This window comes from Tyto alba, unplaced genomic scaffold (assembly GCF_018691265.1).
Source record: "Tyto alba isolate M040663 unplaced genomic scaffold, T.alba_DEE_v4.0 Super-Scaffold_9, whole genome shotgun sequence".
Lineage (NCBI taxonomy): Eukaryota > Metazoa > Chordata > Aves > Strigiformes > Tytonidae > Tyto > Tyto alba.
In genome coordinates, this window is record NW_024881330.1 from 34,139,855 (window position 1) to 34,211,943 (window position 72,089).

The 72,089-nt window shown below is 37.8% G+C and overlaps 1 protein-coding gene across 3 annotated transcripts; it reads right to left on the reverse strand.

Moving 5' to 3' along the window:
- Positions 1-12,550: 12,550 nt before the first annotated feature.
- CRISPLD1 (cysteine rich secretory protein LCCL domain containing 1) lies at positions 12,551-59,256 on the reverse strand. 3 transcript variants are annotated; one of them, XM_033007948.2, is made up of 15 exons: positions 58,900-59,252; positions 57,574-57,896; positions 35,575-35,693; positions 35,323-35,455; positions 33,677-33,792; positions 32,712-32,812; positions 31,407-31,586; positions 31,254-31,314; positions 31,062-31,128; positions 30,284-30,414; positions 27,117-27,160; positions 26,953-27,025; positions 24,713-24,788; positions 16,033-16,163; positions 12,551-14,142 (listed from the first exon to the last, which is right to left on the reverse strand). In XM_033007948.2, exons 2-15 carry the CDS (start codon positions 57,829-57,831, stop codon positions 14,091-14,093), a joined length of 1,542 nt encoding a protein of 513 aa, XP_032863839.1. In that variant the 5' UTR covers positions 57,832-57,896; positions 58,900-59,252; the 3' UTR covers positions 12,551-14,090. The 3 variants fall into 3 exon arrangements, with proteins under 3 accessions (XP_032863839.1, XP_032863838.1, XP_032863840.1); XM_033007947.2 differs by lacking the exon at positions 12,551-14,142 and having other exon boundaries at positions 15,783-16,163; positions 58,900-59,256; XM_033007949.1 differs by lacking the exons at positions 12,551-14,142; positions 58,900-59,252 and having other exon boundaries at positions 15,783-16,163; positions 57,702-57,808.
- Between the last annotated feature and the right edge of the window lie 12,833 nt (positions 59,257-72,089).

Genomic DNA, 72,089 nt, shown 5'->3' on the forward strand with positions numbered 1-72,089 from the left:
CAGAAATACAGTAACTCCCTTCCTTTACTCAGACTGTTTTGTGTGACTGATAGCAGTCCTGTGATAATAGCACAAAAATGGATGGGATACATGGAGGAGGACTGACCAGCCAAAGTATCCAGAAGTGCATTGAAGTGAATTCTGCCCTCCAGGTTCCCAATGAGTTCTGCCCCAGGAAATACAAGCTAAAGCTTGTAAAAGGGTTCTTGTACAGGCAAAGAGCATGTACAATTGGCAAATTTCATCACAAGCCTTCTCTGACCCAGCTACAAGAAATTCAGTGTAAATGTAGCATAAGACTTCCTGTTTTAAATTCCTAGTAAGTTGGAGGAGATTTCAAACTCACAGAGTCCATCATTTGACTGAAAACACTGCAACCCTTTCAAGAAAACTTCTTTAATTAATTCCTTCACCCAAGTTCCTACTGCTAATAATAAAAAAATAATTAAAAAAAAAAAGCCTAAAAAGAAATATTTTGGATATATTTTGCAGTTTTTCAACTAATTTATAGGTTAATAGTGCTTACATGAATTATAGTATTCCATGTACAAAGTTATTCCTGAGATTTGAAAACCATATCAGCAGATGACATTATTTGTTTTTTACAGTGGTCAAATGGTTTGATTGCAAAGAAGTAAATGCCAGACCAATTGTTAGAATATTTTATTTGCTCTTTGATTAGAAAATGGTTCTGCTCATTCATTCTCAAGGATCAGCAACATTTCTGAAGTCAGGTGAGGAAAATCAATAATGCAGAACAGAAATGCTATGTTACCTCAAGTATTATATTGCATGAATCTCTTGCAACAAAAGGAAAGGAATAAGAAAAAATCAAAAGAGAAGGTAGGCTCCCAGTTTCAGGCTACCCTCAGGAAAATCAATTCCCAGAGCTAAAATTTTGTAATCTCCTGTGACTCATCTGTGAGAGTCACAGGAAAAGACTGACAGTATTTCAGCTTCTTGAAATTAATGAACAACCTCCTGGAACCAATCAAAGGTATAGAGAACCGTACATTTTTTTTTTCCTCCCATTTTTGCATATCCGTCTCTTAATCTGTCAACTACTTTGTTCATTTTTGGATTGTAGCATTCATATTTCCTTGTACCATCATCTCTGCCTGGTGTTAAGGGTGACTGGCATAGCCATAGACATGAAGTTCCTGGCTGAGTCCTATGAAATTGTCCTACTGGCCATCTAGCCCTGTCCCACACCGGTTCTTAGGGAGATGTGGAGTGCTCTTTTCTGAGCCACACCTGCCAGGTGTTACAGTGCAGTGTACAGTGCAGTTATGGTACAGTGCAGAAATAATTCCTGATGATAGGTGTTAACCTGAGTTTCACTGGCATGCTGCATTTTCTTGACCTTTGTAACTCTGAGAAACAAAAATTCACATCAAGTGTCAGGTCAACCTTCTGTGAAGGTTATTCATGTATGTACAGCAGAATTCAGGACTCCTCACTATTGTCCTTTTCTGTTATCTCTTTGAAAGGTAGTTGAAGAGTAAAGATACAGTGAAGGGTTGGAAAAAATGGACCAAAATTTGTTCACAAAATACTGTGAGAATTCTTGAGAGTAACAAACCACACTTACAGAAAATCATGGCTAGTTTGTGGGCAATTCACAAAAATATAAAGTGCAACAATTGTCACACATCTTTTAATTATTACTGCCAGTATATAAAAGATATATTTCCTTTTTTCTATTTTTCTCTTATCCTCCTCCTTTCCCCACCCCTAAATATATTCTGCATAGATATACATACACTGGTTTGCTATTGCCAGTAAAAATTGTACAAACATGAAAGGCTGATGGGAATAAACAGGAAAAAATATGACTATCATATTGTTAGTTTCATTACTTCAGTATAAATATGTTCATGATTTGGTGTAGCTATTTTTCTCCCAGAAAATTATAATGACTAGGTTTTCAAAACACCTCTGATTTCACCTTCTGGTTTCCAAAAAGGACAGATTTTTTTCAAAGGACTAGGTATATTATGTGTTGTTTTATTCTGATATTATGTTCTCACCTATAGTTTCTAACATTGTAGTCCAGAAATCAGACTTTTCAGAAAAATTGTCCCTAAACATACAGGTTACGATATACCAACAAACACATATGAGTACTTACTTTACAAAAAATCCCACCATTGTTGCTTCTATTTGGAACCTTTGCATCACTGGATTTTTGTCCTGATTAGTAGAAAACAAGTCGTGTATATTTTGCCCTCTGAGTGTTCCTGAAGCAGTGATAAAGATGAGAGGTTTAGGTTTTGCAATGCCATACATAATCATAGGATGCAATCCATATTCCACCTAATAATAGCAGGGAGTAAATCCACACAACTAATTTAAAGAGGTCCTTGTTCAGTCCCCATAAATATTCACTAGATGCAGAGAAAAAAATCCGAGCACTCCCACGGGATTTGGGACACTTTTGGGGCCAGGCAAAATATCATCTAGAACTGACTCAACATGAGTGCCCTATGTCTATAAAAACAAATATCTATTAGTTTCTCTGAGACTGTTCTAAAAAGCTGTCTTTTAACTTTATCCATTATTTTTACTGTGCCTAGGTTAAATTCTGGCTCTGTGTTCAGACCGCATAAATAGGCTGTGTGCTGGGGTCTCTGCAGGGGTTGCCAAAAGAGCTCCTCTCTCACAGTCAAAGAAAATTAATGACAGCAAAATTGCTTTGCTGTGCAGGCTAGAGTTTCTGCCCCATCCAAGCGGCAAATCCAATTCTCTCCTGCTTTGTTTCCTGAAATCTTCACACTGGAAGAGATATGCTTCTTTGTATAACCAGGTATTTATGAATTATTTATTTCAATAGAAGTAGATTTTTAAAAATACCATCAATTTAAAGAGAGTCTTGTTTGCTTCCTGCGTTACCATTTTGTGTTGTTGACCAGGAAATGAGCCTGGGAACAGGAAATCATGCATGCTCAGTTGTATAAGTTTATGGAGGTGATAGACTGTGAATCCAAATTAGATGTCCTTTAAGAAGCTTTGCCAGCGCTTATTTTCTGTTTGGTTTTGAAGAATGTAGACTATACCATCAGCTTGTGTAAATTCACAAATTTCCCTTAAAGTCAAGATAGCTGGTCTGATTGACACCAGCTGAAAATCTGGCTTGAGCTTTTAAAATTCACTGTGATTAAATGCTGGTGTTATTTTTCTTGAGTGATATTGTTTGCCAAAGTGGAAAATGAAGCAAAAGCTTCAGGGATAGAAAAGTTTCAGCTATGCATCTCAAAGGCAGCTGGGACAATGGGCCATTACAGGGAGTTGCTTCTGCCACATGACAGTAAATTTAGCAGATTTTGTTTTACTAAAGCTATGTCCCTTAAACCAATAAACCCTGTTCATTATGCCAGGGCATAAATGCCCTAGAAGAAAGAGGTCAAGGGAGCTGTCAGCTGTGTCAAGCACAGAGCTTGTCTGAAAGCCAAAGTAACTTCATCCCCAGAAGATTCAGGCATGCCAAGTTTCAGACCAGTCCACATAAAAGAAGGCAGGGAATGCCAATCTCAAGATATCTCTCGGGCAGAGAGGCCTCTTGCAGTGAGACCATTCCCATGACTGCTTCATTCTTTTGGGTAAATTCCACCTTGCTTGGAAGATCTTCCCATGACTTGGTGTACTAATGTTATTCACAGAAGTAGGAGGTACCAAGATTAGCTGGCTTGCTGTGTAAAAAAACTGGCATCTAGAGGGATATATCCAACTGGATCATAGCATAGCACCCCAAAAAGACATATGGGGATAAGACTGTTGAGAAAATGTGTAAAGTGGAGGGCGAGGATAAGAACTGAGAAGACTAACACTACTCATGGAATTACAAACAGTCCTACTCAGGCTGTTTGATGTAAAATGAGAGCCAGTCATTTCCATGTGATAGAGAGCAAATGATCTGCCTCCAAGAGAAGTATTTTGAATCATCTGTATACCTCTTTGTTAGTATTTGTTCCTCTGAAATAATCTCCCATTGTTTTGAATATCTATAATTCATGCCACTTCCTCAAACATTTTAACTCTGAATGCTTCACTTCCTCTGTTCCATACAGTGCTGTTTTAGTGAAATCAGACAAAGAACATTTTCTTAGATTAGTTTATTCATCACAGTCAAATCTCTGATTTGTTCATGAAGCTAATGTAGAAAATATTTGCTTTTTGTAGAGTATTATCTTGTGGTATTGTAAGGCTTCCCACTTTTACATCAACCCTTCTGAGTTGAGCCTTCAGCTGATGAAAATAGGCATTAATAGACTGACACAATACTTTCGGTCTGAAGAGGTCTGCCACTAATTACAAGACTGAGTAAGACACAACTGAAATAGTAAAATTGGTCATTGCTTTCAGACGACTGCCCCATTTTGTAAAGGACATGTTCTCAAGTGGGTTTTCTGGGCTCCTGGCAGTGGAAATCTGGGACACTGTTTAGAGGTAGATGAAGGTCACAGACATGTACCCATCTTGAAGAGTCGTATGACGAGGGGGTTTTTTATGGAGAATAATTTGAAAATGACTGAACTATAACATCAAGAATAGTGTTTTCCAGTGTCTGGAGACTGCCCCCACCTAAAGAATGTGAAACATCAACTAATCCCCACTAATCCCTGCATTAAACTTCCTGATCCTGCAGCCAATGTTTGAGCAGATTATTTGCAGACTAGTATGAAGAATTAGAGGTAAGGCATAAAGAGGATACTTTCTGTCAATAGATCAACACTGTCTCCCTAAAGAGCCTCACAGAGAGGCTAATGAATTATGGCCTTGAGCAGACAGTGAGGTAGATTAAAAACTAGATGAATGGCTGCACCCAGAGAGTGATGATCAGTGGCACAAAGTCTAGTTGGAGGGCAGTAACTAGCGGTGTATGCCAGGAGTCTATACTGGGTCCAAGCCTGATTAACATTTTCATTAATGACCTAGATGAAGGGGGAGAGTGTACCCTCTGCAAGTTTGTTAATGACAAAACTGGGAGGAGTGGCTGAGACAGCAGAAGGCCACGCTTCCATCCAGACAGGCTGAAGAAATGGGTGGACAGGAATCCCATGAAGTTCAACAAGAAGTGCAAAGTCCTGCAACTGAAGATGAACAACTCCATGTACATTAGTTTACATACATGCTGGGAGCCACCCAGCTGGAAAGCAGCTTTGAAGAAAAGGACCTGGGGGTTCTGGTGGACATCAAGTTGAACATAAGTCATCAATGTGCAGTTGTGGCAAAGAAGGCTAATGGTACTCTGGGCTGCATTAAACCAAGTATTAACAGCAGGTTGAGGGAGGTGATCCTTCCCCTCTACTCAGCACTGGTGATGCCAGACCAGGAGTGCTGGGTCCAGTATGGGGCTCCCCGGTATAGGAGAGACATGGACATACTGAAGAGGGTCCAGTGAAGGGCCACAGAGATGACTAAGGCACTGGAGCATCTCTCCAACTAAGAGAGATGGGACTATTCAACCTGGAGAAGACTCAGGGGGATCTTATTAATGTGTATAAAAACCTGAAGGGAGGGCTGCAAAGAGGATGGGGCCAGGCTTTTCTTGGTGGTGCCCAGTGACAGGACCAGAGACAACGGGCACAAACTGAAACACAAGATGATCCATCTGAACATCAGGAAACATGTTTTTACTGTGAGGGTCACAGAGCACTGGCACAAATTGCCCAGAGAGACTGTGGAGTCTCCATCCTTGGAGATATTCAAAGACTGTCTGGTTGTCGTCCAGAGCAGCCTGCTGTAGGTGGCTCTGCTTAAGCAAGGAGGTTGGACCAGATGACCTCCAGAGGTTCCTTCCAACCTCATCCATTCTGTGATTCTGTGATCACCCTACACTTGAAAGTCCCAGTGAAATGGATTAGCTACCTTTTCATTAAGGTCTCTTATTAAAGCATCTAGTACCAACATAAAACATTATTCAGAACAGGCAATGCTGATCCTTGTTTCACTAAAAACATCTGAAGCATTGACATAGCTAAAATTTTATGATGATGTCATAATTTGCTGAACAACATGCTTCTTTCAGAAGTATTCTTATAATTAGGAAAAGCAAAGCTATCCTTACCCCATTTTTTGAGGAGTGTCACAGATATTGGTGGGATTATTGTTAAATTATTTATACCAGTTTAACTGAAAAGATAACCCAGCCTTCCATTTATCAAATTTGCTGCATTGTATCTAACAATAAACAGATTGGCTGCTTCATAATACAGTTTGCTTAATTTCCTAGTGCACAAAAAGAGTCTGTTTTCAGTATTGTTACTGTGCTGAAGATGCCTTTATCATGCTTCCTTATACATGCTGAAGGTATGGCAGGACTCCCTTGCTCCCTCTCCTCTGTGCTTTCACATGAACATTTCCAGTGACAGAGCCCTGCAAGGAGCCTGCCATCCCTCCAGCCCCGCTGTGCAGTGCAGTATCACCACAGACATTCTCTCAAGATTTTTCTCTTTCTTTGTGACTCCCACCTTTGACTAGGAAGGAAAAGAGGCATTTATGCTCTTGCTGAGACTCAAAGCAGATGGGTTAGGTGGGAGGAGAGACACTATCTCTATTTCACAGTCACTTCTGTCGCTAGGCATAAGTTATGATAGTGAGAGTTGGGTAGCAACTTCAAGTGTGCAGATACTTCTAGTAACTCCAGGGTCAAACCCAGAAGTTGTACTGAATAACAAGTCTTTCAGCTAACACATACTGTTTAGTCAGTAGGTTGAAAGAAGCTACTTCCTTTACATTGGCTTTTTGGGGACAGAAACTGCATTCCTCATGAGCAGATTATCTTCCTTGCACTGTGAGGATAACCCACAAATTACTGCAACTTTTATAACTTTTAACCAATGTATATTCTCTGGATTTTTACTCCTAACACATTGCTGCCTAGGAATTTGTATGTCTGGAGAGTATTGCTGATCAATGAATTGGTATAGATACACAGTGAACTACAGACTGGAAGGAGCAAGCAAAGGGAAGAGTTTTGAATTGAACAGACTACAGGAATTTAAGTTCATTTTTAAATTCTTGGTAATTCATTAAAATTATGGGTTGGCACTTTTATATCTACAAATTTAAATAATTAAATATCTAGCTCTATAAATTTAAACAAATTGGATGATTGTTCAGTTCAGAAGCATTATAAGACATACTTGGTAACTAATCTAAGCATTTTGGCAAACATTCTATGTCAAAATTATAAAACAAACCACCCTCCATCCTGTCATCTGCTCAGTGGATACTTTTATGAAGAATTTGACCTTCATGATCCATCACCTCCAGACTCTTAGAGCAGTTCTAACAGGTTCCACTTTGCCAATAGTTTTTATTTCATTAGAGGATACTGAGAGGTGTACGTCTGTATTATAAGAAGTTCCAGGGTAGTAAGATGTATTTCTGAAATACAATGACTATTTCTTTTTTCACCTTACAGTTATCACCAAATAGCTTTATAGCCGTATTTGCAAAAATTCATTGCAAATCAGTTTCCTCTGCCAGTCCTACAAAACAGGTAAACGTAATTCAGATGGACACCTATTTAAGTGATTTGTTTGCACAAAGAACAAAGCTTACTGGAAAACTGTTTACAGAGAGTTTGGGTGCTTGTGAATGAACCTTAAAATCTGCATCAGATTTTCATGCATCAGAACACATCACCAAGCTTTTATCCACCTACCAGTCAAACTACAGACAAATTCTCCTTCTCAGCCCCACTGACCTCAGTATTTGCCTATTTTTACACACTGAAGAAAAACAATGAGCTTTAAAATGTTGCTTGAAGGTTATTTGCTTTGGGACAGTAACCAGACAGTTTTAAAGTACAGAGATCAATCTTTATTAAGATTTATTCTTTGTATTGTAGCAGCATATACCAGTTCTACTCATGGATCATGTGATATGAGCATGTAAGTTTGTCTCCTAATACATCAAAGTGCCCTGCTTTCCTGTAAGAGGCATTTCTCATGTTCTCTGAGACCTCAGCTATTCTAGCCTTCAGCTGCAAATTAGTCTCACCTTTCTTGTTAAAGCCTGATTCTTATACTGACTATGGATGTTAAGTTATTCAGTATATTACAAGAGACATTGAGTCTTTTGCCTACGCTTCTGACTAGTGCTAAGTAAGAAGCTGGGTTGGAAACAGCCTTCTGGGGAGTCACAGACTGCAATTTTTATAGGAGTGGTTCTGAGTTGTTGTTTATGTGCTGTACTGATGTAAGTTAATAAGAGCTGAATGTCTTCTGAGAGACCATGGTAAGATGGTGGTATTCCTTAAGTGCATTTTAGGTGTTTTGATTGGACTGTACATGTCCACAAATTGTAATGAAAACTACAAAATGAACTGATGCATTAGCAGAAAAGAAACCCTAAATCAAAAATTATAATTTTATTGTGTAGCAGATGCAACAGTGCATCTCATTCAAGGTGTGACCTCCTAATTTCTATGACAAATCTCTACATATTACAAAATAATAAAAAATTACAAAATAATTGCCTTGTAACTGTTAGAAAACTGCTTTAAAATTATGTGGGCTTTGAAACTTCTGGAGCAGAAGCTTCCAAATATAAATTAACATTAGTGCCAAGCAAAAAAATCACTGCATCTGCACAATCTGCACATCATTGAACATGTTTGATATAACATGCTTAAACCATCAGTCAGTGGCAGAGGGGCAAATCTTTATCTGCAAGCCACCAAACCCATCTGTCTTGATATTCCTTTATTTAAAAATGCAAACTGATCTAATTTACCCCATAATTCTTACTGGATAAGAGAGAGGGGCTCAGAGCATTTCACAAAACTATTCCTTGGCTCAGTTACAGTTGTGCTGGAGTAGGACTATCACCTCCAGTACAGCAAGCACTAAATCAATTCATACAATGTACTTCTTTGTGTACTGAACTGGGCTAAATCCAAAATCTGAGACTAAGTCCTTTTGCATAAAATGATTGCTCTGTTTCTGTGCTTAGTGCAGCCTGCAGCCCCGAAGGTCTTGGAGTCATTCTGACACAATAAAAGAAATGCTTATTCAGAAGACATGATCTTGCAGTAGGAAAAAAAACACCCACCACCACCAAGAAACAGATGGATTTCAACAGATAAATAAGGAATAAAGATTGAAGTGACTACAGGGAGGTTTATTTAGCAACTGTTTCCAATTTATCTTTGGGATGTACAGTAGCAGCAATTTATGAGAAGCCAAAGCCTGCTTGCTATTTGCGTTGCATATAAACAAGCCTAAGTGAATAATTAAGCAACTGAAGTACTTGTTTTTCAGACTGTAGGTTGTTTGGAAGTCTTACTACCCCCTAGCATTTCTAGTTTCTTGAGAATCCTAAAAGTAATTAGTATTACTACAACTTCTTAGGAATCTCTCAGACCTTGGAAGTAATTCCAAAAATATATGCAAGCAAATCTAACACAAGTTCTTGTATTTGTTCCAAGATGATACACCTAATAAGGATATTGTCTTCATAAACAACACTCATTCAGAAATAGCTGAAAACACACTAAAGAAAGTTTGTTAAACTGCATAAGCAGTCTTTATATTAAATAATATTTCAAGGAGATTTTTGCTAATATTGCTGGTGTTAGTTACAGCAATTTCTGTTCAGCTGAAACAAATGGGAATTCTCTGAGCAACTGAATTTCTTACTAAACATTTATCATGTGCTGACATTTTTATTTTGTTATAATGCTTACTCTCTAAATTAAATTAGTGAATTTAAAAGCCCAAGAGTTATTGCCATTGGCAACTGAAGTCTTTTGTGTTCCCACTAAGATATAGAATTGCAAACTTATTCATGTTGTTTGGCCAGTGTATCTCAGTTCTTAACCAACAACTTTGCTGCTAGCCTTCAGACACTCACCCCATTGTTAGTTAAGACAAAACCAATATTGGATACAGCACTGGGGGCAGATACTGAATTGAATAAGGAGGGTAATTACTATAGAAATCAATGTGAATAGTAAGACATGGAGCATCATGACTGGATGTTTTGGTTACATGTTCTTTACTTACTTCCTTTAGTCTCTTGTATTTTCCTGTGCCACCTCATATTGAGCTGGTCTGAGTGGGAGAGTTTTGCTAGCTTCTGAAAATTTAAGGCTCGTTATTAGTACTTTTTGGAAACTGCTATGAGGACTTAATGATGTAGGCATCTGTCTGCTAGCTAACAGGCTGAGATGAACAAGACATTTAACAGAGATCATTGAACAGCTGATGGCAAATTTCAGATGCCACATTATCATCCTATGTTAACATTGAGCAGGAATCACATTTTACTGCATTTTCGCAGCCAAAGACAGGCTACAGCTAAGACTGACAGCATGGCTTCTTTTCCCATATGCACAATGTAGGACTTTATAAAATCATATGCAACTTTCTGAATACTAAAGTATGCTATCATTTGTGTATCTAAAGCTCTGTAAGATATGTATTATACGCTGAATGAAACGAAACTCTTCAGGCTTTTCATTCCTTGTATAATTCCCTAGAGTTCCACAGATGCTATAAAAAGCCTTAAGACACAGAAGTGTGACAGTACAGTATTTCATATAGTATTTATATAAATTGCCAAACAGAATATTGCACTATATGAATAATCTTTGTAACTTCCAAATATTTACATTTCCAAATCTGATCCTTTGTATGACTACAGAAATTGCAGGAAATAAACCTTCCCTTGTGTATTCACAGGAAGCTAGGTTATCTGAGTTTTAAGCCAAATTCAAAACATAGTTCAAAAGCATTGCCACACAGAAGACACTGTTTATATGAATAACTCGGTTACATCTCTGCCATATGAAGTAAAGTGCTGTGCATTTTCCTGACTATATGTATCAATACACACAAAAAAGCTGATGTTACTTTTCTTCTTTTAAATCTGCTGAGAATTCATAGACAGCTGACAGTCTGACATTTACATAAAACTTGAAACTGAGTACTTCACCAGTTAAAAACCTGTAAACTTACACACAGGTTATCCCAACCTGTGTTTCAGGCTGGGTTCCAAAAATAATTTATGTACAATTTCTAGATCAGACTGTCCCCTATACAGAGATCAGGCACATGGAAGTCTGTAAACTGCCTAAAATTCCTCAGTATCCACAAAGTTTAGGAAACGTTTCTTAGTTTCCTTAGTTTATGTCCAGCTACTATTGAGTTGTCTTCTGACATGAATATGGGTCCTAAGTTCTCTAAAACTAAAGTATCCTTATATAGCTATCAAAATGGTGAGAGACAGTTAAAGAATTATCTGTTTGGGTCTGACCATTTTTTTTCATACTAATTCTTGTTTAGTTATGAAATTAGCTACTCTAGCTGGAGAGGAGGCAGCATAGCAGAGAAATGCCTTAATTGATCCTTACTGAAAAAGCTCACCAGGCAAGTGAACTATGCCTGACAAATACTTGACTTCTCTCCAAATGATCCCCATGCTTTTCTTTTGAAAATATTCTTCATGGAGCATGGGAATATGTACTCTTCCCTGCATCACACACGCTTTTAAGGGCCTAATATATTTGTGGGTTTACATTTCTTTAATTTTAGCTCTTTCAAAATTATAAATGGCAGATATCAATGTACTAAAACAACTTTTATTTTTTTTTGGCAGAGGATTGTTATGTATCAGTTGTAATAATTGTTGTTGGCTACTTATAGGTCTTTCCTGGGAGGCAAGCTAAATATTATGAATAGTATGAATTAAGCTTTACTTTCTTATTGATTATCCCTTTTTTTTTATTTCAAGTTGAGAACATAATTTTGTAACTCTTCAGTTAACCAAAAAATTCTTCAGAATTTAAAAGTTTATTTTCTTCTGTATTTTTTTATTAGGCCACAACAAGTTTTCTGATACTGATAGTTACTCATTTGGGCTTTCTGTGAATTAGTTGTGACCATGTGTGTGACTTGGAATCCTACCACAATCAAAGTCTACTTGCACTTTGGTTTAAATTCTAAAAAAAATGGCTAATGCCAGTATTGCAAAATCTATATAAATCTTCTTTCCATGGCCCCCTTCCACCACCTGTGAAAAACCCCTGTTTTATATCAACGACTCTTTGTCTCTCTCATGAATTAAACAGATTTCTCAAATGCAACTCCCAAGTTGACCATTAGTCTTATGAGGCAAAAAAAGAATGTGTAATATAGAAACCTGATTGTTCCCAACAATATAGCTATGAACATTCGCACTAGAAACATTTACCACAACAGCAAAGAGTTGAACTGAATAAAAGGTGGTGGCTTTTTTATAATCACTTCCTGACATAGAGTTACCCATTAAAATGAGATAGCAATCTGTTCCCGAATACCCTGGTCAAAGCTTGAAAAAATGATGAGAAGATTTATCAATGAAATGTCAAATACAATTAATGGAAGTGTGCCTAAATTGCCTTTACAGCTTTTAGAACCTCAGACTGTGTCTTCCTCTTGGTCCTACAGCTGCAGTGTTTAGGTCAGGAAAAAAAAAAAATAGTAAATTTTGAGTGGCTGTTATACTTTTTCTTCTTCAGGCAGGACAAACAATTAAAAAATAAAGGCTGTCAAAGGTACTCTTACTATGTAAATTAATTTTATTCAAAACAGATTAAAAAACTAACAAAGCTTGCCTAACTACATGAGGTAGTACATGTAGCAAAACAGAAGGCAGAATATAGTATTCTGAAATATGAAGAATATGAATAAGTTTACAAGTTGGAAGGAAATAAATTCAACAACAGAAACAAAATATACCAAAAATAGTTTAACAGCTTTTCAGTCTTAAAGCACCAATACACTTTTCATAGAAAGAAACATAGTATCACCACTACATGTTCTTCATATACCATAATATGGTAAAATTAATGCACAAGGCTGTTCACCATAAATGAATTTTAAAAATGGTGGTGAAGCAACAAATGACGTAATTGTCACTGGGCTCCGTACCACTATACTTCCTGGCCTGCAGGAGTATTTGCCAGGTCATGAGGAGCAAAGCCAGCCTTCGTTACCAATTTCTTTAATTCTTTTTTTAAACATTTACCCCCCTATTAATGTATAGTATATGGATACCATGTACAGCTTAAGGCCTCAAGCTTGCAAATTTTTATATATGTGTACAATTCTATGTTTTTGCTGAAACCCAATTTAGGTAAATTAAAGGAGTCACATGGCAAAAGTAAAGCCTGTATATGTGCAGAACTGCATTGCAGAACTGACGGCTTATTCCTTGATTTCAGGTTACTCCACTTCTCAGTATGAAAATTTTTTCAGGTCCGTCAAGGTTATATGTCTATCTCTCACTCACCCATCCCAAGATAGCCAAATATCTGTGAAGGACTGAGCCATAATGAACTGGTTACTCAAACTAAAGAGCTTAGCAGCATACAATAAACATTTTATTAACATATTTAAGAAATAATAAACATGAATGGCCCAGTCTCTTAAAAATATTTCTTTAGAGGAAGACACGCAGATATGACCCAGGACTTCCCTGTATTTTATATTTTCCATCTTATTTCAAAATAGGCACTTTCTTGTTATGATTAGTGTGAAATTGAAAACCGTCTAGCTCTTCATTTATGTTCGCATGGTTAATGCTACTGTAAATCATCAAAAAGTTATAGATATTTTAATTTTACTTAAAGGCATGATTTATTATACTGAATTATTGGGATGGCTTCTTTTATATACATTGGAAATAAAAACTCAGACCTCCCTATGGTATAATTTTAAGGCTACTGTTAGTGGCATATATGAAGCACCATACAATAATATATTCAAATGAAGAAAACAAAGAACATTTATGAGCTTTGAATTAACTGTATAGGAGTAACTGCTAAGAAAATATAGCAATATTTAACACAGGATTCAAAATATTGTTATATATCATTATAGATTTTCAAATGAATTTTTCTCCCATGTTTACTTTTACAGATTTTTTCATTAAGATATATATGTAATTTAAACTTTTTGGTGGAAAGCAGTATACATCTTCTGTACAATAATGTTACAGCTTTATACAAATTTTTAGGAATTATAAGAAATGGCCTTTATTATTCTCTTCCAAGTGCTCTGGTTTTTTCACTTGCTTGTTTTACACTTTACTTGCTAGACTCAAACAACAGCAAATACTCTGAATGCCTTGCTTCCTGGAGGATTCTGTAAACTGAAACATAAAAACATTCCTGATGTTATTTAAGACTGCAACACTCCAATAAAAACTTCTCTTGAATTGTTAAATACAATTATAGGATCCTGCGGCTTTTCTTGTGACTACTCATGACTTCAGCTATCTAAGAATTTTTTGTAAAAAATGTTACAAATAAAAATTACATAAATTTCAGATTAATTCCTCTTTCAAGAACCTTATTAGGAACAAATCATAACATAAAAAAAAGTAATCCTTTGTGATGAAGGATTCTGATTTAAAGAATAAAGTTCTATTGAAGCAAAATACTAGAAAAAGTTTTTAGGAAAAAGAGAAAGCATGCATGTTATGCTCACTATTCCAATAACTATATTTGGAGAGAGTATGCAGACTTAGGATTTCACTTGTTTGTTAGTTGCTTATATGATGATTTTCAAAGAGAAATAGTATTTTACAAAAGGAAATGAAATGCCTTCTGAATGGATAAATATCTTGCTTCAAAAGAAACAAAATTATCCAACTGCAATGAAATTTTGTTAGAATATTTTTGCCTTTTAACATGAACTAGCGTGTCATATTTAATGGTCCCATTGTTTTCGTTTTGCAAAACCTGTCTGAGGCATATCTGGGAAGGAAAGGGAAATGGAGGTGAAAGGAGGGAAGAGCACAATGAAACAGGTTGCATGCATTGGCATTAAAATCCACCACCTTCTGCTTCACTGAAAACTTGCATGGGATTGTTTTCCAAACTGCTGACCTTCCAAACTTTACCAAGATGGTAAAGTACAAATAATGATTAAATTTGCAGAACTTTTCCTGGCTACATTTCTACTCACTGAGGAGATTTATATGGAGAACTAAAGTGTCATCAAGGAAGCACTCTTTCTGAGGGAACTGGATGGTCATGGGGAAAGGCCAAAGAATATGTAAATTAAGTCATCCCCTAAGCAAAGGAAATCTGTATTTTACAAGTTTCCAAGTTTGCTGAAAGGTTGAGGAAAAACGGTAAGACCTCTACCAATTAAAAAAAAAAAAAAATTAAAAAACCCCTCTATCTTCTCCTACTTCCAGTTTCTTTACAGAAACTTTTGGAGGTTTTTTCCCCAAACAAATTTCTTGGAAAACCTATAGTTTTAGAGGTAACAATCATTCTTAACTTTAGAGGACAAAAGGACTGGTACAAGTTTTTTTCTCAGGTAATTTCTCTTTCTTCCTTTAGAACCCTGAGAACTCTTTCAGGGATTAAATTTAATCTGCAACATGCAGCCATGCGTTACCATCACTGAATGCATGAATACACTGATTACAACTAAATGAACTTTCACAACATCTCTGTGTCTTTCAGAAAAGCACTGTTGAAAACAGTCAAACCATTAAAAAAATATAAATTAAAAAATATGTTTTAACGATTGTGAATGTTAATATTTGCAAATGCTATTTATGATCCAGGCTCACTGGTTCAATATCCATGTAAATCACTAATGAACATTTCATCAAAACCCAATGAACCTGCATCAGCTACTAGTACCCATCTATTGCAGATCCTCTAACCTGGACAGAATAAATCACTGATGTTAATTTATAAAAAAAAATCCTAAAGGAAGCAAAGGCAATTTTCTTATCAAATACTGTGTTAGTTGCAACAGAACCAGCAAAGTAAACAAGAGGGTTGTTTTAATTCATAAGCAGCCTTTTAGAGTAATTATTTATAAGCTTAGAGGAGGCAGGCAGCTCTGGTACCACAGCTTCTCCGAAGTCACCACAGCTGTTACGCAAGCTCTGTAAATCACCCATGTTGGCCTATTTGGTTTCTAGCATTGCCCCAGGTACAAACAGATATAATATAAGACTTTGTACGTCTTATTGAAGTGAAGGGTAAAGTGTAATCTTTGAAACTGGGCTCTGTACCTTTCTGAATATATCCCATTTTGAAAGGAAGCAACGTACACCTTTCTTTTGTCGACTGGCATAACATCAACATAACCACCCTGGTTGCGGACTACACCAGCATGTACTGCTGCCCGACAGATACTGGACATCTAAGAAAGAATGAGGAAAAGATTAGTTTTCATTCATACTTTAATTTCAAAGTACTTTAGAAGAAAACTAATAAAGACATTTAAACCAAGCTCTAAGAAACATAAAATAATTATTTTTATTGCATGACTAATTTTATTCATTTTACAGTATTTAAAACTATTTCATAGGAATTAAGCCAGTTTATAGGAATACAGACACTGCCTCGTCAACAGTTTCCTGCAGCATGATCCCAAAAGCATTTATTTTAGGCTATTTCTGTTCGAAGATCAGGAACATGTTTGAACTCTTGAGCCTTTTAAAATGAAAGGCTCAATCAGCCTTCACATCAACAGCAGAGAGGTAGTAAAACCCAAACATTAGGCAATTATTATAGATCAGGAGATTCAGTTTAATCTCCAGCTAGAGCCAAACAGGGGAACTGTACAACAGCAAAGGCACACTGCAGTCATACGTTTCTAGGAGGGTGTCCTACTGCAAATGTGAGGGACAGACTGCCAGAATTCCATCTCTAGGTGCAAAACCTCAAACAACAGTGAAATGATCCATATTGAAAGGGAACATCACAATTTCATATCCAGGCATGGACAAATACTAAAAGCTAATTAGATTAAAGGTGGTCTAAAATCATTCCTTAGCTATGACAGTTGATTAATGGCAGACTAATGGCTTTAGCTCCTCAAGTCTGATTGATGAAGTAGAGTCAGAATGTGAACACTCTACAATTGCTTCAAAAAAAGAATTTTTAAATCAGGGTCTAATTCCATGGACTTTATGCAGACAAAATTACGCAGCAGTGTTGGGCCCCAGGCCTTGAAAACAAAAATCCAGGTTGATGAAAACACAGACCCACCATCAGTGAAGGAATTGTTGATGTGTGAACTACTACAGGAATGTGACCCCTACAAATAAATGTGCCCTGATGTTATCCACCCAAGGGTGCTGAGAGCTGACTGACGTCACTGTGAGGCCAGTTTCCATAATCTTTGAGAAGTTGTGGAGATTGGGGACATCCTAGAAGAGTGAAAGAAGGCTAATATCACCCCCATTTACAAGAAGGCTTAAAGGAGGATCCAGGAAATTACAAGCCCATCAGTCTTACTTCAGTCCCTGGAAAAGTTATGGAATGAATCCTGCAGGCTATCACAAGGCAAATTAAGTCCATGATTGGGAAAAGCCAGCACAGATTCACCAAGGGCAAATTGTGCTTGACAAACCTGATAACCTTCTACAACAAAGTAACCTGCTTGGTTTATAGTGGGCGAGGGGTGGACATTGTCTACCTGGATTTCTCCAAGGATTTCGATACCATTCCCCACAGCCTCCTCCTACAGAAACTTATGCATTACAGTCTAGATGAGTGGTCTGTGTAGTTGGTCGGGAACTGGTTGACACACTGTAGGTGGTGGGAAATAGCTCTTTTTCAAACTGGCACCCTGTCACAAGTGGGGTCTCCCAGGAACTGATATTTGGCCCAGCACTGTTTAATATCTTCATAAGTGATCTGGATGATGGGATCAAGGGTACCCTGATGAAGTTTGTCAATGATATGAAACTGAGTGAAGTGAATGGAGAGCCACTCCGCAGGAAAACCTGGATAGGCTGGAAGAGTGGGCTTATGAAACTTATGGAGTTCAACAAATATGAGTATAAGGTCTTGCACCTGAGAAAACATAATCTAGGAGTGCAGCATAGGTTGGGATCTGCCTGGCTGGGGAGCAGTTCTATGGAAAGGGGCCTGGTGGTCCTGGTCGACAAGCTCAATATGAGTGAGTAGTGTGTTTCTGTGGTAGAGAAAGCCAACAGGATGCTGGGTTGCATCAACAAGGGCATCACCAGTAGAGATAAAGAAGTCATTACCCCATTCTACTCAGCGCTTGTCAGGCCACATCTGGAATACCGTATTCAGTTTTGGTCCCTGCTACACATAAGTGATGTAGACATGCCAGAAAGGGTCCAGAGAAGGGCCACAAAGATGATCGAGGGACTGGGAAGCCTGCCATGTGAAGAAAGGCTGAGAACTGGGTTTCTTCAGCCTTAAGGAAAGAAGGCTTAGTGGACACCATGTTCCAGTATTTAAAAGGTGGCTACAAAGAAGATGGAGATTCCCTTTTTACAAGGAGTCATATGGAAAAGACAAAGGGTAATGGGTACAAGTTACTCCTGAGGAGATTCTTATTGGACACAAGAAAGATTTTTCACAATGAAAACAATCAGTCATTGGAATAATCTCCCCAGGGAAATGGTGGATTCGCCAACATTGGACACTTTTACAATTCAGCTGGACAGGGTGCTGGGCCATCTTGTCTATACTGTTCTTTTGGCAAGAAAAGTTGGATCAGATGATCCTTGAGGTCCCTTCCAACCCAGTATTCTATGATTCTATAATTCTATGAAAATTCTCTGTGAAGTTAACATCAGTTTCATCTGAGTGAAACCTACATTCTCTTGCCAATAATTTATTTCATGAACCTAGGTAGCATAAATATTCACAGAAGGACTGCTCAGTGACAGTCTTGATAATGTTCATTTAAATAATTGATTTAAACTTGCAGTCCTCTACTACTCTTTCAGTATTTTAAAAATTAATCATCAGAAGAATTAAACGTCTTACATACTCCAGAATGTAGGTCCCAATCTTCAATACACAGCACAGCAAAGTGTAGTTCCAGCTACAGTGAATCTCCACTTAAAGCCAAGTTGTTTTGTGGAAAAAGTCTTTACTGCAATAGGTCTCTCCACAACCAACCTTAAAAACTTAGCCAATATAAATATCAATAGTTGGCCACACAGACCACTATTTAAATAAGGATTGCATTTCTTCCAGTTATAATTGGAATAATTTATATCTGTTACTGTAGCTATTTTGTAATCTCAATGCTATATAAAATCAGGAATTTAAAATAGCCATGATTTTCCTACTCTCATTCCAAGCACAGAACTTGCCAGTTTCACTGTTATATAGTTTGTCTTTTAATGTTACAATATTTCTAAGAATAAAGATTTTTAATTGTTTTTGCAAAGACACTTTAGAGTTTTTCTCTTCACACTGCTGGCTGTAGTTTTTGAATATGCCAGAAAAGATGCCATTTATGCTCTTCTGTACTTTTTCCCCTCCTCTCAAAGCTGCAAGACTTTTGTTATATCCTGAACACCAGTAGTCTTATGTTTAGGAATACAGCATCCTTTATGTACTCATACTACAGGACTAACTAAAGATCAGACCGATCATGTGAAAATTCAAACATACGGGGGGAAAAATAGCCTCTGCACTACAGAATTAGTGTAAAACAAATGATGACATTTACAAGCAATTAACTGCAGTGAAGAACTAGAAGAACACTATTAATTACTAGTACTATAATACAGTATCAACTTTGTTTTCAGTTCACAATGGAGATATAAAAAAAGCTACAGGTACAATTGAGGAAAAGAAATATCAAAGTTTGTCACCTCTGTAATAGTAACCAAAAAGCTACACTTCGTGTACACAGATAGGTAGATACCTTCATAGTTACATTTAAGGGTAGCTAAGATACTGGCTGTTCCAATGTTATTTGGAAGTTTCTAGTCAAGTGAAAAAAGAAAGAAACAGTCAAGGGATGGAGATTTTGACAGAAGAGGCTGACTACATGTTGGAAACTATTTCCAGTGAAGGATGGGGTCATTGCAGTGTTGGTACCACAACTGGTTACTGGAACAATGAAGTACAGTAGGCTAATGCACAACATTTTAAAACAAAGGCAAGAGGCTGATATGGGATATGTGAAAAAGGAGAGGTCAGAAGAATGGGGTTGATGGGGCCAACTCAGAGGCTATTTTCCAGTGAAAAATAAACTGATATCCTGATGATGCTTTCCTGATGAGATAGGAGAACAAGTGTTCATACTTCTGAATACATGCTCAATTAAATGAGTATAAATTCATAATTATGAACTAGCTTGTAAGAATACAGATGAATAAATGCATATAGTTCTATTAATATCTACAGAATATAATTTTTTTGAGAAAGTATTGTCAGCTTTGAGCTTTCAAGAACTTCTTATTGGCTTAGCAATCTTCCTCTAATTGGAATCAGATTCCAGTACTCACGCCATAATATTTCTTACACTTAATAATATTATGTCATCCTGATCACACTTCATTGAACTGTTAAGGTGAAACTCCTGTTAATTTAAGCAGAACAGGATTTCACACTTGGGTCTATCACAAATTTCAACACATTATTGGTATTTTACATTAGCAGACTTATGCCACTTTCTGGAAGTCTTCATCAGAGATTTGGGTTTGTTTCTTTAATTTTGATGAACTCACTCCAAAGGATATATGAGGCAGTATTTTTAAGTTAACATAAACGTTTCATACAGCATTATATGACCCTGCTTTATTGCTGTGCTGTGAACCCTCTGAAATTCATTAGTATTTAACAGGTCATAGAATCTGAATACCAAGCTGCTTAATTATTTTCCTTCTTCAGCTACTCAGCAAAATACCAAATATCTACCACAGCATAGCAGTACTCTGCAAAGGCATTTTAACCACAAGCATCTCTCCCTCACCATCACAGGACTATAGAACTATTTAATAGCTTTTTTCTATCTTATTGTTTATATTTTACCACAGCAGAGAATTATTAATGCTTTTGCACAAGTATTAGGGAAATATTTCCATATATGGTTAATGAAACAAAAATTAATATGGCCAAAGTCCTCAGATGGTATGAAATTATACACCACCATCAAATTCTTTAGATAAGAGTCCTTTGTTGATTTCTAGGCCCCAAAAGGAGACTCAATTTTTTCGTAGAATAGATCAATCAACACCCATAATGTAGAGTCACTACTGGTAAGAAATTGTCTTTGGGAAAATGTTGTCTACTGAGAAAACAACAGGGTAAATATAAACCTTAATCTCATTAGAAATTCTTATAAAGCAACTGGAATGTGGTTAAGAACTTCTACTATATACACATCTAAGGTGTGTCCATTAATATAGATTTTTACCCAAAAAATCCACAAGTGAAAGAATTTTCAACTGATCTATTGTAGCCTCTCCTTCTCTCTATGAAAATGTCTATTATTTTGGTACCTTGATAATTCAGGGACTAAGAGCAACAACAAAGGACAATCTCTGTACAGGCAGGTGCTGCAAGTTCATCTCCAAAAGAGTTCAGGCAATCACATCAGGCCTAACATGATTCAGTTCTTGGGAAGGTTTTTATTTTATTTCACAGATGAGGTCATATTGAAAAGTGCTTTAAAAATACAGATACTCTTAAAATGCTTGGCAACATGACACAATTCTGTAATTCCAGAAATAAGACTCAAAAAGTTTTAGACAAAATGGTTAACCAAAGTTGAAACGTGGAACCAACTCTTCAGCACAAGACAGGAGGAAAGTTTCTTTTTTTCCCAGTCTCCCAGCAAGACAAAGCATTGCTATGTAGAAACTCTTAGCAGTGGGGCCAGCAGGAGCACAAAGGTGGCAACGTGTATGGACCCCATGAAGAGTGAGTACTTTCTACTTCTGTCTGCTGAGAATGTCATATACTACACTTCTTACTCATACCATAGTAGCTCTATTCAGAAGAGAAACTAATTGTACCATAAACTCAGAATAAGAAGTACTTTTGTTTTAAAGGGCTTGCAATCTCCCTCAAGACAAGTGAAACAAAAGGAGATCAACTAAAAAATAGAAGGTATAGAGCACAGAGGGATGGCTATTACATGAAGACTCCCCACAAGCCTAAGTTTATAGAAGCTGGCTGTATGAGCCATGGCTGTGACAGACAATCATGCCACAGACAAAGAGAAAATAGCTAGCAGACTGGAAGAATGAAGGATGAAATAATGGGAGTTTTGTTTCAATCGAGTTAGGGACAGTCATTTCAATGTCAAAGGAAAAAAAGAATAGGGGGAAAAAAGAGTAAAAATTCTGTGGGGCACTACTGATATATCAAAGAAGAACCCGTCGCAGGACCGGGGAGAAGAAGTCGTCACCATAAAATAAGAAACGAGTTTAAGAACGAATGTCTGATCAGACCAATGCTAGAAAAGGAAAGGTTTAACTAGATTCTCATTAATACTATAAAAATGGTTTTGTAAACATACCCTTTTGCATTAGTTACATCTATTAATGTTATTTTCTTTTTTTTTTCTTAGTATCTCTGAAAAATCTTCTTCATTTACTGAAATCAAGTGGCCTAAGCAGTAGTGCAAATAAACTGTCGTGTACATATATGCATACATCCACATACATATATATGCATTTTTGAAACCAAAGAATTTGCAGGAACGTCACAAAAAACCCATCTGTTTTGTGGAATCAACCAAGTAGATCACGGACTGCAATTTCAAATACATTCACTATGACAAGTGGGCAAATGAATTCTCTGTATCTCTGAACAAATCTGTCTGTTAATAGATGAAAAACTGCAAAAGAGGACACACTTATTAAATAGATTATTCTCTATAAATACTTCATCTGAAACTAGTTCAGTAATATATTATAATGCACAAAATACCAAAAGATATTATTTAGTGAAAATCTCAATAAAATTATCTTAGTTTAAAAATAATTTAAATGTTAGCAACAAAGGAACATTGTAGAATATTGCATAATGCCAATGCCATCAATGGGAACATCCGTACAAATATAGGTAGGACACGTCTGTCTACACCTGAGCTAGATGCTCTAGGACTGTTCTGTAGGAAACAGAGAGGAATAGACACCTCTGTTATGCAATTCATCTCATACTGATGTATACACCCTGAAAAGAGCTAATGAATTCTGCTCTGCAGATGCGTATTTATCTCCTTTACCACTATACTGTATGTACTACAAACTACTATAAACATAACCTAGAATAGCACCTTCAGCATAGATATCTACCCTGACAGCATCTGAAGTTCAAAAGACAACTCCCATCCCTGGTTTCTTACCTGTATTTATGTCCATTTTTTCCTAAAAGCAGTATGGCTGCACACATTTCTATACAATGGAGATGAATAATGAGATAGTACATCTAAAATAATTCAAAAGCATAACTCTGTAACACTAAAGTCATGTGGGACTTCTCCAACCAAAGCAAATACGTATTTTGAGATGTTCTCCTGGGTAAGTTAAACAGAAATGGGTCTTCTTTCTCCTACAATAAAGTCTATTTTAATTCACTGGGAAACTCTGGCTGCAGCCTTTGATTGCTACTGCAGAACCGAAAGAAAATCATCTTCCACAAAATGGACTTTCATTGAACCTGTTTTTACTGCCCCTCTTGTACACATTAAGAACCCAGTTCCACATACACAAATCTTCCTGAACTTGAAGTTCTACTTACACATGTAACACTAGAATCATAGAATGGTTTGGGTTGGAAGGGACCTTAAAGATCATCTAGTTCCAACTCCCCTGCCGTAGACAGAGACACCTTCCACCAGACCAGGTCACTCAAAGCCCTGTCCAACCTGGCCTTGAACCCTTCCAGGGAGGGGGCAGCCACAGCTGCTCTGGGCAACCTGTTCCCATGTCTCACCACCCTCACAGTAAACAATTTCTTCCTTCCACCTAATGTAAATCTACCCTCTTTCAGTTTAAAATTGTTACCCCTCATCCTGTGACTACACTCCCTGATAAATTGCCCCTCCCCATCTTTCCTGTAGGCCCCCTTTAAGTACTACCTACAGACAATACTGTTTTCAGGACAAGTTACTCAGGTAATCTAATGGACATTAGTTAGTTTTAAAATAATGACAAATAAATATTTGCATACTATTTTCATACAATTCAAAGCACTGCAAACTAGTGAAAATCATCATCTGACCCAGCTGGTTGCCACACTATTCGTTATGACAGCTAGAAGACTGTTAAAACATGCAGTTTACTGGCAAAAATGTGAACTTCTCTGTCTGTCACTACATCCTGGGTTCTCCACACAGAGATGACAAAGGAAGAGCATAAAAAAAGAACTCTTTTAATTCTTTCTACGCACTTCAGAATTAAATATGATGTAGAAAAGACAGGAAAAAAGTTGACTAGGAAACAGAACAACAAAAACCCCCACAATATTAGTCTGTTAAAATAATGACAACAGGAGATACTTTACACAAATATACCAAAATCCTGCTACAAATACTTAGCTATCTACACAGATAAGAAATATCCAAAATACATTTATTTTCAGAATAATTTTTTTGATAGTTTAATCTGACAGAAGTTATGGTTTCATCTGGGTCTAAAGAGCAAGGGTTTAAATAAGTATACATTGCCAATACTGAACAAATCAGTGGGAATTTTGATAAAAAAAATGAAAATATGGGTCCAGAGACTACTGAAACCTACACTAAGTTTTCAAATAACTTTCCGTATCTTCAGCAGCGGAATAGTATTAACTTAAATGGAAGCCTCTGAAAAACAACATTTGAAAAGACTGTGTAAACAATCAGCATATGGAGGAAAACTGGGTATCTATTTTATATCTGATTATCTTTATATTATTGCTTTTCACAGGATTTTTTATTTCATTATCTAATGCAATGTAAATCACTATACTTACATCAGAATAAATTCGTGTTCCAATTACACGAGCGTAGTGTGGATTTGCCTGCATACAGTTGTGAGGACAATACACCCTGAAACATCAAAAATAAACCACGCACAATTAGGGATAATGATATCAGAGTATTACTATATCATATTCAACATAAGCATTGTTGAGTAGAAATCAATTTGATGATGTGTACATATGGGTCTCTACTGGTACTAAAAGGCTGTCAGTTTTTGAGGTTTTGACAGTACTGGTGAAAGCATTCCTGATGTAAAGTTGTGGTTCATAATAAAGTGCTTGAAAGCATACTTCAACAAGAATGGTCGTCTTCCCTTTGGATAAGCAGATGGTGTCCTTGTTCAACATACGTGAGGCCAGTAGAAAAGCCAGTGACAAGACAGACTCTTCACTCACATTATCTGTTTCTACAGCATCCTATACAAAGTGTACAGTTGAATACCTTCTCAGGAGAGGCAGATCTGAATGAAGACCTACGATGATGCTGATGACCTAGTGATGCAAGGCAATTCAGCAGCTTATAATGAGGGTGAGCACTTGGCATCTGTGACTAAAATGAAAAACTCTGGAAAGTAATGAGATTCCTAGCTGATTCCAGATTGGAACGCTACTGAAACAAAGACTATCTTTATTCAACTGCCCTTTGTTAACCTCTGAGAAAAACTCCCTCTGTGATATATGCCTGCTACAGCTCCAAAACGCACAAGAAAAGCATGTGGAAAGCTAATGGTAGTACAGAAGGTGTCAAGCATCTTATCTGGCAATTGCAATATGCTACAAGAAGTGTCAGTCAGCTTTAGGTCTACTCTTAGCTGTTTCATTTCAGAAATGGGTCATGTCCTATTGGCTTAGGAGCCACCATACATGGGCCAGTCCTGGGCAAACCTTCTTCTCCAGGATGCTATCCACACTCCAATCGATATTTGATACGTCACACCACTTGAGCGTGCTACAGTCTTACCAGATGGGTAATTCAAACAGGCTGGTGAAAATAGGAAAGATATTTTGTCTGAAGGAAGCAAGATGTCAAAGAGGTCTTTTGAAGACCTGCTGATATATGATTAGGACATGAGAAGGGAAAAATGAGGTTGTGCAACCAATGCCATAGCTGATTACTGCTTGTAACTCCTGAGACTATATTTTCAGACTTAAGAGCATGCACGTAATCTTGAATGAATTACTGCTGTTATGAACTTCCTTACGTTGATGCAACAGAATTAATTAGTAATTTTTAACCTTATTTTTATTTTTAAAGTTTCTTAAAGTTTCTTATAGGGTCTTACAGACCCTATTTTTCTCTTAATGAAGCTAGTTTTAAATAATGAAGAAAAAAAGAAAAAGATATGAGATTGTATCCATCCATTCCTGCATTCCACTCCTTCACTTACGCCTCCACATCTTCTAGCTAGAAAGCCAGGAGTCATAGCCAAACACCAAACAAGTCCACAGACTCAAGTGCTACATGAAAGGATGTTTTCCTAGAAGTTCTGGCTTTGTACTTGCTTCCTGTATTGGCTGTAGGATTGCTGTGAAAGTAATCCTGTGGATATCTCCAGCTTAGCTTGTGGTAAATCATGCTACAGTGTATTTACCTTTGACTCATCTATAGTTTTAAGAACTGTTACTGATTTCCTTCCTCAAAATACTGCAGCACAGGCTCCTTTCGAAGAGTTAAAACGTAGGCTTCAAAAAATGGCATACATATATTTAAAGCTGTTAACTGACCTGCAGACCATAACTTAACTGTATATATGTCAAGTTTTTTGCAAACATATTTGCTCAGTCTATCCTCCAGAACTCCCAAAAAAGTTGATAACTTCTGTGATAAATATCTGTATCATATCTTTTTATTGTATCTGTTTTACTAGCAAATAAACTGAAATAAAGTGTATTTTGTCCAACGCGCATAGATACAATAGTGGACAAATAAGAAATAAAAACACATTTTTCTTCACAGTCTAACCAACAACGATTTCACTAAGATCTGCCATGGGACCAAAGAAAGATCTTTATGGGCAAAAGAAAGTGAGAGTATCCTAATGAAAAAGCCTGTAGATCATCTTTACCTTCCTGGCCTTCTACTTAGACCAAACACTAAAATATGTGTAAAACATTTCTGGTTTCACTTTTATAGCTACTGTTGTCACCTTTATCAATGACAACTACAGAAAATTAATCATTGATAGAAAATATGGCTGCATTTTAAATTACTATAACTCAAAGAATTTTACCTTGGACAGTGTGAGGCTGGTTTTTGAAATGGGCACAGTTGTTCCACTGTTGTTTCACAGGTGACAGCTTGAACTGAAGTAAAACAGAAACAAATAAATGTGTGCTATTTAGAAAAAAAACATTACTCAAAGCAGTGATGAGTTTATAAGAAAAAATAGCTAACCTGTTACTTTAGAGACAGTGAAGGAGTTAGCAGACTGGTATTTTCTGAAGAAGAAATAATAGAAATAGTCAGTAAATAACGTGTGATTTCTTTTAGATAGAAGAATTTTTATTAGAGCATCTAGAAATAAACTCAAGACATTGTCCCAAAGCAATATTTACTCACTGCAACCCCCCTCCTCACTTGTGAATCTATTTATTGCAATGACACATTTACTTTTGTTTGAATCTGCTTGAAAACCAGGACATCTCATGTTAAACTCTTTCAGTAATTTAATTTGCCAAGACAATACGTGTGCTAGAAACAAATTATGCAATCTATCTGGTTCCTCAAAATGTAGCAACCAAAATCTGTGGCTGCTCAGAATCTACCAGAAGAGATCATTCACTTCTCCCTAAAGGCTCATTCCGACAAACAACTCCAACACTGAAGAGAATTTCTCCTGGCATCCTTTTAGAAAAATTTCATTAAATTTTACTTTTGGATCTTGTGTCTATGTTAAATTATCACCAGTATCACTAAAAACCCAGTATAACATGTAACAATCTGTTTTTCTCAGTAATTATATGGCACTCAGATGTATACATTTCCTGTAGTTATAACAAGTCAGGTATATACATTCTGTTGTTACATTACAATTGATGAACACTTCTATTTTACTTCTCTTACCTCATTGGATATGCCTGTGATTCTAATATTGTTCACCTGTAACAACGAAACTGATGATGCTTTTGGCACCCATAAAATTATTTATTGTTTAAAAGAAACCAAGTGAATGATTCCCTATTCACCTTTGGAGCAAATTACTCCTGTGTGCTCTACAGCAGTGTAATTTGTATTAGGAAACTTTTGCCTGCATTGGTTTATTTAGTTGTATGGCCCACCAATTTCACATTTGTTCATTTATTGGATTCCAGTTTGCTTTCACCGAGTTACCTCATGCTTCTGTTGCCCTAGCATTGTCAAACACTGATGTGGGAATAGTGCACTGTATTCTATAGTTGATTAGACTGTTGAGATATTGTTAAAAATGGTATCCCATACTATGAAAATGCAATAGTTGAAAAAACATCTGTATTAGCAATCCTGATTACTAAGCAAAGGAGTTGAAGATTAGAAAGTCTGCTGTATGTTGTAGACATTCCTTTTTCTGTCCTTCTGTTTTGCAATGTGCACTAGAGGCGAGATTCACTTCATTTCATCTGTTCATTGAATAGATACATAGTTTATGCAAGGCTCCATCTAGAGAGACTGGTGAGAGGCAGGTAGCTGCAAGGTATCTCCAGCCTTATTGATGGGACTTCTGAAGGTTGAAACTTTGGTAAATCACCTTTATTTATCCCAAAGATTTTGATTTATATACTGACTTATAAAGCTGATGCCTGAACATAATGTGTTATAAAATAACTCTAAAAGGCATTTTCTTAAATACCACAGGTCATTAATGAAGAACTATGTCATCTGCGTGCACCCACAGTGACAGGAGTTTCCTGAAATATACTTGTAGATAGGAAGGTATAGATTGAGTCCTTTAACAGTCTTTTATTTATAAGGCATCTAAATTTTTTATACAATATCTGAATCACAAAACTGAAACAGCCATTACTGTTCAGCAATGATATGATTATATACACCCACAGCAAACAAAACCAAGTGTTAATACCTCACTCTGAGTTTCAATTCTCAGAGGATAGGTGCTAAACACACTCTGTAGGCTGGACACTCATATAGTTTTGTCTCATAGGGCACAGAAACACAAATGTTTCAAGTGATGGGAAATCACTTGAAGTTTGAAGATTTTCTACAGTTAACTACTCCTACAGTTGTAAGAAAGCTGGCTCATAATGTGTTAGTATTTATATAATCAAGACTTAATTCTCTCTTTGTCTTAAAGCATTTAAAAAAGATTTTTTGGGGTGGTAACTTAAATCACAGTCAGATCATTGGATGACTCAAAGAAACAGATTGATACCAATGCCTTAAGTGCTACCCAGGTAGCCCAAATTATAGGCCACTGAATTTAGTCTACCTGGTCAGTGTTTCTCTCTATCCTGGATTAGGTAAAACTGTTAAAAAGAGTAATTATGACAGGTGTCACAGCATGTGGCATTCATTTGCACAGCACAGAGCTAGAGCACAGCCTCTAACAACTACCTGTTTACTTCCCCTTGGGTTCATACTTGAGACAAAGGTATCACTCAGAAAAATTCTGTTTTCTTTGAGTTCGGTATTACACCTACATTAAGTGTTACACACATACTACTATTACACATACACTAACTACAGGTAAAAATACAGACAGCAATGTACAGCTCTGCAGAATACATTAAGATACAGTGAAGTATAATTTGCAAATGCTAGTAACATCTTAGATTCAAACATACTATTATTGATGTTGTCCTGTCATTGGATAATTACATATGGAAACAGCCAAGTATTCTCCACTTCTATGCACCGTTTTTCTATGTTTTTTCTTAGCACGTCAACAAGTATTTGGATCTGTTTTCATGCACCAGTCTTAGGGCAAGCACCTGAGCAGTTTAGTACACCTCCAGCTGAAGCTTCCACAGTATGCAATATAATTCCATCACTGGCCAGTGCAGAAATTGTGCAAAATATTGGCAGAAAATATCATACGTAAATTGTGGAACTGTGATAAAACTATCAAACACATAGGAAGAGGTGTATTTTTTATTTGGTTCATATTGTTCATATGCACAGTACAAGAGGGTCACTTCCAAACACTAACTTGTAAGGTTATTGCCTCGCTATCTGTCATAGATTGCTGTGTCCATGGTCCAACCCTTGAAATATTATCAGCTTTGTACAAAACATATAAAACAGTCTACGTCAGTGCCAGTATGTACTAGGTTTCTACAATAAATACATACACTTACAAATTAATTATCTCAGTACCCCAAATAATGAGATTATTTATCTATAAAGACTAGTTTACTGCCTAAGTGACTTTTCTGTCCACCATTAAAGACTGGCCGAAGTTTCAGAATTAATACAATACCTGTATATCCACATGCCTTTTTATAGCATTTTCATAGTCCTTATGATAAGAAGTATGAACAAAATATTATTACTGTGATGTATTTTGTATGAAATAAGAAGAAACAGGTGAAAAACTTTCCATACATTTTAATTTTAAGAAAGCTTACCCAATAGACTGAATGCCGTTTCTATAAGACTTGATAAAGTAATTTTTCCTTCCTTGCCTCGTGACATCAACCCAACCACCTTCATTGTCTAGAATGCCATAATGTATGGCAGCTTTACAAATACTGGATTGCTGAAAAACAGAGCAGGAAAAGCAGTTCCATGTCAGCCAAAGCCACTATTTTACAATGCAATTTATTTGTGGAAAAAAAAAAAAAAAAGTTTTAATTACAAAGTATCATTAAAAACTTTGTAGGTAGTCTATGAAGTTTGATGTGGTCTGTGCAGGTATTATTTCAAACCAAGAAAACACCTCTTTGCCTTACTCAGAGACAAAGTATACTCATTTGCAGTATACTTGTTCAGAGTAGCTGTTATTTCCTATACTGTTTTTCAGTTCTACAGAGTAAACCGTATTAGCATTAGGCTTATGCAAGCAGGCCTATCTTAGTGAAACAATTTATACGAGTGTACCCACAAACTGCTGTATTTCTCCTTAAATAGCACCTTCACAGATTTACATGCAAATATGTGGACACAAAAATTCTGCTTCTGTGCATGTATAATAAGTACAAAGTACACTCAGACAGTACAGACTGAATAGCAGATGCAAACTTATATTGTCTGATGCTATCTTAAACACTTGGTGCAGGCTTTTATTTTTGGTGAATACTGTTTTCTTCAAAATCCATTCTTAATATGATTTTAACTAGTATTCCAACAGAAAAGACATTTCATTAAACGTTCCAGTAATACAAAATCTAATTTAAAAATATTTACCATTTCATAATGTACACTTCCAATAACTTTGGCTTTGCTATCCAAACAGCCAGCAGGACATTCATACCTAAGAAAATAAAATATAACTTGGTCTTAAATCCCGGGATTACAAAAAGGGAAAATATTCCAGCTCACATACAAATACAGCCTTTTAGAATAATCTCAGAATGACAACTGTAAAATTTACCATACCTATTGCAAGTTGTTCCTTTGCACTGATCTCTTAGCCTTACTTCACATGAAACAATCTGAGCTAAAACAAGCAAAAAGCAATTTCACTGCAATGAATTTGATACTATATAATTCAAATTTGCTGACCACTTGCAAATTAGGTAAATTCCTTACACATTTGCTGTGTGCTTATTACTTCATTTTTCTCACTGTCATCAGTCCCTGTGGAGCCTGAAGGTGAGTGAGTTCTTGGCCGGCTTTGTGCTGTTGCATCCTGGGCTTTGGATCGCTGCCGTTCAATCTCATTGGTTTCCTCTTCTGGTTCATGAGGAGAATAAGGTCTTTCTGAATCCTCTGTTTCAGAAAACAGGCAAAAAAAAATAGTATCTCAGAAAAAAAAAAAATTAAAATCAGTGTTTGTGGAATGTAAATCCCTCACCATGTTTTGGTAACATGGCTTTGTTCTCATAAAATGGTGGATGAATACAAGCAAGAAAGCAAGGAAAACTTTCCACTGCTTCATAAGATGAAGACCTTAAGATTAGTAATATATCTCAAGCATGTTTCTGATGCTGACAAAGGTAGATTTTTTTCTAGCACAAGCAGTGCAACTGAGGTATGAAAATGCTCTTAACACTCCTTTTCTAGTATCTTTATGACATCCAATGAAAAGCAATAGAAGATGCTATTTTTATTTTACATTGGAAGTATTTTACCAATGTCAGAGGTAACTTGTAATTAAAGAAGCAGATTTCATAAAAACATACATCATGAAAATAAGGCCCTTCTATTCATAGATAATGAAAATAATATTGAAATGCTCAATGAATCTACATGACTTTCTTAAGCAAGAACTTTAAGGAAGTTATTTCAGCATACTTGTGCAGCTTTTATGGTCTCTATGAACTTTCAAAAGTTACTAACAAAAATTGACAAATTACTTGTACACAGAGTAAACCAAGAGAAATAGCAGCTTCATGTATGCTGTGTTTCAATGTTATCAAATATGAATAGCATTACAAAAATTGTAAGAAGTTAATAACCATCCTAGCTGACATTTTGTTTAATTACTAATGTCTCCTAGTCTTGTTCTTGATTTTTCTTATAGCAATGCACATGGCTACATCACTGAAATAATGTTTCCTTATAAACAAATGACTGCATAGACTTCCACTATAATTACAGAAAGTCATATAAATAGCACACAGCAACAATCTACACCTTTGTGTACTAAAAGCCCTCAATCAGCACTTAAAACAGCAAGAGTTTTGTACACTCCACTCTCTCTGGTGAGGCTTGGACTCACATATCATAAGTACATGATCTCATTCATCATAGTAAAGTAGGACCCTACCAAGTCTTTGGGCACATGCACAATATATTCTATTCCACCATGTTAAAGCACAATGATGAAAGAAAGCAAAAGAAAGGTTACATTTCTCTTCCAACTTACAGTTGTATTGTTGGAATAGTACATACCTCTGTAACAAAGATTTTCTCTGCAACCTCCTCCAAAACTAGGGGGACATGCAGAACAAGGGCGGCCAGGTTTATAAGGAGCATGACCCCACCAGTTACCCCTTTAGACCAAAAAAAAAAAAAAAAAAAGAAAAAGAAAAAAAAAATGTAGCAAAACATGCTTTAATAAATGAACATATTAACATTAAACAGCATTTAATATGTGGACAAATAAATGATGAAAACCAACTGACACTTAGACCATAACATTGTTTTGGTATTTCCAATTAGCAAGAGATAGGATGAGAAGAAATAGCCTCAAGTTGCACCAGGGGAGGCTTATATTGGATATTAGGGGTTGTCAAAAAGTGGAACAGGCTGCCCATTCAAGTGGTTGAGTCACCATCCCTGGAGGTATTTAAAAGACATGTAGCTTAGGGACATGATTCAGTGGTGGACTTGGCAGTGTTATATTTATGGTTGGACTCAATGACATTGAAGGTCTTTTCAAACCCAAATGATTCTATGATTCTATATCAAATGCACAGGAAGTAACTGAAAAGTCCATGAAGAAAAAACTGAAGTACTGCCATAAGCTGCTTTAAGATCTTTCTAGATAGGCATAGCACCGTAAGACTAAATTCCACAATTACATGAGAACAGGCTCTACTTTCCTAAATATAATATCCTAGCTTCATGTTACACATTCTCTACAGTCACAATGGGGAGATGTATTTATTTTTCAGACAAATATCACACTACCACAAAGATCTCTGATATTGTATGCTAAAACACAAGCCAGAAAACTGAAGCTCTAGAAAATCACAAGAGTATTTATGCAGCCAAAGGCTGCCTTGGGAACAATGCTCTACTTTGTAACAGTACAAAAAACAGAAAACTCAGACTGATTTCCTTTCAGATTATTTCCTGGATTATTACAAAGTATCTTGCCCCTTCAAGATATTTTTGGGAGTCAGTCTACTTACTTAGGAGAATAATTGCATACAAGATAGACTGCTTTTGGCCAAACCTGCCCCCAGATGTTCATGTTATGACACAAATTAATTGCACAACCAATTCTGCTACTTGTAGCCCAAACAACCTGTGGAAAAAGAAAGAGAAAGGTATGTAAAAACCAAAGCTGATTAACATAAAATCAAAACTGTCTCCAAACGTCAGTGTATAAAACTCAAATCACAAAAGTGATGTTATATTCCCCTCTGTTATAAATGAGTTGAAGTGGCCTAATTACAGCTGTCGAAAGGCTATTCTGTTGTATCCTTACTAGAAAGAAAAGCTTCAGCTTCATACAAAAGATATGGCTCTCATTTTATATAAATGGTCTTGGCATGTATTTGACAGTATAACAAAGTATTTACAAAACATGATCTGAAGGACTGATTCTTGGAATTACAACTAATAGATATGATGAGTTAGAAGTTAGGTTCCTGTGCCCTGGAGTTCTCAGCACAACCTAAGGTCCCAGAGGGGTTTAGATTGGTTAGACTGCGAGAATAGGTATTTTTCAGCAGTGAAAGGAGGTAACATAAATGATAAAACTATTCACAGAAAAGCTCATACAACAAAAACACTCAAGTCATGGATTTTAAATGAATATGCTTTCATGTCATTGCCATCTAAAGTTGTCTGTGCTCCTTTACTCGTCTGTTGAAACAATTTTCACTGCAGATCTCAAAATAATCTGAACCAAGTGTGGAACATTCAAATTAGAGAAACACGAGAGGTGCTAAACCTGTATTAAAGATAAGCCAACTGTGCAGTTCCAGCAGGATTCAGGAGTTGAAAGGGACAGGTACTGTGACGAATTAGTACCACTAAGAACTATATCTATGTACTGTAGATCTCATATGTAATGAATAAGTGTAATTATAGGTATTTTTATAGAAGTGGTAAACAAGGAGGTAATGCTGTCTTAAAATTAGATACAATTGTAAATTATGATAGTAAGAAGAAAATACACATTTAAAAATCAATCATTTTGAAGTTTTCTAATGTTATACTGAAAATTATATGTGGATTTTAGTATATCTGAGAATCATGTACTTCCCATTCACTTGAAAGCATGACTGGTTCCCCTTTAGAAAAATTCAGGCTCGATGCAGGGATTTCAGAAATACCAAATAAATTAGTTCTTATGCATTTTCAAAATCTTGCTGAAGTTAAAGTAACATGTTAAAAACTGTTTATTGATCTGAGGAATTCACCTAAGAAAACTTTTTTTTTTTTTTTTTTTTTTAACAGATGTGCTGTTTCTTTAGCATATTACAGAAAGGACTACCAGCATACCAGCACAGACTAGGTTACGCAAAGCACACTGAGCAGTAACATTCAGTTTAACACTGGGGTTTGTGAGCTTTTTACTTAACCCTGTTAAGGAAATGATATTTAGGAGGATGAAATCTAAATATTTGTGTGACAACCCTACTTTATGACACTGATATGTCACCCAATCCTTGCAACTATGAAGTCTAATAGCAAGTCCCTTTTGTGTTTTAGTGCTATGGTATATACTGCAAGATTACTATGTTCTACATGTTGTACAGCAACCTAACTGGAGGTCTTGACCACTTGTTTCCATAGCTGACAAACCTCCCCCCCCCAACCTACATACCTGTGTGTAATGTGTGCAAACAGGACCAGAGCATTTGTAAGGACAATATGGGTTGCATTCATGAGGATAAGGATACGTGAAATCTCTCACTTCATCATACCATGCTTGAACATGAAATGTTGGAGGTCTGTACCTATGAAAGCCAGTAGTACTCTATTAGATCATTCAAAACTTGCAGCTTCTATGATTCTTAAGTAACAAGTAAATTTCATTAGTTTTAAAAAACCAAACGTGTAACATATAAAACATTACCTTCCCCAGTGTGCCCCCAAATTTTGTCCAATTGATGGAAGAAGGCTTGCAGGCCCATGCTCCCACAGACAGGTTTCAGCCCATGACTCTGCAGATCTCTCCAGTTCTGTGTCCCACGTCTGAAATTTGAAAGAAAAGAAAGGGACATCTCCTTAGAAATACTTGCTGTGGATCTCATACTTTAGAAAAGAAAAAGAAAAAAATGATTGTCCATTTTTAAAGCTTCCGTTACCAGGGGGCAGAATACTGAAGAAAAAAGTGAGACTTGACAATTGTGTGCCCCATTTGTGCTATGTAAGAAAGAAAATATTTTCACCAAGAGAAGAAAAAAGTTTTAATCCCTTCACAGCATTCCCTTTAGAAAGCACATTCAAACATGCTGCAGAGAATAAAGCACAAATATGAAACTGAAAGGCTTAGTTCAACTTTCCAAGCTAAATTAAGTGCTTTTTCTGTCCTGTGAGATTTCTTTTTAGTAATAGGCACTTTTCTTAGCCAAAAAGGTATTATCCAACACACTTTCAACATAAGGTTTTATTTCCTCTAAACCAATAGTTTATCTGAAATGAAAGCGATTTTCTCTCCCTCTTCTATAATCAGCTTTTGCTGAAATAACACAGTGCAAACACAAAATATGAAAACTAGAGTAAGGTTGTCATTCACTGATTTTTGTGGCTAGGTTGGCAAAAAAGGAGGCATTCATGTTAGTAAGAGGCATGCTTAGGACAAGTTAAAGAAAAAGTTTATGAATTATTATTCATCGCAATTGTTTATCCTTATTGTTTATTCTTTAAGGACATGGAAGAATAGGCTTGTAGCTGAAAGGAAAATGCAAGTTACTTTCTTTCAAAAGCATACTAAAACCTACTCTTCTTGAAAGAAATTATAACATACTGCGTACGCATGGATTTTACTGTGGTAAACTGGGGTTTGATCGAAGTGGTCCCTCTTGTGTAAAGTATCCACACCACTGCTTGACTTTTTAAATCTTGTGACAGTTGCACAAGAGTTTCCAGATACCTCACCCTCTGATACCAATGCTCAGGTGAGGAAACGGGAATATTTCCAGGAAGGAAACGCATTTCTTGATAGAACCACAATTACTTCATCATAAATTCAGACTAAGTTTCTTAGAGTGAGACTATGTTATCTAAGTAACAGTAATTCAGTATTTCCAACCCCAAATTCCCATGCAGACATTGGAGATCATGTCTACAAATTTTTGGCACAGATTAAAAGGTAAAAAACTCCTTAACACAGCCAAAGAATACACAAACATAACAGACAAATTCCATGTGCTAGAATTTATTTTTCTATCAACTCCGACATGCAGTTTTCACCTTATTAATCAGATTACTCATTAAAAACAAATATGTCCTTGGTTATGCAAGACCATGATTATGTAAAGACTTTAATCCCAGAACCTCTGTTCTTGGTTCTCCTCTTCAGAAGTCTCTAATGCATTGAATTCCATTTTGTATGTTATTAGTAATATCATCGGCAAGTAAGAAATTTTCAGGGCACATTCTGACTCCCAAAATGCAACATTAATTTTGACAGAACTACTCTAAGAGTATAATAATGACAGAATAAAGCTTTTGACCCATATATGGATACAAAGCTTACTGACTTTAGGAAACAGTAGTAATTTTCTATTAACTCTACTGAGCCAGTATTTCCATGTCATAAGCAAAAGAATTCTTTAATCTCCATAATATTCTAATCTTAATTCAGAAGGTTTTACATAATAGTTTGTATAAATCTTTACTTCTTCCCTTTCCTTGTCACACCATCATAAATAGTTCTTATTCCTACTGTACAAAACAAACGTTAACACACCTTCCATATATATGTTTAGTTCCTGTAAATTATAGTACAATTGCTTCATCATTCTACAATGGAATCATGAAACTGTTACATCTTAAAATAAAAGACACTACAGTTTGTTTCACATATTGTATGACATTAAGTCAACTCAAAATCTTATAATACTAGCTCCGAATATGAACAAATTGTGAAGTTAATGTATTTCCCAAAGAATTGTTGTTAACAATTGTTTTACCAACTGGATTCTGAAATACAGATTTAGAATAAATTAGACTTACGCTAGACTGAAATGTGGGCACCTGCTCACTTTTAGAACTCCCCACCTCCAGAGCCAGTTAAATTTCTTGTAGCTTTTATGAACCTCAGAATGCCCCAATATATTATCTTGTAAAGCATCTCCCCACATTTTCAGGACTTAAACCAGCAGTCATGGTTAAAGGAATTGTACTGTTGCTGTTGTATTTTTTTTTTTTCCACACAAGTTTCAAAATATTTTATGCAGCTATATTAACTGAAATAATGTTTGGTTTGTTTTTTTTTTTTTTTTTTTTTTTTTAACATCAGAGCTACACAGTCAATAGTAGCTGCTTGAATACGTTCCTCAAGCTTGCGAAGTAGTTATCAAAATTTTATTTTGATAAAAATAACTCTTTAGAGTGATGATAGCTATGCATGACAATGCCATAAAGAACTCTGCAAGAATAGCTTTTAGATGAAAACTTAAATTCATTGCTAATCCTCCAGACAGATGAACACCCATACTCCAAGGTACTATTGAGATCAGGCATGTTCTTCAAAAAATTCCTTCTTCTTTCAATGTTTCTCTGCCTTCATCTGCAGCATAAAATACTGGTTTTACACACCCCGCTTGCCTAGTCAGAGATAAGCACATTTCCCAGTTTCTAGGCCACAACCTTTGGCTGCAGCAAAGAAATAACCTTCAGTGGCTGATGGGATGCAGCAAAGCTCTTTGCAGGAAGCATAGTGCAGGAGACAATACCAGCAATGAGGAGCTTGGGGTGTTTGGATATTTTTGCCCACTGCACAGTCTTTTGTGACTCCAGAAAATGTTGGTGTACGAGCCAGGGAGCCAACCCCACTTTCTTTGAGAATGAGTTTATTTGTGCAAGATGATCTCAGGTAGGAATCTGCGCAATTAAGGGAAAAAGGTCATAGTTTAAGGCTCATCATCATAAACTCATCAAGAGTTTAAATCTGTCCTATTGGTGCTTTACAGTGTTTTTATTTACTAATGTTTATGGTGAAGTGAGCCTCATCATAGTGCATTTTCCTTGGAGCAGCGTCATTTATGATTCTGCTCTCAAGTCCCCTAAGACAGTGGTAACATCAGCCGTCCTTGGTCACTGCCCTTCCATGTCAATCATAATGACAGGTCTAATGACAGAAACTCCAGAGTCATCAGTTTATGACAGATATGAAGGAGAAACAGGAATGAATGAAGTAATGGGGATGTCAGAGCTTAGCTAATCACATTTCTTGGCAGTTTTCATTGAAAGCCGATAAATAAAATTCTCCAAGAGAATATTAAAACCAAATTTTGTTTCAACTTATTTTTTTCAATTTTCCTTTCTCTAATCAAAATTTAGAAGTATTCTAACTAGCACTAGCAGGCTAGACACTTGTCATTTGTAAGTCTGTCAAAGAAATAAGAAATCTTTAAAATCTACTAAGAAAATAATTATTGAGCCTAATGAATTACATTGTTTTAATTAGCATGGTAAATTTTTACATATAAATTTTTTTGCATCATTTATTCAGTTATCAATTGATCTCGAAAAACAGCTTTAGTAGTCTATTCTTCATAACACTAGAGAAAGAACATCATTATTAAAACCTGAATAATTCGTATATCATTACCTTTGTAAAATGTCTGTGATACTATCTCATGGGAACTTCCAATCTACCTGAATTTAAATACAAGCACTAGAAGACAGGTATCTTTTTATAAAAAATGCACTACAAAATTTCACAGCATACATTTCATACATTAATCAATTTTGATTTAAGTTTAATCATTAAAATTTTGATGAGAAGTGGTGAATAAGAAGTTTTATGATAAAAATAATCAGAAATCTTTAATAGTTACTACAATGTAAGGTTTGTATTCACCCAATCATACCACATAACTCAAACACACAATAGGCTGGATCAATCAAGAGCTAACCGCAGCTTCAACATGTTGTGAGACATGAATCAGATATCAAAAAAACTGCATATATATATTTTGGGTTTTCAGCAAATGATGCAACATGTATTGCTTTTCTCCCAAATGTGTATACCACACAACAAAATCACTTCCGAACAGTCAGCTGTTCAGAAAATTCTCTCTCTGTGCCATAGAAAAAAGGACTCATTCATCTGTTCCTCAACCTTTAACACTTAAACCCCTTATTTTTAAAACCAGATATAAAAATCACCTGGCATGGATATCATGCACATATTCCTAGCATGGTTTGTTGTCAGAGAACACTGCCTATATCCTGCCAGCCAATGTTCAGTTTGATCCAGGCTTTTTTTGGTTAAGAGGCAGCCATGAAAAAATATCAACCTACAGTACAAATTAACATTCCTTCTTTTTCATCAAGACTATGTTTGAGTTCAAATGTGCTCAAATATACAATGACTATTGTTGCTAATGAAGCCAGTTATTTCAAAGCTATTTCAGGTATCTCAGTGTGAAATTGCAGTCCACAGTATGGAGGTACACCAAGTAGATTAACAGGATATAGCTTAATTTCTTCTTAATTTTAAATAATTAAGTATTGTTGATGGAGTAATAATCAAAAGCATTGCATATTCAGATGCAAAAAAATCTGTCATGTGTAAATCACACATAGGAAACGATCTATTTAATTTCAGTATTTAACGTCCAACTGTCTAATTTTCTCAACAAAGCCACCACTTCCTGAAGCATCTGTAATAGGAGAGTTTTTATTTTAATTCTACCTGCTAAATTACATCATATTTATGAAATATTCCAAATCTCCCAATTCCATAGAATTTCCTACAGGTCCAACTCACTTTCTTGATTGCCAAAGACTTTCAAATGAAAAAAAGGAATAAACGACCAATATCCTCCTAAAGCCAGTGGGAAAAAAAAAAAAAAAAGGCAGAAGGGATTGGAAGTGGCAGTTACTTGGGTCTCCAACCCCTACCAAGACAGAAGCAATACAACACAACTCCAAATCAACGTAGAAATTAACAGGTACCGGATTTCTGAAAACAAATTAAGAATTTGTCAAATGAATCTTGACAGACTGCAATCCCATATCACAGCTAATGTAGCATAAATTAGTTTAAAGATATTTTTAAAGGTCATTTATACAGTTACATGTAGTTGGAACTTAAACAATTGAAAAGGTTTTCTACAGCTTTGCAAACATGCCTAATCATTGCTTCAGACTGGATCAAGAACAGGAAAAAGCTGCTTTACATTACTGATATCACCTTGATATTTGTCCTTCTCTTCCAGCAGTTAAAATAGGAGATTCAACTTTCCCTCCTAAATTATTCTGATTGAAGTTAAATGAAGAAAACTGCATATGTTACTTCTAAGGGTCAAAAGACTGTTAAAGTATTTTCATATCAATCCAGTCAGATTATCTCTATAATGCATTTTATTGTATTTGTTCTGTGTTTGCTCACATAGCAGGCTAAATTAAACAAACATGTAAAATAATCTGTATAAGTATATAAAACCTACCTCCTTAATGGAACAAGTTTTATTCCCTGTGCTCTCAGTACCATTCTCTTATTTCACTTACATGACGGCAAGCTTTTGGCTTCAAACAATGAAAGCATCTCCATATACAAAGAAAGATACACACATATGTTTTCATGTTTCATTTCATAAAATTCAAAAGGCTTTTGTTCTCCTAGTGTTCACTTCCTCCTTAAAGCAATGAAGAAAAAAGATGAGAGCAGGAAAGCAAATGTATAAGGAAAGATTTCCAAAACCACATAAAACTGTCCATTCAGAGCAAGTTACACAATGAAGAAATTCAAACAACTATAGAACTAATTGGTGAATCTTTAAAACGTCGAGGTGCTTGGCATTTTAAAAATAGCCAGAATAAAAATTGAAGAATATGAAGAGTGACAGAAACATAGGTATTTTACATCCTATCAGAAGCAGGCATTTCTCATACTTTAACCACAATGTTATTAGTGATATTAATATCTGGCTACCGAAATATATCCTGAGGTGACATAGTTCTGATGCTTTAAACTTAATTCAAAAAGTTCTCCCTTAACATTCAGTAGCAGCAGCTGGATTTTACAGATTTAATCTAAGAACACTTCCAGACAACTCTTTGAAACGATTGGTACAGGGTAAGTTTAGAAGAAATCTCTGCATAGCTATAGACAAAGATGCTTTTGCTTAATGAAGGATGAATAAACCTCTTTAAACACCATTACTTAAAAATACAGGAAGTTGTTTCTTTTCATAAAAAGCTAATTCCTCATCAGCTAGTTCCCTCATTCATGCTCCGACAAGACCAGGTTTCAATGACTTACCACTATCAGATTTCTTTGGTAAATAAAGGGTACTGATGGGAGCACAAGAAGATGGAAGTGCAACCAGGCAGCTGATTTCCAGGTCTGACAAGCAATTTTGACTGACAATTGTTTGGTACTACGTGCAAGGTAATTCAACCTGCTTATCATAAAAAAGTATTGCTCACATTGTCAGAAAACTACATGTGGTCTACCTTTTAGATAAGCAATCATCATCAGGGTTGGCTTTCTACATTGAGATAGAGAGACAGGTAGACACTGAACATATCACCAACTGGTCAGCAACAGAAACCTGCCTGGAGCTGTTCCATTTGTTTCACACAACTCTGTTAGAGTAGCAACGAAGGTAAAAGGAGTTGCTAGCATGTCTTAAATTGATAAATGTCCTTCTACTTTCCAAATCTTGCATTTTTTTTTTTTTTTACTTCCAAGAGAAGATCACTTAGTGAAGCTATTTATAAAGACAAAAAGAAGTTACCTAGCAATGGGAAGACACAGTGCTACTGCAGAGATGGGAAGAAACTAAAGATGTCTTTTGCCTTCTTGTCCCTCAGTACTAATGATGTCAAAGTGCCTGTAGCTACCAAGTTAGGTACTTCTCTTTCCCTCTCTCTCATGTAGCGCAAGTTCATGTTTGCACCTGGCTTCAGAAATGTATGTTGTACTTTTCTGTTTTGGACATAAGAGGACAAGACAAATTTTCACAATGGCCTTTGGTTCAGTGCTTTCTAAATTTCTGCATACATAAATAACTGTGCACCAAAGCTACAGGAAATAATGAGTGATCACCCTTTGAAATGTGAAATTTCAGTTTGTGAAAACTTGAGCCCATTATCTTACCTCTTTTCTTTATTATACTTAAGCATTGAATCCCTCCTAATTCCAGCTTTCACAGATAACTATGTGACAAATTAACTTCTTTACAACTACAGTCTGCAGACTTTATCTTAGAGGTCACGTACATGGCTTGCACAAGTCATGTACAGGTTTTACAAGTTTATGGACCTGGCCTTAACTAGAAAGACACTAATCTCCTATATTCCAGTCTGTATCTGATGTTTCACGTCTCTGAAGTTTTTCTTAGGTTTTTCTCCAAATCTGTTTTAAGGATGGACTATATAATTAAAAAAAAAACAACAAAAAAAAAAAAAAAAAAAAAACACACCTATTTTAATTAAGCTAAAGATGATGGTATCACCACAAGTCTACATTTGTTCTGTAAGCATAAAGGTATACATTTCTTCTGATTCACACAGCTAATTTAGACATCTGGTACATTAAACAGCGCTAACAGTGAAAGGGGTTTGGGTACTGTTATGCTGATAGCCAGGCTGGAGTGTGAGTACACACATATTCCTAGAGACTGAAGCAACAAATTACTTTAGATATCTAGGCTCTTATGAAGGCAAAGATGATGTCCCTCCCTCCCCCATCACTGCCTGCTGGTCTAGTTCTAAGTGGTGAACAGATTTATTAATACAGACCTTTCTCTATAGAAACAAATCATGTTGCCATTGTTCTAATAATTTTTCTTTTTGGTGGCATTCACAAGAGCTTGTCTGTGTTTTGTTGAGTAAAATGAAAAACTGAAATATTTGTCAAAGATAGCTGAGTGGTAGGGTAGTGATGCTGATGGTGATTTTAGAGATACCCACTGTGCTTGGTTTTGACATAAAAATTTCCAAATTCAGGAGAGGATCAAAAACCAAAAAAAAACCAGGCATGGGTAATATTGAGTTTACTGATATTCAAGATCAACATCCTGCAAGGTAGACTTCCTCAAGTGCTTATTCAATACTTAAGCAAGATCTTATCTTGATTAAGTTTTTAAACTTGCAACATGTACTCTTCCTAAAATCCCTAGTTCATGCAAACATTCTAAAAGTTTCTCAAGTAATACCCCTCTCTGGGACAAACAACCTTTTACTCTAATGAAACATGTACATTCAGAACAGAAGATCCAGACAATGGAAACCAGTTTCTGGGTCATCCAAGAGGACATATCTTTCTCTGTATCCATCCAAGAGAACATATCTTTATCTGTAGAAAGTTACCATCATAACCACTTCCATTTTATTCTTGTATCCTCAAGTGTGACAGAAATGGTCTACCATTAACTTTTTATGTATCATTGCTGTGAAGCACGTTCCTCCCATGGTGTAATTCATCCACACAGAAAACCCCTTAGTTCAAAGCTCAGTGCTGCTCTAGACTAGATTTCATCATCTACTCTAAATAGTCTAACGCTGGTAAGATGGCATAGTCTATAGATTCTATAGGCCAAAGATTTATAGGCATGGTCAGATGCTTCTGCTATCCAAAACAATATACCCACATAGTAGAACTTCTATTTCACACTTACATTTGAGCCACTATATACAGAAGGAACATTGGCTAAACTTCCAGTCCCTGCAATAATCTATTTTACAGTAAGAGAGGAAAACATTTAGTTCTACATGCTTCAGCCTTATAGTCTCAGTAGGGTTGTATACTTGATCTAGTGTCTTCCTGTTTCAGCTTTGGAAAACAACTTGCATATCATCTGAGTATCATGATTATTTATGCTACTTCTGCTGCATTTCTTAGAGTTCACACACATCTATCTAAAACATTCCCTTTCATGAAGCCAGCAGTCAGGAAACGACACTGATCTTTTAGACTGGGTTGCAATACCACCATGACTGAACTCAAAGTGGATTAGGGTTTGGGGTTCTTTGTTTGTTTTGGTTTTTTTTTTTTGTTGTTTTTTTTGTTTTGTTTTGTTTTTGTTTTTTTAAGGGGAAGGCTTGTTTTGTTTTTGTTTTTTAATGTAGATAAGGAATGTGCTTATGAAATTAAAGTCCTGATCATTCACACTTACTGTGTATCACAGAGCACTCCTGGAGTTCAAATTGTATCTTTTCCAGATAAAACGCCAGGAGTTATGCTCCAGGAGTGCCTCTAACACTTTGCAGTTGTTTATGGGTATTCAGCCCACACAGATTAGACCTAGTTCAAAATAAAAACCCTTGAAATACAGACAGCATGAATGTCAGGTCCTCAGCACCAATTCTTCTGCTCTACAAATCTGCTCCCATTGCACCACAACACTTGCCAACACAGGCACTGCCTTCACCAGTTTCCTGTTAAAACCTAGTGCACCATCAAAGACATTCACACAGATGCTGCAGTATCAACATTTTACAAGTGTTGAACATCAACTAGAAAAGCTGAAGCTAAAACGCCGGTGGCAGATCAAACTGAACAGTAGTAAGAGTTACCGACTCCAGTTGCCAACTCTTCTACACCAGAAGGTTACAAGTTTTGCAGCAGGGATGCTGCATGCAATATGGATCTTCTGAATGCTTCTGGTTTACAACATATCACATTAAAATAAACCACAACTAACACCAGTTTAACTTTACAGACTGGACTACAAATTGTGGTATTTAACCTCTGTCAACATGGGGTTCAAGTAGCATGTAGACTGAAACCAATGTTCTGCTTACAGAAGAGATGATGTTTCAGTGAGGATACCACAGCTTAAATTACAATTCATCAACAGCCAAACTGATCACATGGGGTGGGATTAACCTCCTCTGAATTTAAACAGCCTCAAAGCAGATATCAACATCTGAACTAATCATCTAATTTACCTCTGCAGTTACATAGACAAATAAGCATCTATAGAGGGAGATAATTTTAGATACTCACCTTTAATTGAGATAAACTGTGTGTTGGAAATTCTCATTTTTATCTAATTATAAAGAAGACTGGCTCAAATGCAGGCATCTACACCACAGACATCAAAAGCTTGGTGAAATGAATCCCACCATTTGTGTTGTGTGAGTGTTAAATCAAAAGAGTACATTCTCACCCAAGGCAGACCAGCATAAGCCAGTCCACCAGTTATACCAACCAACATTGCAACAGAACTGGCAAGCCCAGTAGCTCAAAAAATGTTTTCCAGTAAAATAATAATAAAAAAAATAGTGATAACATTTTAATTGGAGAGCTTTTCACATACATAGGATGGCAGAAAAAAACTGTATGGAATGGAACTATATGGAAAGGAAAAAAAGAGCTAAAATTTAAGATCAGTAAAGACGGAAAAGTAAGTACAGTGGGCACCACTGAAAGTAAACATTTACCATGGCATAGTATAAATACCCCATTGCTGTATACATTCTAAATATAGGGAGAGAGTGGTAAAGTAAATACCACAGTACAGTATGGGTATTTATTTACTTTTTAATAGAATCCACTGTATTCTTTAAGACTAATGACACTGAGAAGGAAAAAAAGGAAAGATTAAATAGAATAAGAAATGCCATGAGCAAATAAGCTAGAAATACAGTTAAGAACTAGAAGTCAGCTGCATGGCACCAGCACAGAACGACAGAAAGGTACAGCTGAAAATTACTTCAAGAGACTGATCATGACTGTAGTCTATCTAGCCTCTTCCACTGAGCCAGAATCAAATATATGCATATTATCTGCATTTTTAAGATTAAAGCTAGTAACAGTAGTTTCAGAATAATATTTACAGTAATTATTTTCTGGAATTTTATGATTGTAAGAGTAAAGAGGATTTCCTTAGTATGCAACCTAAACCTCCTGCCCTGCAATGCTTGCTGATGTTTCATTGCCAAGAAAAAAGAAATTACCTTCTTCCCTCTACCAATTTTTATTTATTTAATCTGGGAAATAAATACAGCTTCTTCATTCCTTCAATATTCCCCATAAATCATGTATTCTGTATTTATAATCAATCCCACTAATCTCTTTCATTCTCTCTAGAATGGCTAGACTATTCTTTAAAAATTACCAAAAGTGGACATTGCATTTCAGACAAGGTCTCACCAGTTTCACACAGAGAAGTCTCCTTTCAAAGTCTGCTGCCTCATACTGTTTTTTAACCCAGTGCAACTCCTCCATCTTTTTATTGCAGTGTTACCTCTACATTTTATTCCTTGTATTTCACCTGTTTGATTTCTTCCTTATTCTATACCTTGCAGGTAATAACATCATGTTGATTCCAGGTCCTTACTTCCACTTGTCAAATTCTTCTAATTTTGATCTTGTTCTCTAAAACAACCCCAACCCCTGCCCATGTTAACATATTCTACAGTTTTCAAGTGTATTCTTTGCTCACCCAAGTCGTAACCTAAGTGCTTAACCAAAAAGGGATGGACTCCAACAGTGTCAGTGCCTTCAATCTTCTGCTGGTTTAACCCAGAGTTTCTGTCAATTTTCACTCACAAAAACATCAGGGTAGAGAGTGTCAAAAACTTTCCAGAGTCAAAAATATGACACCTACTACTTCCCTCTGATACACTATGCTGGTTAATTACTGGGTCATAAGAAAAGAAAATAGATTGGTTTGACGTGATCTCTTCTTGATGAACAGACACTGGCAGTTTTCACCAGCTTGGCTTTCAGCTACACCTAGGTGGGGCATTTTCATCCACACCAAGGCTGCTGAAGGAAGTCCATGGAAACCAACGATAATTAGCACATCGGTAAAGTCAATAACTTGCACACAACTGAGATGCTTACCTTCAGTCATCTGAGTTTGAAAAGAATGTGGCCTCCATACTAGCCCAAGGTCCCTTAGAGTATACAGCAGTAACCAAAAAAAACTCAGGAGTACTGAAACACCAGAAAACTCTCCTTGAAAATACAAAACGAACCATACTAACTAGTACCGATACATCCTTTAATCACAAAGAAAGAGGATAGCTGAAATTGTTAAACTCTCCACTACCAAAAAAGTTAGGCACCCATTTTCCGTTGGAGAACTATTACCTGTCTAGAATGAAATGGTAAGGACCTTACACGCTACCATGTGGTACACTGGAGTTTACAGAGCTTTAAACTGGGCAGAGATCCCTGAATAGACCTTGAGGTTTCAGCTACTCTTTTGGAAAAAGAGTAAAAAGCAGGAAAACTGTGGCTTTTGCCTGGAAACAGGAAAGCAGTATGAGGCCAAAAATATTGTTGCCGAACACTGAATAAATTGCACCAATATTTAGAAGTATCTCCCTATTACAGTTTCATGTGTTTGAGCTTTTTGTGTTCAAAAAGTAAAACCAGGAATAGGAACCAGGAGACATGACTAATCACATTTAATTCTGTGTGTACTCTAAGCATCTTAAAAAAAACTTGCTGGAATATTCAGCTTTCCAAAATGTTCTGAAACGGTACATTTACTTTTCTACTTTTTAAAAGCAGTGCACAAAGACTTCCTATTAGAATGCAACTAAAAATCACCTATTCACTTCTATATGCTCACACCAATGGAAGAGAAGTTAACAGTATGAAAACTGATCTTGATTTCTGCATTTTGCCCATTGTCAAAGTATGAATTACACACATTCACTACAAATAGTATTCATAAATATTTATAGCTGATCACAAATTGACCAGAGCACACATCCTTACCTCAAATCCTAGTAGTGATTACCACCATAAACTAGCTGTAACTGATTGCTTTCATACAGCAGTTTTAGAGATGGTAGAGAATTTCCTGGACTTTGAACAGGAATTAGCCACAGTATCTCAAATATGTGTCAGAGTGAATGCTTTTAAAAGATGACCACTGTGATTTGACATACGTGAATTGAACTTACTAGCAGAGAGCACCTATTGATCATATGTGACTTGACACTAACGTTAGAAATCTGTTTAAATAAAATATCAAAAAAGAGAGTTGGAAAAATGTACTGAAGGAGTTCCTGACCATTTGGAGAACCACCAGGGAATTCAGGACAAATATATTGGGATATGTATCAGGCAGACAAAATTCTGGATTTAATGAGTGAAATATTAATTTTAAGAAACTGTTAGCTTCCTTCATAATAAAGTAAAAAATGTCCTTCTCTATATGGACAGAAGATTCTTAATGAATTCTTGATGAATCATGCTTTTCTAATCATGATAGTCACTCTACTTACACCAAATCTAAGCTTGAGAACTGTATTTACAGATAACAGGATAAATTCATATCTAGCATTTCAATAAAATTATTTTAGGAAATGTTTTTTTCCTCAATTAAAAATATCTTAAAGAAGATTCACAGGCAGGTATTGTGAAGATGACAGGCTACATGGAATTACTTTTATAGATGTCATTGATTCTGTGTTCAGTTTGTACTTTGCATTTAAGCTCTGATTCTGATACTACTGATTAATTTATGTGGGGTTTTTTGTTTTTGTTTTTTATATGGGGGATGAAGAAGTTCTCTGACAGCAAAATAAAAGATGAACAGTGTCTGTCTTGTGTTGTTAGTTATTTTATTTTGGGAAAGCTCCCTTAAACTTTGAGACAGTGAGCCTTTCTGCTACTTTCCACTTTCAGTTTCTTTACTTGGAGTTGCTTAGTTGTTGTTGGCATTACATCAATAAAAGTCATACCGTGGACTTATCCACTTGCTTTCTTGGCCACTTCACATTGCACAATCCTTTGCTAAAACTGCCAGAGAGAATGAGAGGATAAGTCAACGTCACTGTTCTTTGATGCAGTGTCAGTAGCCTTTGAGCACAAGCAAAGGAGATGAAGCACTTCCACCAACCTTTGAAGTGGAGCAGAAAAGTGGAAAACCAGAGGGAAAGCAGGCAGGTCCAATCTGAAAAAAGCTGCTCTGTTCTTGGCACCCAGTGCTCTCCAGCCACAAACCTGAAGCCCTCTGCTCAAAAGGAATGGGAATTGTTTTTAACTAAGCATCCCTAAAGAGTTTTGGCAAAATGGACAAGATACACTAAACAAAGACATGAAAAAGTTTTGTCAGAAAAGTCTAGGAAATTTAACAGGGCACTTCTATTCAGCACAGAAAATTTCACCGAAATGTACAAGTCCACTACAAGACCTTCCTTTACATCTCCTAATGCTGTTTTAATTCTCCTAAGTATACTATAGACAAAAAAATCTCAGCTGGGAGCTGACAAATACAAGAGAGAAAAACTGCTACATCCAGACTTATGCAGGTCATAGGATTGAAAAGCATCACAAAACAGCCAAAAATTTATTTCAATCCCTACTCAGTCACTATGATGACATAAACTACATTTTACTATTATCCATGCAAGAGTTCTATGTGCTAGTGGGTTCATACAATCCAAAGTCCAACGATTTGTATTTAAATACAGCAGGCATTTGCCTGAGGAAAAATTAAGAAAAATCTAGATGAGAAATATTTAGTCATTCTTAATTTTCATCTTCTGAAGTCTTCATGAAGTTACTGAAATGGAGAGGCAAGCCTTCAAGCCTCCCAAAATACAAAGCCCCACTGATGTCACAAGTCAGTCATGGTTTTGAAAGGAATTATATGGTATCATCAGCACTTTCAACACATCATTATCAAGGTCTTCAAACCAAGACCTTCAGAGGTATTATACCAACACAAAGTATGAACTATTTTTTTTTCCCCCTATGAAGAAAATACAGATCCAATACTGCTGCCAGATACACATCCATAATTGTGCCTAAGAACCATGCAGCTAGACCAAATAAATTATTCTCGTCTGATTTAAAAAGTACCCCTAGAAGACTGTATTTTCTTCACAAGTTCTGCAAAATAAAACTTTATAGAAGCAAGGCACAGGCTTTGCAATGACACCTCTAGCATTTATTGGCAGCATCTGGCCAAAAGACTAAAAATAATTAAGTAAAGACTTCTGTGCCCAAGACGACACTGATGTTCTCCAATTACAGTAATTACAAAATGCTGTGTGTGGCTAGGTGCCAAGAAATACCAGGTTGAAATACATTACTATCAAGCTGGGAACCTAAACACTTTTCAATACAGCAAAGGCACACGCATGGAATAAGGATCTCACATCAGCTATCTGACTTACTCATTTGTTTGGGAAAATATGTATGACATCAAGGAATGAATACTAACAGAATGGTTTTAAATAGAATGCATTATAAATTAATTAAGCAAAATTGCTTTTGTAAATTTTATCCTTGGTGGGTCCTTTGATTTTGCAGAGTACAACTGTTTGGAATATAAAGGAACTAATGGCTTCTACTATCCAAATAATAATGATTATTTTTAAAGTGTTGACCATGATAACCACGGAAAAAACAATATTGCCGTTTTCATTAATATGTTCAGATTTATTAAAGTGCAATGTTGCCAATTGAATTATCAAGGAAAAAAAAAAAGTTTTTGCAAATTCAGTCCATAATACACAAGTAACGCTTACAAAAAAAGATAAAGAGGTTAGGAAGTTGTAGGGTTATGGTGCCCAAAACAAGGGGTTTAAGTTTTATTAACACTTTACAATCTAGCAAGTATTTATTAATCACAACAAAACCGCTTCTAGCTAAATAACATAGAATAAGGCCTTCCACATCAATCCACAACAAACCAATGTACCGATTTCCTCGTTTAGTCACAGTCTCTTGGGTGACACTTATTTAAGGGCGGGACTGATGGCAGTAGAGTGCACAAGGCTGCCTGAAGTCAGCTGGCCAAATAACAATTTTAACCACAGGAAGAATGTGTTGCCTTATATATTCCAAGATTATTACATACATTGACAAGTGTAAGACAAAGCGCGATGGTTTCCATGTTCTTCTTAAAGGCGAGCTCTCTGCTGCGGGAGGCTGGGCGGGCACAGAGAGCTCCCACGCAGCAGAGGAACCCGCAGGGACACCAGAGCAGCCGCCGAGCCACAACAGCACACGGCTCTGGTCACACTGACTACTGCTACCAGCACCTGGCTTCAGCTTTCCGTACTGGCTCACGTCTCTGTTCCGTAGGAGCGCACCCCAAGCGTGCACACGGTGTGACGGCCACGCTGGGGTCAGTGGCCCAGGGCGGGGAATGTTGAAAGCACAGTATTTTATACAAGCATTGGAAGGGTTGCAGGGAAACATCATCCTTCTCTGCTCTCTGTCCAGTACTGTTAAATTCTTGTGCACACCAAAAATAAAAGGTTCCTTACGCCTTCCTTTACTAGGGAACAACTCTGTACAGCATATGGCAGGATAAACATATATACAGCATGCATCTGCCATACGTTTTTGTAACAAACTGTTCATCACAACCTCAAGAAAAAAAATTTTTTTTTGGTTTGGTTGGGTTTTTTTGTTTGTTTTGGTTTGTTTTATTTGTTTTGTTGGGGTTTTTTGTTTTGTTTTGTTGTTGTTTTTTTTTTTTTTTCTCTTTTCCTATTGCAGTCATTTTGACAATTTAAAAACTCTCTCAGCATTGAAGGAAGAGGTCTAGGAAAGAATGATCTAACATGCAGTCATAAGGTCATATAAGGCCACTGCAGAGAAGTTAACTGAATTTGTTGGACTGCTGTTCCCTACAGAGGAGCTTAGGCAGGTTCTCATACCAGAATCCTTCTACATGGAGAAAGAGGCAAGGGACAGAACGCAAGTCGGAAGATCCATATCAGACTTAAACATTAGATGAAACTGAAAATATTAACAGTATCAAATTGCCAGGACCAGACAATCTGGAAGAACTTGATCATGAAACTTCTGAATAACTCTGTGGTACACAACCTCTCAATGTGACCTCATTACCACAGTAACAAAAAACAGTGTGTGGGTGTTACTATTTTAAAAAGCTTCCAATAGATCCTGAGAAACTGCAGACTAAAAACTGGCTTCCATTGGGATGATTTCATAGGAAAAGTTAAAAAACCTTATTAAATATATGAATAATACGAATTCCTCCCAAATAGATTAGACTTTGAAGGTGTCAACAACATGTGGAAAAGGGTTAGGTGCAGTTAAGCTTCCTGCAAAGTTCCTAAATTAATAAAATTAAGCTATCATGAAATAAAGAAAAAAGTGACAAAAGACAGAAAACAGATTTAAGAATATGAAATTGTTTTTCAAATTCCCTGGAATTTGTGTCCATGGTCCTCTGCTCTACACCTTCATGATAGCCCAAGAAAAGGGAATGCAAGATGGTATTAACTACTTCAGGTAGTTAAAAACAAGACTAGAAAATAAAAGATAGAGATGAGAGACTCAGAGGTGAACGGAAGACAAAATGATATAGAGCATTCAGTGTGAACACGTGCAAAATAATGAGGGCATTGCTGGAGGTTACAGCCAACTACACATATACTGTAGTATACTACACGACCTCAGCACATTGGAAAGATCTTGGAGTTATTGTGAATAGATCTATGAAAACGCCAGCTTTAGTTTAGCGACAGTCAAAAATTAGAACAATGTTAAAATTTATTAGGAAGTGAAGAAAAAAAAAAATACAAGTATTTCAATTTGCAGTATGCCATAACTATCAACAGTTTGGTTTGTTCCCTCTGAATTAAAAGGAAAACAGTATAACCATAGCAGATATAGAAGGAAAATAAAATGGAATAGCCTTTCAGACAGAACAGGTTTCAAGCAAGAGGTGTAGGACTCTTCAGCTGAAAAAGATGTGACCACTGAGGAAATTTTAATTTCTCACCACAAAGGAAAATAAGGCATCAAATAGATGAACAGGTCTAAAGCAAGAGAAGTACTTTTTCACACAGTGCATAACTAAATTTATAGAGCTCTGCAACTTTAGGTCATGGACCCAAATAATATAAATGGACTCAAAAGCATTCAGAGTCATAAAAGAAGATTCCATCTAAGACTGGACACAGAAAGTACAACAGCGGATTTAGGAAGTCCCTAAGCTGCTGTTTGCTGGAAGCTCTGGTGTTTAATTGTAGAAGTTTCTCTGTTCACATGCTCTGTTCTTGTTCTCTTACCCTAGAAATCCATTACTGCTCACCAATAGAGCCATAGTACTTGAGAATATGAACTTTTCATCCAGTAAGTTCAGCCAGACAACCATGAGAACATTCTGTTCATTACACATATCTACTGTGAATCTTACTACAGCTAGGAACTTTAGGTCTCTGAACTGTGATAGCCCAGTACCCTTTTTCTTCTTCAAGGCGTAAGGGGAAGAATGGACAGCTGTTCAGAAAATAAGTAATTCAACCATTTTGTTTTCTTTTTAAAAAAAAAAAAAAAAAAAAAAACAAGATCTTATATGCTGCAGACCATCCTCAAAAGCTTTTCTCCTCTGCACAACTTAAGCCAAAATGTGGCATTAGCATTGTGGTTCTCTCAAAGGTAAGGCTGGGCTTTGCAAGTAAGGCACAGAATAGCTCCTACCCAAAGTGTGGTTCTTCATCCCTCCCATTCCTCAGCTATGCATTCCCATGCACTTTCATCAGCACTGGTACCCAACTGATTCAGCCATGAACCTTGTAGGGAGCCAGTTTCATACTCAGAATGGGAAAAAAAATTAAAAATTAATTAAAAAAAAACAAACAAACAAACAAAAATAAAACCCTGACTCTTTAAGTATTTGGATCAGTCTTACCATCAACTGAGATATGTGCCAGTGGCAGGAGCAGGACAGAGACACTTCAGCCAGAGCCGCCTGTTAGGTCAGCTCCGCTGTTACACACTAAGAGCACAATGAGAGCCTGCAGCCCCCACATACCTCCTCCCAGCTCCAAGCGCTCTCAGAGATCTTAAACTCCTCAGCTATATATACCACAGACTTCTGGAGAGACAGGTATATCTGTGAGGCACCTGGACTTTGATCACCTCCATTTGGATCCAGTAAGATTTAAAAATTCCCTTCCACAAGCAGAGCTAGCTCTATTTAGGATGAAAGGTTTTACTAGTACGAGGGGCAGCTTATAGTGACATGACTGTGCCCATAGCAAGAGCTTTTTTTGCGAACATGTCTATAATAAAGCACCCCAAAAGTAGACAAAAGTACTTCAGCTGTACTTAACTAGCTCACTAAACATCAGGCAAACATTTAGAGGGATTGCTTCCCTATTCTAGAGCACTGGAACTCAGCTCTGTAGGACCCAATGTATCACACTGCCAAAATTATTTTTAGTGGTATGGGTCTATCTGCTCAAACTTTTTTTTTTAACTAAACATCCCCATTTATCCCCATCCTTTCTTTTACAAAAAATAGCAAAGTACAATTTTAGTGCTATCAATACTTGAGTGTTTGAACTTTCTGTCATTCACAAAACTGATCCAGAGGTCACACACCCTTGGAAAACAAGATCTGAGAGTACTAATTTCTTTAAAGTAGAACTTGTCCATCCTATTATCAATATGCATATAGAAAAAGAAAGTGACTATTAAGTGTCAAAATGGGCATTTGTTTTACCTATGGACAAAAACCTAGCAGTAATAGTTATGCAGCTATATCTGTCAGAAGTTATAATGTGATAGAACGGAGTTTGGCTCTGTAATTTATTTCTTGCATATATGCATGATGAAAATGACCAGATATCAGTTTTTCAAAGCAATCTCTTTGCACAAAACAAATCATGCTTCCTTAACGAGCTATCATTTATTGCTCCTTCTTTGCTGTTCAATCTGTGGCTCCACACCACATTTACAATTCTGTACTCAAATTTTGCTCTTTACTAAACAGCAAAACAGCCCTGATTGCTTTATGACACTGCGTATAGATAAGGTGGACAACCACACAATCAGAAATGGTATCATAAAAATACATGTGCAAGCAACCAGAAATTCTGTCATTTCCTCCTTCTGCGCAAGCAGTGGAGAGCTCCCACTGCCTCCTAAACCATCCTCTCTTGGATCCCAGTACTGACTCCCACCTGCTTCCTCCAGGTACAGTCTCCCTTCCCAATCACTCTCAGGCTTACTCTTTTAAAATAGCATATTCACAAGTTTCTGTGCTCTTAACCTCCCTCCATAAACTCCCGCTCCCAACTCTTCTCTGCCCAGAGAGTCACAGTTCTTCCCCCAGCCACATCTATTCATCAGATGCTCTTTCCCTCCATACCACTGATTTCTGAACACCTTCTTGACCAATTCGCAACCTCTCTCCAAGCCTTTCTCATGGGTCCCTGTCCCAGAACATGTATTCGTCCTTTTCACCAGACCCTTTGCATTCACAAACTTCAAACTCTTGCCCATCCCAATCCCTGATTCCCTTGGATATTATGCTGAAATTGAATCTCACTCTCCTGAAAGCTGCTGTCCCATTCTGAGGAACCAGATGTAAGAATATCTCCTCAACATTAAAACTGGGTAATCTCTTTTCCATGCTGCTTGTACTGGTCAGGGGTCATTGGGGAGCACAGTAAAAATAGCAACAACAACAAAAAAAATGTTTCCAGATGCAGACCTAACACAAAGCCTAGGCCAAGTATGTGAAGTGCAGGAGGAATCTTTGAAGAATACAGCTGTCAAAAATCTAACTCCAATGAGTACACCTAAATTCTTCTTTCCAAGATACGTAACACAGGCAAATGCAGAATGGCATAAGGAATGGAAAAAGGCACATGACTAGAAATCAGAGCTACCCTTTTGTAGAATCTCAGGAAAAAGTTTTGCAGTATTTTAATATGGGAAAACAATAGTCTTCCCTATTCTCATTTTACAAAAGGCTGGACAGTTTTTTGTTAAATCTTCCAGAAATAAATCAACCCAAGTTATTGGGAATAAAAAGGTTACCTGTATTACAACAAGGTCTGAAAAAGACACAACAGAAAACAAAGTTTAAGGATACGTGCAGACAGTTGTAACTGAAAGGGCTAAAGGGGTTTCAGATATTATCATCCCTTTGTTTGGAGATGAAATGTGGTAAATAGTTCTCTGACGGCTCTTAGTAACACTCATATAGGTAAACTTAAGTTAAACTACCATTATTGATGCTTTCACCAGGACACACATACGCTCAGTTCAATCAGATCTGAAAGACATCACTCCAAGATGGGAAAGACACCTACATCCTGAAATGTTCCTCTCTCACGAACTCACAATGGAAAGTCTCAAGAAACCTGTGTAACATTTGTTATAAACAACCCAACCTACAGTAATGCTATTTCTGTGGTGCCTGATAAACAAATAATACACAGTGTGGACACAGGAAAAAAATGTGAGCTTTTCTGCAGAAATAAGAATACAGAAGAAAAGTTGCCCATTCTTGTCAGACTTCTAGACTTCTTAAAATCTCTAATGACCTGATTTGATCTAATTAGCAAGCAGCAGAGATAGTCTTAGCCTTGAACTGTGGCATAAAAATCAAAGTTCAGAAACACGGAAGAATTAAGTTTACTAACAACAAACCAAATATAGAGGCTTCTTAAGTGAAAAACACAAACAGAAATTATGTATTACATTATTAATCCGTTAAATACAGGAACATACAGAAGTTCAGTTCAGTAACACATGCCAACTTAAATTGAAGACTTTCTTGTTATAGAAGATTATTTTGCTCAGAAATTCCATCCAACCTAGAAGCATGGGAGAGAATTCATGTTATTTTGAAACTTCAGAGTTCAGTACTCTTAGATTGTAACTTCTTAGGCCACAATCAACTACCTTGAGCATTTTGGAAACTGGCCTCTAACACTAAGGAATTGCCACTTAAATTCAGGAGAACTATGGGAGATTAAACCAATTAATATCAGTAAAACGTGACACTTGATCCACAAACAGGCATTTTATCTCACAGTTCATCCCTGTACAAAAAAAAAAAAAAAATAAGACAAGTAACAATTGCTTTAAATGAGAAAACAAGCAAGCTAAGACTGAAAGTATGCTGTTTTATAAAGTGACAGTAACTATTCTAAGAACATTTCTTTCTTCATGTTGCTATCAGTTTTTCCTTACCATATATTCCATATTGGAAGCTGGTGGATACACCTGACCCCGTAATTTATTATGAAGATCCAAGATACTTTGCATATCACTGTCTGTGATAGCCCTTTTCCCTCTCTGCTTGGCGATCCACCACTCACCATCTTCATCCATGTACTTTTCCAAAAGTTCCTCTAAGAGCGTGGTATTGGGAAGAACCATTGCAGAAACTGCTTGAGCTATGAATAGCAAGGTAGTTACTCTGAGCCATTCCTGTACTACATACTTCATGATGAATGATCTCGAAATGCTCAGGAGTTAACTTCAAGACAAAGTCTTTCTTCCAGGTCTGTTGGCTGTAAATGCATAAGAGAGAGTAATGTAGTTTGGCGGTTGAAGTACCGGCCTGTAAGAACATACTAAGCAACAAAAACTGTAGTTTGTACAGAGTGTGCCACTGTTGTTTTAAGGGGAGAAACCAGAATGCTGTTTGGTTGGTTGGGGTGTTGTTTTGTTTGTTTGTTTGTTTGTTTTTTTATCCTAATAGGTATACACTGTTGATTTGGGAAGAGAGCTTATCTTTAACCTTATGAACTTCAGTTTGTTCAAATGGATTTATGTAGTACACTGGCACGTGCATTTCACTGCCCACATGTAAGAAAGCATGCTTTTCATATCTACTTAAAAGAAGCCAGACATCAACGCAGATCAGTCTGTAGATAAGGTCTCCCAATATTGGAATTTAAGAACAAAAAAAGTTAAAAGGCTTGCATTCACTGCCAAAATGCGAACTGAAAAACGCAATAAAGTAGATATGAAATATCCCCTCACTGCATTTCAAAATATGACCTTGATTAAGGCTTTTGTTCTATATTTCCAAAAAGCTAGTAAAGCTAAAGGTATTCAACTCTGACAAGAAAATGGGGGGCGATGGGGTTATTCTGTTCCCCAAACAAAGAAAAGCACAGATAACTCTCACAAAAAAAAAAAAAAAAAAAGTAGCACCGCTTCCAAGAACACAGTATTCCAGCATCACCTATTGCACGACTGAGTGCAGGAGGCAGGGCAGCCACGCTCACCCCCCTCACCGCGGGTGAAAACGCGTGACTCCCGCCACACCGACCGCGCCGGGCGGGGAAACAAAAAGAGGCGGGGGGGGGGGCAGAACCGGGCTCCCCCCCCAGCACGCCGCCGCCACCCGCAGCCGGCCCCCGGCCCCGCTCTCCGTGGGGCAGCCGGCCCCGGGAAGCCGCTCCACGACCGGGGGACCCCCCCGCTCCCCGTTCCCCCCCCCCGCGGGGAGGATGCTGCGGGGAGCCGCCGGCCGTCCCCCCCCCCCCCCCCCCCCAACGCCCTTACCCCTCCGGCGCCGGCTGGCTCCCTCTCTCCGCCGCCAGCTCCGCTCCGCCGCCCACCTCCACGCCAGGCCCGCGTCGGGGCCGGGGGGTGCCGGCAGGGCCTCGCCCCCGCCTCGCTGCGGCGGGTGAGGACGCGTCCAGCAGCGGGGCCGAAGCCGAGCAGCCCCCGCCGGGCTCGCCGCCTCCCCGAGGAGCTCCACGCTTCTCCGCCCGGCTCCCGCCCCGCCGGGCATTTATCGCGGGCGGCGGTGACGTGCGGCGGACAGCCCGCCCCGGCACCCCGCGGGGCGGGACGCGCCGCGCTCCGGGCACCGCGCCCGGCCCCGGCACCCGCAGCGCCCGGGGCGCGGGAACCAACCCCCCGGGGCCGGGGGGGGGGGGGGGGGGGGGGGGCGCGGCGGAGCCCGCACCGGGTTCCCCGGGCGGTGCCTCCAGTCCCGCGGGCAGCAAGCGTTGGCCCGGGACCTCCCTCAGCCTCCTGCCAGAAACCGGCCTCCGTCCTGCAAAAGCCAGCGCCTCGAAAAGGTCGGGGGGCGGGGGGGGGGGGGGGGGGAGAGTTGGGGGGGGCCGGCCCCCCCCGCCGCCTCCATCCGCCGGTAGCCGGCAAGAGGATGCTCAGCCAGCCTGCTCCTGCTGGGACACGGCAAAGAGAAAGAGCTGGGGGTTCGCACATGAGCTCCGAAAAACTCCAGAGTGTGTGAATGTGGCCGGAGGTATCGGGACAGGAATTTTAACGTGGATCCAGACCGGCCGCGTGAGACTTGTCTTTACGAAGTAGAGTTCAAAAGCTTCTAAACACTCATTTCTGTTTCTGGCAGGACTAGGCGTCAGCTATGTACTTTTGTGTTGTATTTTCATCAAAGTCTTCTAGCCTGAATATTTTATGCAAGCTGATCAGGACAATGTTTCATTTATTTAGTATAATTTGGTACATTTTGCTAACAGCAGGATTGACCGACTTCCAGTCTTTGCAGGACTGCTGTACCAGCATGCAAAGGTTTTCAGTGTTTTCCTTTTCAGAAACTGAGAGGCTGAGTTTAAAATTCATTGGAATCCAGCTGGCTTCTGAACGGCTCTGTAAATGTTTCCAAATTTCATGGGCCCAAGAGAAACAATGCCATGCAAGTAACACACTGCTTCTTATTGTAATCTCACTTTCTCAACTTTAGTTATAATTTCCCTAAAGACTTTGAAGCTAACCTGACTTGCAGGATGCTATAGGTACACTGTTTCGCACTGTGATATGCAAGAGTTGTTGTGCTCTATATTGGTTGATCTTTACGACTTTTGCTTTGCAATGCCAGGTAGTGAACTTCTGCACCCAAGTATCGGGCACTGAACTTTTCTCCCAGCAAAACTGATTTTTTAAAGGACAGGGTCTTTTCTCTGAGGTAAAATGCCACTGTGCAGCTGGATACACAGTCTAGATGCAAGATTTTTCAGGGTTTATGCACCAGGATGTCTTAGTATCTGTCATATTTGGTACGGATGAATGAGCCTTACTTACAGTCTGGTCATCCAGAAGAGATTGAAGAGAGAGGAGGGAAACCAAAAATTAGAGGAACTTGACACAGTCTACACATCAAATCTGGATTTTTGCAATACTTACATCCCATTTGTCTTGCTAGATGGACTTACAGCCTCTTTAGACCTCTGGAGGCCAGGACATAGACTCTATACCATCAGGGCACAGCTCCACCATGATCAGCTAATAAAGAATATGTCATACCAGGCCATTTATTCTTTGTACAGTCACAAGTGCTATTTCATTACAAAGCATCAGAAAAGGTTTACGTTAATGATTGCATACAAGAAACTGAAAAATTTTAAAGGGATGAACATATTTACGGGGTTCCCATCAACCATTGGAAAGCACAGTAGCTGCCCCTTTCCATCAGCACTGGATGTCTGCTGGGTTTCAAATAGAATATAGATCAAAATATCACTTTCCATCTTTCATTTTGAGTATTGATCATATTTTTTAGACAGCATTTGATTGTACTTGGTCTTTGTCATAATGAAGACCTTACTACATTGTAAAGCAGGTTTTAGATTCAATAAAATAAATACTAATACAAAAAGAGACATCACTAAAATTGTTTTTTTAATAATTATTTTTTAATAATTTTAATAATAATTTATCAATTTATAAGGAAGTGAAAAAACCCTTTACACTCTGTGACTGTGCCCTTTGCATTTAGTTTATGGCTGTATGACCTGTGACCACGTAAAAGTGTTGTGACTTTGACAAATTATATTTTGACCTATCCACTAATTTTGTGTATGTAATTAAATGTAACTGCCTGGATCAGTTGTCTTAATCAGCTTGGGGGGACCCTTTTCTCCTTTTTTCTTGTTCTGGATTGGTTTAAACCTCTGACACTGAGGATTTAGCTGCCATCCATAGTTTAAAATTGTTATAATAAACAGTTAAGCATCATTACATCTCCTGAAACTAAAACTAACTATCCCCCCTTTCCAAAGGCACATGCAGACAGGGCATATGCAGACAGACACATTCAGTTAAGACCACTTGAAAGAAATCGGTAAGGGGTCACCAGTTACATGCTGGACAAGCACTGAGAATATGACAAGAAAGGAATATTTTTAGCCTAAACTTTCGCTGAATAATGATTTAAAGTTTGAGGGAGTTATCTTCTGCTGTTTGAATCTTCCTGGGTTTGAGGAGACAGAATTCCAGCAGTCATTGTAAATAAACAAGGGCCTGAATGAAAGATATTTTACTTCATCATCGATTTGTTTTCCCAATAGAAATAATATACAGGGTCCCAAGCGTGGATAATTGGGTTAAGAAAGAGTGACACCACCAACTAAGAAAGACAGAAGGAAAGACACCAATACATATAAACACATATTTAGCAAATCTGCTAAATTGTAAGAGCTGGGCTTTTAATTGAAAACAGAAGGAAGAAGAAAAATCCAGGCCATCTTCTGTTGATTTTAAACATCTTTAGTTAATATACCTTCTGGTTTGCTACTTGATATTACAAGATCGCAGCACTGCATTAACCAAAAAGTACTATTAAAAAGTCTGTTCCATTACAGAACTTTCGTGCCTAAATTCCTTTTTTTTTTTTTTTTTTTTTTTTTTTCTTCAAAAATTAGACCCACAAAACCAGTGTTTAATTGTTGCCTGGTCCTGTAGGCAACTAATCATCACAGGAACAGTTTTTGCCAGAAAAGCCTGCTGTTCAGCTGAAGTCCAACCACGAGAAGTGTATATTACAATGTATATCACAAATCTGCTGTCAGGTGTGTAATCTCCAGTGACTGTCTCAAATGAGGCACTCTGCCTACCGGTCCTAACTATGCGGCCAATTGCTCCAGACTCCCAGAAAAATGGCCAAGCAGGAGATTTTTCAGGAGACATGTCTGCAAGGTGGGAGACCAATTTTCAGTCATAGAATCATAGAATGGTTTGGGTTGGAAGGCACCTTTAAAGGTCATCTAGTCCAACCCCCCTGCAATGAGCAGGGACATCTTCCACTAGATCAGGTTGCTCAGAGCCCCGTCCAGCCTGACCTTGAATGTTTCCAGGGATGGGACATCTACCACCTCTCTGGGCAACCTGTTCCAGTGTTTCAACACCCTCATCATAAAAAATTTTTTCCTTCTATCTAGTCTGAATCTCTCTTTCAGTTTAAAACCATTACCCCTTGTCCTGTTGCAACGGGCTGTACTGAAATGTTTGTCCCCATCTTTCTTACAAGCCCCACTTTAAGTATTGAAAGGCCACAGTCAGGTCTTCCTGGAGCCTTCTCTTCTCCAGGCTGGACAACCTCAACTCTCTCAGACTTTCTTCATAGGAAAAGAAATCTTCATTTATACTTCTGCTCATATTTGTGACCTTCCTCTGGTCCTGCTCCAACAGTTCCATGTCTTTCTTGTACTGAGGGCCCCAGAGCTGGACATAGTAGTCTTAGTGGGATCTCACCAGAACAGAGTTGAAGGAGAGAATCACCTCCCTTGACCTGCTGACCTTGACCTGCTGACCACCCTTCTCTTGATGCAGCTCAGGATATAGTCGGCTTTCAGGACTGAAAGCACACATTGCTGACTCACGTCCAGCTTTTCATCTACCAGTATCTCCAAGTCATTCCCCTCAGGGCTGCTCTCAATCCTTTCATCCCCCAGCCTGTATTGCTACCAGGGCTTGCCCTGACCCAGGTGCAGGTCCTTGCACTTGGCCTTCCTGAACATCATGAGGTTCATATGGGCCCACTTCTCAAGCTTGTCCAGGTCCCTCTGGGTGGCATCCTATACTTCAGGCATGTCAGGTGCACCACTCAGCTTGGTGTCATCTGCAAACTTGCTGAGGGTGCACTTGATCCCACTGTCTATGTCATTGATGAAGATATTAAACAATCCTGGTCCCAACACAGACCCCTGAGGGACACCCCTTGTCACTGACAAGTCACTAACATCACCCACCATCACTGATGTTACTGATTCAAATTTAATCTCTTCCTGATGTGGAGCAGGCTCTTGAATGCTGAGCCCTAATATGTCCACCATGTTGCTGAGCAGTCTGATTTGATTTTGCTTTTGGTGGCACTTGTTTAATCTGTTCAATTTTACAATTAAATATACAAAGAGCTACAAAAGGTAAATATATTCATCTGCAAGTTGGTCACTAAAATAGAGGAACTGTGCTGAAAGCCTTGCTTTAAGCTTTTGCCCAAACTGCCTCTCCATATTTTTTTAATTTTCTGCCTGATCGGATTTAAAGAACTGTCACAAAAGGTTTCTGGCAAGGACAATAAATGGAGCAAAAAGACGATGGGTGTTGGTATTTGTGCTATTCTGGGTGTGGTGGGAAACCTTTATCCGAAACAAAACTATTCCAGTGTTGCAAGATCTTTTGATAGATAGATTCCTTCAGCTGAAAATGTCTTGGCCACATCCATTGTTGAGGACCTCATGAAACATTTTATTCTCGAGGAGCACAGCTATATTGGAAATTCAGAGACAGAGATCAACAAAAAAAGCAATGGGACATACCTTTCCTATGGCTAGATTTACCAGAGTAAAAAGATGTGTGAAGATACCATATCTTCTGTCATCAATCATACAAGTGCCTGGACACTTCGCATGTAGCAGGTAGCGTTTCCAAGCATTCTCTGTTATCAATAGGCATCACTATGCATTCTGTAGTACAGTTTGTGCAACATGCTGTTCATTCAAGAGTTGGCCATCTTCAGACATTGTAGCATCCTAGTGAAAATTTTATATCCATTGCTTTTGGTATTTCACCAGCAGAGTTCAGAAAGATCATGGTTTCCCATTACCTCTCCAAGAAGCTTGAAAAATTCTTAAAAGAGCAGAACTTAACAAAGATACTCATAACACTCCGCAGTTTCTGGCCTTTGGAAAAAGAAGCCATACCTATTATCATGTATGATCCATCACTATGATGAAGAGTAAAATTGGCAGAAATGTTTTTCTGCACCATTTTCACTGGCTATTTCACAGAAGTGACCACAAGTAACCACAAAGGTCTGCAAAACTAAATAGTCAAATATAAATTGGGTTATAAAGATATATGAAATACATGAAATAAAGTCATACAATGATTTCTAGAACAATTCCTTGAACATAACTTTTTATACTTAAGTTATGAATAGATGGCATGGAGATTTTAATTTTATGGTACTAGTTTTAAAAGTTTCACTTTAAAATCTGAATACAATGATTGCATGAGGACAGAACTATAATTTTATTATCATTGCATTACTGTGAATAAATCATTCTTGTGTATTTACAGTGATTGGAAACAATTATTTCTACTAAGGGGAACTCCTACATTACTTCTAATAGAGATTAAAAATAGTTTCTTTTTTTAGTTTAATTTTGTCCAAGATCAACAATGAACAGAAGTTATCAGCAGTTAACATTCTGTAGCTAACATGACATCCAAGAAAGATTTTAACCAATGGAGAAATGTCAGAGCTGCAGGCCACTGGGGAGCTGGGGTGAATGAAAGGCAGGTTACCATTAAAAAGAAAAATGTCATGATTTAAATTACTTTGAAGATGCATTTTAAAAGAAAGATACAGGAAATTGTTCTGACTTCTGATCTGTTGTTTATTATAAAACTAGTTAACTTGCTCCCCTTGGCCCTTAAGCATATAAAACCGTATTTTATATATTTTTTATTTTTTATATATTTATAAATTTATTTTATATATTTATATAAAAATAAGTATGAAAAACTATTTTGTTTACCAAAGAAAAAAACCTTGTGAAATGAAGAACAATTGGACTCTCACTGAAATAGCCTCTGACATTTAGGTATCAGCACATATATTCATTATTTCAGTATGGCTGTTCATAAAATATAACAGACGAATACATACTCCCTTTTCTTTTACACAGTACCACAAGAGATAATCAGTCAGCATCTGAAAGAGTAGGTTTCCATTTCCAACCCTCTCTAAAAGGATTTGAGCCTACTTGTTCTTGATTAATTCCCCCAAGCTGTACATTACAGTGCGTCAGGATGGCATTCTCCCTGTCACTTCTATTTCACAAAATAATCAAATATACTTTGAGCCAGGAAAATGTGTAGTAATGCTTTTGTAACCCAATGATGAGGGCATTCCTGGTAAAACTAAATCACACTGAAAACCAACATTTACATTTAATGTATTTGAAATAAAGTACTACTTGGGGCAAGTGTATGGTACCATATATATTCTTGTTGATTTAGTCTCCTGTTTCTGCTCACTCTGAAGCTCACAACCATATGCTTCTCTCATTTTTTTGTTTTGGGGGGATAGGGGAGTTATGAGCATGCTGTTTTTTTCTGCCTGAACAGATATACTCAGACAGCTCAAAAAAATTCAAGCCTTAAGCACAGAAACACTTTGTTCTAAGTCCCTTTGCTGCTGATTGATTTGGAATAGGACTGAGAACTTTGTTGGTGGTTTTTATTTTCTCCAGCTCTTTGTCCCATAAAATTAACTGAATTAAATGTTGCTCTTGTGCTTAGTGTTGCTGCAGAGACAGGATTGGAGCATTTTGCCCAAACTAACTTTTACTCCAAGATAGGTGGATTTTGTCATGATAAGTTTTGAACAAAACCTAGTACTAAACTGAATGCATTTTTCTTGTGGTGTTTCTATGAAATGTGGTTGACAATTTATTTATAAATCTGTAAGTATGAATCACTTGAGCTGCATGTATGAGGGAGGAAACCAAAGTTTGAATCCCTTCCTGACAGTTAGAACAGGGCATTTAACATTGCAGTGTCTTAACAGTTTAACAGTTTAATTGTAATGGTGCAGTCCTGCCCACTTTGACCCTGTAAGAGTCATTAATTCCTTGTTTACTCTCTGGAAAAGAAATGGCTTGATTTAGCCATATCAGCCTTTCTAAAGTGAGGAAGGAATATTGGTATTTTTTCAGTATCACTGTAAAAAGTAATATCTTTATCAACATATGAGTTACAGCAAGGAGTCAAAATAAGAAGGGAGAAAAATGTTTGAAAATGAGAATTTATGGGGAAGTATGTCCTTGGACCAAGACCTTTCCAATGAAAATGCTCAAGATTTTCTTGGTTTGTTTGTTTTTTTGTTTTTTATTTGTTTGGGTTTTTTGTTTTTTTGTTTTTTTTTTTTTTTTTTGACTCCAAGGAGTAAATGTCATCTCCCTAGGCATCCTGATTGCTTGTCTGAGTTGGCTGGCACAGAAAGAGTATCACAGAGATGCTATGAAGTTTAGGCAGTTGGAAGCATTTTTTTGCCTCTGAACATGTAAATCCAAGCATAGGAAACCTTTGAATAGTAAGAATAAATGAAGGACATAAGGAGTGCCCTGCTGGGTCAGACCAATGGTCCATCTAGCCCACTGCCCTGTCTCCAACACCAGCAAGAGCGGCTGCTGCCCAGGGAGCGTAGGTGAGCCGGCCGCCTTCTGCAGTCTGTTCCCCTTGCAGGCTGAGCTGCAGCCCGGCAGAGGCCAGCCAGGGCAGAAGGACAAGCCCTGCCCCGCTGCTCGCCTTCATGGCAGGGTCTGCTGGCCACAGCGGCACGGACATGGCAATCCCTACTGCCTCACTGGGAGCTGAGGAGAACAGTCAAACATTTACCATCTGAACTGCTGCAACCACTGTTGCTATTGCCAGGAATGGTATCTCCAGCTACACCTAGACTGCTCAGTTTATCCCCACGGAAAGGGAAGGGACAGAGAAAAGACCCTTCCTGCTGGCTTCTGTCCTGTTCCCCTCTTGCTTCACCTTTCTCCTCTGCTCCTCCTGACTATCTAGGTAGATGCTTTTTATTTGTTCGTGGGGAGCAGTTTAAGGCAAATTTTTACCCTCATCGATCATGTTGTCTTGCCCCAACCTGAGAACCACATAAACATTGAGGAGATAATTCTCCTGGATGAGGTGGGCTTTTTGGTATTGGGGAATAACACACCCTGACTGCAGTGGAGAAGGAAATCTCAGTGTATAGTATCACCATCCCCTTTGAGTCTCTGTGGTTATAAGTAGTCTTCATTCCCCTTCTGCCTTTCCTATTCTCCCTCCCCTTTGCTTCCCTTCTCCTTCCTTTTTCTAGCCTCACTAGGCCAGTTTCCCCCACCCAGCCCTTTCCCACCACAGTGCAAATACATTGCCTTCTACCACATGCTCTCCTTCTGCCAGCAAAACACCATCCAAATGCCAGTGGCAGCACACAGTGTGACGGAAAGGAACGGAAACGTTCTCTGGCACCCTTCTTTGTCAAGGAGAGATCCCTCTACCCAGCGAACTGTTCTGCAGGAGCAACTTGGTGCTATTCCTGCTGGCTGTGGGAGTACCTCAGGAGGGACAGCCCTTTGGTGCAGCAAGGAGGAGCTCTGGTGCCCCAGAGAGTGGGTAGCACTGACTGCATCACTGATGTTGACTCACTTCAGCTGAATGTCACCCTTCCTTTGTAACACTACCCCAAGAACCCATGCAGGTGCAGAATCAACCATATGCACCCTTTTTGTTAAACCCAGTAAAGCAGGCTGGAGATGACAAAGCCGCACAAAGTCCTTGAACAGCAAACTAGAGGAAACCATGTGTCTGCCATGGAAAAAGGATCATTTCCAAGTGGTGGTACACAATTTCCTTCCTTAACCTGCCATCTGATCCTTTCTCTTTATACATTACCATGTGGTCCTCAGTCCAGATCCCCAAGCCAGTTATCTCAGGAAGAGGGACAAAACCAGCAAGTTTAAATCATGGGCCTAGCACATTCCTCACGAAGGTGGGAAAAGTCTCCACACACCTGAGAAGGTAGCCTATGGGCCTATGGCAATGGCTCAGAGATGGCCCAGGAGGTAGAGCTGGCTCCAGAGGCTCGGAGAGCTGTATGGAACAACCCCTCTGCTGTTCCTCCAGTTGTGGAACTCTTAGCTGGGGAGGCCTCAGGGGTGATCCCCTCACCATTGTGTCATCAGCACCTTCACTCACTGACCCAATGGCTTCGGGTGAAACAGTCAGATTTCGGCAGTACTGTCACCCTGCAAAACTAGAAGGTCCCGTCTCCGAGAAAAGCAGCTGCTGAGAACCGCTGTGAGTTACATAGCACTGGTGTGAGACCTGCGCTGTGGGCTACCTTGAACTAACAGCAACGCGGTGCTCCAAATCCTGCAGGTTCAGAGCTTTTGTAAGCGAGCTGGGAGAGATGCGTGGCTGGTTATGGGGATAAGTATAGGAAATAGTACTGCCCTGTCCCCAGAGCTAGAAATGGTGCAAGGCATAAATATTTGACTTTCCTGCTGTCAGAAATGCTTGGGTCTCATTTGTCCCTGTTTAGTAAGTATTTATTTGGGGTTTTTTTAAATCAAACACATATGAAAAAGGACCTGTGGAGCTGCTTCTACACTGGCTGCTCTTCTTTACTCACAGTTCCTTGCAGCATAATCAGAAGACTTCAGATATTTTGACTGACCTGGAGCTATCTAGCTGTAAGAAACCCATTTTCACCCTGGGGCAGCCTCTGCCACGATCATGCCCTTATCTCGGACTCAGCTTCTGCTTCCCACATCATCCTAGATCTTAAAAGCTGTGTGCCATGCTGAGGATGAGAAGTAGAGGTGAATAGCAGGTCTTACTTATGCCAAGTTTCTTATGATTGGAAGACAACAAAAAACAAGGCTGACAGTCACACCGGTAGAGATCATCTTCATCTGAGAAACATGTTCAGATGCCAATACAGAATCATCTGCATCGGTATCTGTAACATCTCACACCATCCATGCCACCCTAGTAAGTGGCTCCTCGGCAGCAACCTTTCTCCTAGAGATCTGGTACACCCAGCACTTCTGCCTAGGTACAGATGTTCAGTATCAGATCCCACAGTGAAATACAGAATCATTTACAAGTCTCATGCCTTGCCTTGACTGAATCACATGTCATTTCAATGTGGACAAAAGCAGACAGAGGCATCATAATTCCACTGATCATAGGTAGCATTCCCCTAGAGAAAGGATTGATGCTTTTAAGGGATTTGAGGGGCAGAAGCCCCAGGAGCACCAAAAGCCAAAAGAACAAAGGAGGTACTGGAGATCATGTCTGTGGTACAGCTAGTAAATCTAGAGTACAGGATAGTTTTGTATAACAGAATAACTTCTTGCATGTTTAACCCACTCTTTTTTTTTTTTTTTTTGTTTTCCTCCTGGATAAATCTGAACTAGTAGAGGTGTATAGATCAGACAGGAAAATTGTATTATTTAGCCATCACAATTCTGAGTTGGTGCTGGGAATCCTTTAGTATCTCATGATACCACAGCCTAAAGGTCAGGTGAAATTACCTTTATCCACATCCCTATAGTACAACTGTCACACTCTGAAACAGCACTGTTAAAGGATCAGTAAGAATATTTAATTCTGATTTTATGTTGGCACGACTAAGCGTGCTAATTCTTCTATTATAGGTTGTTAGTAATTCTTTTTTCTTCTATATAAATTACTCATGCCCTGCTGTGCAAAACATGGTCTTTATAAATTACACCAGCATGGACAGTTATGATTCACTTATTAAGAATTAATTTGTGTCATCCTACATACCACCTCAGTTTTCAATAACAACTCATTCTAGATGGCAAAAAACAACACAATGTTTAAAACAAATATCTTAAGATTATTAATTTTTATTATTACTACATTTCTCATAAATTTCCAGATAAATGTAATTAAATATATTATTCCACAAGCACATGAAAGGAAGGAATGGTTTAAAAATTGATTCATAAAGGAAGATTTAATTAGAATTACAAAGGACAATGAAAGCAATGAACTTTGTCAGTTGGAATATGGCTCTTTCATAAGCAGATCTTTGAAGAAGGTGCTCATTAGCATATTTCTATGTTTTGCCCAGGAGCACTCCAGCCAGACTTATTCAAGTTTCATTAATATTTTAAAATTTGTGGCAAAAATGTAACTTTAATTATAGGGTTGGATTATTTGAAAATTAAAATACTCCCTTTAGCTGTACTAAAAGAGCATTCAGAAGAGACCTTGTGAGAATCTTATTTCTCCTTAAATCCCTCAAGATGGAATCAATTTCTATTTTAATTAATAGCTTATTTGCCAGTCATTTACAATTCAGTGCATAGCCTTGACTGTTAGCACCTCTAAATACTCATTCCTCACACTGAGTAAATTATTTTCCAGTATCGGGAAAAGGTCTGTGACGCAGTACTTTTTATGAGGCAATGATGGATTTGGGAATCAATCCATGTGGCACATTTGGTTGTATCAAGGAGAGACAGATGTGATCGTAAAAGAGTAAGACCGTCGCAAGGACACTGTGATGCGGGTGGGCAGTGCAGGCTGTGCAGGAAGAGCCGTTCTTCCCTCATTTCTTCTTTAAGCTTCATGGTGTCAAACGTTGTTGGAATGAGATTAGCCAAGCACCAAATTCTCCTCTCTACTTCCTTCTTTCCCAGGCCTGTGCTTCCCCCCATCCCCTGCACTTCTGCTGTGTCCTTCCACCAACAAGCAACCAGACCCCACGCTCCCTCTCCCTCACAGCAAGACCCAGCTCTATTTTCTGCCTTTTCAACTTTGGTATTGCATTTACTTACCTGCCTCATATCAGGACCTCCAACTCCTCCTCAGGAGCAATCTCTTTACAATTTCCTAACTTCCCACCTCACCTCTCAGAATAACTGGGCACATATTTCTAAGTATATATACCATTTATTTACCACCTTTTTGCTTGTGTAGCGTGTTATGCATTAAAAAATCCTACATTTGGCAGCAGTATAGGAATGGGTATACAGGTGGCTGAAAAATATAAAGGGATGTTTATTATAGAAATCCTTTTCCCTAGGAATCTCCCAGTTCATGAGTCTTCCATACTCTGCTGTATGTTCTGCATCCAGTAATCCCAACTCTCTCTTTCCTCTGATCCACAGTTAAAACAGAGCAGCACTGCCAAGGACTGAGGAATATGCTGCATCCACAGCTGCTGCAGTGGATGGCAAACCCACACAGCTACAGCTACAGCTACAGCTACAGGAGGGTATGTGAGGATTTGAAGGAATAGCACCTTTAAAGGAGTGCAGGTTATACACATCAAAACACTGATCTGTTCTCTGAACGCTTAGGTTATAAAACGTAATTAATTGCTTACAGAATGTGGGGCCCCAGAAAAGGAAGTTCAAGCAAGCAGTATAGTAAACGCTTTGCAAAGAAGCTTTCAGATTCACAAAGTCTATTAGCACTTTCCAAAACGGAGTCGCCAACATCAGCCGGGTAGGTGCCATTGAAAACACCACCAGGGTAAATACTGAAAGGTCAGCTGCCCTTTTGTGCCAGCTGTGTGTGCCTGTTCTTCAGCCTTCTCGCTCTAAACAGACTGATATCTGTATGTGCACAAATATTAAAACATACATTCTTACACTGGTGTCAGTGCCTGTTTTTCTTAAAGAAGCGATATTTATATATGCAAACAAGACAGTTACAGAGGGTAGGGACTGCAATATTTTCACACCATAGTTCCTTCTTGCCTTGGAAAAAAGGGGAAAAGGGACAGGTCTTTCCTGATGTGGATGAAAGCTTTGGGATGTTGGCGTCTTTGCAGTAGTACCTGACCACTCTGAGGATAAACTTTGTGAGCCATATGATCTTTTGCAACTGAGGCGTCCTCTTGAGGATGCTATAAAATTCAGCGCAGCCAAGTGGAAGCAACA

Coding starts and splice junctions, on each gene's coding strand:
- CRISPLD1 (XM_033007947.2), bottom strand. CDS start 57,831: ATGAAGTATGTAGTACAGGAATGGCTCAGAGTAACTACCTTGCTATTC. Junction 31,129..31,253: donor AAAGGAACAACTTGCAATAG/GTATGGTAAATT, acceptor TTATTTTCTTAG/GTATGAATGTCCTGCTGGCT. Junction 30,415..31,061: donor GAAGTGTACATTATGAAATG/GTAAATATTTTT, acceptor TCTGTTTTTCAG/CAATCCAGTATTTGTAAAGC.